We start from the raw sequence: 64,197 nt of genomic DNA, 5'->3' as shown, positions 1-64,197 counted from the left end.
GTACAGCATCCAAGTTAAACTGGACAACCTCGGAGAGCATATTTCTGATTCAAACATTAAGAGACCTTAATAGTATTGGACGGCTAGATACAGCTGATACGTTGATGCCTGACGTTGACGGCTACGCTGACGTAGGTGTCGACCTGTTGCTTGCTTAACAGCAACACAACAACGGCAACTACTGGCTGAACAGACGATAGATCTCCGTCTTCAGCTGATATAGAACGCGCCTGACCGAATGCAGAATACGCGCATGTCACACAGTTGTGCTGGTTAAATGACACATTTAATAATGGATCACACCCAGTGGAAACAGTTGGAATGATTTCAGTCACAATGACCAAAATGTGTGCATGCAAACCCAGCTTTACTTATTGAGACATTTCACTCAAAACCACAAATGTCAATGTGCTGGTGGCGCTGTAGGATTCATCTCCTGGTGACCATGACAACCTTTTCCAAACATAGACTGATAAGAGGAATCCTTTCCTTCCATGTTCCTTTTTCATGCATAAAATTGGCAACAGGAAAAATTGCATTTCCTACATGAGGATTTGGTAGCACAAAGTTTTGATGAGCTAGCATAGAGCGGGCTGGTTCTGGGACGCCAGAGCTAACTGTTGAGCCTCCCCGAGGTGTCATGGGCCTAACTTGACGAAACACCGGTGAAGGGAGGTGCCCACCTGATAACCCTGTGATGTACTGCTCTCGCTGCTCATCTAACTACAAGCTTGAGTTGTGGTGGTCATTAGGAGCCATGTGGTAGGTAGTATCAACGTTGTCAACACCTGGAGCTCGCATGCCGGAGCCTGGGTCTGTTGAAGTTGGCAATGCTGTTTGGGTTGCGGTGACCACTAAGGGTCATGTGATTGGAATGAGGGCAGAAGAGCAGGGGTTTCTTCACTGAGCACTTATCATTAGGGCACAAGTATCTTGTGTTTAATTCAAATTCCACTTTAGCTTCGGTATCATTAAAAGCCACACCTGAACCCTAGATCTGTTTCGCTTTTTGGAACACAGATGCGTCTCATAAACGTAGGCGGGGTCGGTACCACACGGGAAAAGCAGCATCAAAAATGTGAGCAGTGTCACATCATATCTTACGAGACTCAGAAAACAAAGGAAAGCAGATTCATGTTTATACATTTGTCCACGTAATGGAGTTCTGCTCAGACATTTTTGCAGTTGAATTAAAATAATCTTCATTACAGTCAACGGGATCTTCAAAAATAGAAGGTTTGTGTAGTGAGTTGTCGTGTTAGGAATCCGTCCAGTCAACGGATCCACACGGTCCACTAAAGTCCTGGGCCGGAGTGGAGTGCTTCTTTATGGTACCATCCACAACTTTTGCCCATGGAATCATGAAAATAACCATTAATAATAATAATAATAATAGTACATTTTATTTATATAGCTCTTTTAATGATACTCAAAGGCACTCAAGGGCAAACTTTACATTTTTAATACAAGTAAAGAAACTGTAACACTTTCTTTGAAGTGGTGTGCATGAGACTGACCTGACACCTTGACATTGTGTGAGATCAATTTTGAGATCAACTTTGCATTAAAAATGACATAATTAATTCAATGACACTTAATGACAGTCATGCACATTTATAAAGACTCATTCATGGTTATGAAGGTGTCATGTCAGTCTCATGCACACCCCTTCAAAGAAAGTGTAAGCAAAGAAACACAATAAGAGGAAACCAAACAATTTAAAAAATCAGCATCAGAGGTTAAAGAGTTCTAAAAAGGTCTTGATCAGTGTTTTGAAGGAGGTCAGCTTGGTGCAGTCTCGGATGTGTTGGGGTAGAGAGTTCCAGAGGGAGCGGGCAGCTCTGTCGCCCCAGGTTCGGTGCCTGGTTCTGAGTGGTGGAGAGAGGAGGTTTGCATCAGAGGAGCGGAGGCTGCCGGAGGGAGTATGGTGGCGGAGCATGTCTGTGAGGTACGAAGGGGCCTGGTTATGGAGGACTCTGTGGGTGAGAAGAAGGACTTGTTGTGGAAGAACCAGTGGAGGTTCTGGAGGACAGTCGTGATGTGTTCACGGGAGCGGGAGTGAGTGAGGAGGCGGGCAGAGGAGTTCTGGATGGGTTTATTGAGGACTTTGGAGGATGAACCATAACAAACTGAACTGGTCTGCTTGGTAGAAACGCTGCTTTTAAGTCTGACTGCTTTCATCTAGCTGGGAACTTTTTCAGTTATGATTTCACAAAGAACTTAGCCACCAGTCAACTAATTAGCTACAAATAGAGCAGATACCATGAGCATTAGTTTTCAGTTTTCAGTCAGATTCTGACTTAGGCCATCTGTAAGGTTGTTGACAGACATAGACGTGTTGGAAAATGACTCAAGTTTATCGGGCAAATGATCAGCTAGAAGGGACTTAACATGGTTGTTAATAAAACGAAAAAAATGAGTGTTAGATTCAGAGCGAATAGTCTGTGCATGCGTGAGAAGGTTAAAAAAGACACAAGAGTGATCCGAGACCGGGACCTGAAGAATAGAAGGGAGGCCAGCAGTAATATCCTTTGTACAGACTAGATCCAGATATAAGTATTACCGAGATTATGAGTGGGGCCAGTGACATGTTGGATGAAGTTGAGACTAAAAAGAAGATCCAGAAATTCGGTTGCTTTGGAATCCAAAACATCATTAATGTGAAAATTCAGGTCACCGAGCAGAACTATTTTGTCATATTTAATCAAAGCGGTAGATAAAAATTCAGAGAACTCTGTTAAAAAAATGGGATTAAACCTGGGTGGTCTATAAATGAGTAATGCTAGGATATGTTGGCGGTTTCCAATAAGCATGGCCAGGTACTCAAAAGATGTGAACTCACCGAGTGAACATACTGTACAGGGAAGTTGATTAGAGAAGATAACCGCAATTCCCCCACCCGTTTTGTCTTTCCTAGCGGAGAATAAGAAGCTATAGTCAGGGGGAGACGCCTCAATAAGAACAGCACTGGCAGTGGAGGAAAGCCAACACTCAGTGAGGAAAAATAAATGCAAACCATAGTGAGTAATAAAATCATTAATATAAAATGTCTTGCTGGAGAGTGACCTAATGTTAAGTAAAGCACAACTGAGGTCGACAGGGAGAAGAGCTGGAGGGACAGGAACTGTTTTTATACTAATCAGGTTAGATGTGACCCTCCCACCAGTACTGGAACGATTAACTTTACTGGGATCAGGGTTGTTGCTCTGAGGACAGTGAGAGCATTTTGACAGGATGCAACGCCTGTCAGTAACTCTAATAGGGATATGAGAGCAGATAGAAGTTGGAATTGACATTGGAAAAGAGGTATGAGGATCAGCTGCAGGTTTTGCTGCTGCAAAAGAACTAGGTGGAGTAAGGGGGCCAGAAGCGGAGACAGTGCAAACACTAAAGATGACAGCAGGACCCGCACTATCAGAGACAGTGTTGTGACAGGAAGACAACGTGTGCAGGGCAGAGTCTTGCTGGGAAAAGCATCATTTCAGGCTAAAAGCAATGAAGTTAATAAAATTGCTTGTTAATCTTTCAGACCCTTTCCTATTCAAGTGTAAGCCATCAAATTTGAAGAGATCACGCTCAGTCCAAAAATAGTCAAAATTGCTAATAAAACCCAGGCCTGTTGCAGTGGTGAAGTTCTGCATCCACGTGTGCAGACTAAAAAGTCGACTAAAACGCTCTGAGCTTTTGAGCAGGGTGGGAATAGGGCCAGAGAGAACACACCTTTTCCCGAGGCTTTCAACAGTGTGAATCAGCGACTCAAGATCAAGATAAAGTTTGCAGGAGCGTCTGGACATGACGTCATTTGTGCCGGTGTGCAACAGAACAGTGTGAACAGACAGATGGAGATCAATGAGGACAGGTATCAGTTCTATGAAGTCAGTAGTAATCGCACCGGAGAGACAGTAAGTGATGGAGCCTGGGAGATGCACATTTCTGATGATAGAATCACCAATTATGAGGATTTCAGGAGGTTGATTCTTGCAGCCATGGTCATAGACCGACAATTTAGAGGACAGAGACAGATAGGAGATGCCAGGGGAATCCGGAACAGTAGAAGAGGGATTAGAGTCACCTGCGCAGATGACGTCATCATTGAGCGTCGAGGGGATCGGACCCACGTTAGGCCGTGGAAACGATGGCTGCGGGGCAGGGAGAGGAGGCCAGTTTTCTGAGAAGGATACCGATGAAGGGGATGAACACCTTGGACGTTTACCCTGGGACATCAGTGGGCTAGTTGGAGGGATGCGACGCTTTCTGTGTCGGGAGTTTGGCAGGCCTGATTTCTCAGGAGCAGTGCGTGAGCATGTAGCCAGTAGCTCAGTTAACTTCTCCAGTGGGGTGAAGAAATTGGACAACGGGATGGAATTGTCGTCACATTCTTCCATGTCAGGGGAAAACAAGGGGAGAGAGACCGGTCTCCCCTTCCTAACAACGGTCGCCCAGGAGGAAGAGGGAGCATCCGATGTGCTGTGGACAGCATTGGCCGAGCTGGGGCCATCCTGCTGCAGCGCTTCCACCCGGGCGAGGAGCGAGGATTGGCGCTGGTGATGTAACTACACACCCTTGATTTTACGAGACAAAAGAAAGAAAAGCCAAAGCCAGACAGCGCTCTCGCTGAGGCTGCAGCGAGCACTTCACCAGCCAAAGAACCTCAATGAAGAGGAGAGAAAACTCATGGGTTAAAGGCAGAGACGGGAAAAGTAACCTAAAAGGCAATGCTGCCAAGATGTGTAGGAACGACGGTATATTGTTGTAACAACCCTAGTGTGCAACGTCCAAATAAGGCGACTGTCAGCTAGCCAAAAAAAATGCTAAAAGTAGCATCATTATCTGCTTCTCACTGGACGCCGAGTTGGTCACATGTTAAGGAGCCCAGGAATCTGTCAAGCCTTCAGGGGACAAAGGTAATGGAAGGCCTCAGTGAGGATAACCACCACCTTCTTAAGCTTGAGGCGCCTCTGACATTCCTATCCGTTCAGACCGTCAACAACATGTTGCTGTCCAACCTGAACATTTTATGCCTTTTGTACGGGTCACACGCAACACGGCTGTGAAAATACCAAACGCTCCACGCCGACGTCCCGATGCTAAGTATGTCAACCCCCGGGGTGTCAGGCAGGTGTCTGTGAACACCTGAGAGGCACCTGGTCGCATTTCAGTGGTAAGACTTCTACTTTCTCTCTAATGCCTTCCATACACTAGAAGATTGTATGGTAGGCGTAAGAGCCGAATTGGAGTGTTGTGGTTGTAATGATTTGTTGGTACTGAGGGTGTCGCTGTAATGCCACAGCTACAGGCATAAATGTGTGATCCCGGAAGGGCATGCAGGTTTTTGACCGCTGTTCTGCGAGGGCTGTGTCACTGTTATGGATTGTATCTCCCATGGACCCTTACGGATGAGAAATAAATAAAGACATTTATCCGCAATCCGGTTTGGCTGCCATGTTTCAACTCAAATACATCATCTGCTACAGGTAACTGCAAACCGCAGTCAAGCGCGTCAGCCAGGTCACTCCTGGATCAACATCTCAGTAGTTCAGTGTTAGGCTGATCTCCTTTAACAGTAGGTATCTGGCAGCATCACTACTTACAAGACTGCAAGTAGTTCCCTGTTGAGATTATTATCCATCCTGCCTTTGGTAGTCATTAAGTATGAAAAAGAATGAAAAAGTGGTTTGATCTTTGGTGATCGAGGCCATAAGCGTTGCTGAGTTAGCTTCACAAGCGAGCAGGCTGCTAGATGTGACAGCTGAATTGGATTGCGCATCCCTTCCATAGTTTCCCATCTATCCAAAGAAACCACAGAACTCCTGCCAGAGAGAGTGACAATCAAGGAGCAACCTCTTGACTGAATAATGACGCCAACGCAGAAGTGCCAAAAACTGCAGTTCCCTAAATGTCCACTAGAGGCTGGCTCCAAAAGTGAGCCAATTCCAATAGACCCCCATGTTAAAAAACTTTACAGCACAAGTAGATTTATCCTTTAATGTAATCCATTAACAGAAAAAGTATGGATGGAATTTTAATATAGCTCACCAGTTGAAATTTTATGAAGGCTTTTTCTTTATTAGGCGTTGGGCTGCTTTGAGTGACAGGTGGGAGCTGCTAGCCGTTTGCTATGTGTGACCTCAGTCACTCAACTTGACGTCCCAGTTGTGTTTGTGGTGTTGGTGCCTTTGGGTGATTATTTATACGACTATCAGACATCTTTCTTTCCATACAGTTAGTTGTACTTACGCACACTGAGATCTGTGCAAGCAAGTTTGCTGCTTTAAACTGCAGTCCACTACCACCACAAGAAGAACCCCTCGTCTTAATCACGTTTGCCTCCATGAAAACAACATGGCCACAGGAAAAGAACGCAAAGCTGTCCACAAACCATTGGGTCATGTTATGGTGGCTCTGTGACTACTTCTTATGTCGCCCTTTGGCAAACAGGCAATCACAGCAAGGTGCCAGTCGGCTGAGAAAGATCACAAATCAATGCCGGTGAGTCGCTTATGAAAAGAGAAGCTTTATCTGAAACATTGATCTTTGTTTCCCAGGAGACAGGACGGCCGTTTTCACCCAACCGGTTCTCCAGCTGCCATTATCTCCACTTCTACCAGCTGCAGAGTGCGTAACAGATGGGTGTGTTGCAAGGAGCCGAGGGTTGTGTAAATAGCATCCTGTATTCAGAGAGCGCCGGCAAATATTAATGGTCAGACTCTTTGATGAAATGCTTTGATTTACCGCATTTTCTGCTTGAAAGTGTGCGCGCACGAACAGCAGAGAGAGCAGTCAAATTGGACTGATATCCGGTACACTGAATATATCACTGCTGTGTATTGCTGCTTAAAACACTCTTTTTGTTATCTCTATGTGTTGTTTGATTGCATTTTAATCTTACTGCGAAGCACATAGTTGTAACATGGATAGAAAAAGTGCCATTTAAATAGTTTACAGTAATGACACCAAGCTTCAAAAGATTTGAGAAGTTTGTCTTTTCCCCCCAAATCGCCCTCATTCCCCCCTCGCTTGTTGAGAATGCTTCACGAGTGCTTGATGGAAACACAGTTATAAACAGATGATTATCTGAGCGGAGTTTGGCTGAGGACAAACGTGGCGGTGCGGCTGAAGAAAGACAGACATCCATCAGACGACGCTTTCTCTGGAGTGTGGCGGAGTGTGACGAGGTGGGAGGCCTCTTATCGTCACACACTTCCATCTATCCACACTGAGACAACCTGTAAGATGAAAAGATGTTGACAGAGGAACTTTTGATTTCAGGAGGTTGAAATGGGGCTACACCCATATGCTGTGCTGGAGGATAGGTCTGTTCACACGCCATTCATGTTTGTACAGTTAAGGATGTTAGCTGAAGTGAGGGCAGAATACATTACACTTTATATAAACTGTTCGACCTACATTAACAAGTGGTTTTTAGTGGTCCATTTGGGGATCAGAACCAAACTCTTAACATAATATTGACACACAGTTTTATGTTACGGTATTATGTTGCTATTATGTTAGCAAATATTAGCTTATTTGCCCATTTAGCAGATAGCATTGACTCATTCTTTTAGCAACCTGGTTAATTTAGGTTCTGTCAGCTTTGTTTTTATTTCAGTGTCTTTAGTTCCTAATATCCATCTGTCCATTATCTATGCCACATATCCTGTACAGGGTCACGGCGGGCCTGGAGCCTATATCAGATGTCATTGGATGAGAGGTGAGGTTACACCCTGGACTGATCGCCAGTCAATCACAGGACTGACACATAGAGACAGACAGCCTTTCACGGCCACATTCACCCCTACAGACAACTAAGGGCGGGTTCACACCAGCCTTGTTTAGTCCGATTGAACCGAACCCTGGAGCGTTTGTCCCCTCGGTGCGGTTCGTTTAGGTCGGATTGTCTCGGTCCGTTTCCAAACGAACCACAGTCCGGGTTGATTCTGGTGAGAACGTAAACGGACTTAAAGCAGGACCGAATACAGGAAACAAACCATAAAACTGCTTTGTAGTATGTTTACGGGTGCTGACATTTGCAGAGACACGCAGCGAGATGAGTAGAGGACAGACGTGAGGGAGCGACGAGGAAATAGAAATATGGGCGACCAAACAATTTCACAGATGCTTGTGGAAACACACAAAAACTAAAGGAGATGGAGCTGATCCATCTGTTGAACAATGTCGGTTAAAAGTAAAAAAGTCTGCGATCATGTTGAGTGTGATTGATCAGTGTGCTCTCTCGCTTTGTTTACTTCAGGGAGTTTTACCACGTGGAAATTCTGACCAATCAGAGAGCAGCTTCCTCGCGCATAAAAACTTTTGGTCGGCTGGTAAAAGCTGCCGTGTGAACACAAACCAAACTCGAGGCAAAATGCAACTTTGTAACAATTTGGTCTTTGATTCGGATCAAACAAACAGACTTTAGGTGTGAATGCGCCCTTAGAGTCTTGCTGTTAACATATGCTGTATAAAAGTGGACGTAGCCTCTGTTTGAAAAAGTGGAGTGCCTTAAACCTGCATTATTTTGGCCAGCAGGGGGCGCCTCCAGTGGTTGCAAAAGGAAGTCAGATTGAATAAATCAAGATGAGAAAATGACATGAAACCATATTGTTCCAGAAAAATTGTCAATGTAGAAACATGAACAAATTGAACTCTGTACTCTGTTTTTAGTTAGAAACAGTAGATAGTTTTTGTTGACACAATAACTTTCATATCACTGAACGTGCAACCAAAAGGTCAAGTGATGCTCGAGCTTCTGTGGTTTGTATTTTAGAATTATATAAACAGGATTATGCAAACAAGAATCTCCTGCAGTCGCCTGCGGGAGGTTCCACTTCAAAGGGTTATGACAAAAGTCACACACCCATATGTTCACGGAGGCGTCTGTGGCCGCTGTTACTCGTGTTCATACTGACTGCAAAGAGACCGTGTCCTAATAATAATTAAGAATAACTTACATTTATTTCTGCTGGTGAATTTAAAGCAGGGGTTCTCAAAGTTTTTGGGGATCCCTAACAGGGGAGATTTCCACGGACCAAAATCAGAGGCTCATTTGATTCAAATTGCTGGTGGACTCTTGACAGCATTTATACTTGTCCTAACTCAGTCCTTGACCTTAAAAGCTTTCAGAAAATTAACAGGAAGAAGACAGGAGCAGGAACGGTTCATTAAGACCTGAGTGAGTTGAGTGATTCCTGACAGACTGACTCGATGTGTCACAGTCAGTTTCTATTGGTCCAAAGCTAACGAGGGTGGGAGTAATGCACACAACATGCTTGTTTCATTGGCGCAAATGGTCCTCATCTGTAGACATGCAGTTGTTAATGATACAGCACAATTTATTATAAATATATTATAACAATTTCGTGGATGCCCAGGATATGGTTCACGGACCCCTAGGGGTCCTTGGACCCTAGTTTGAGAACCACTGATTTAAGTGCATCATAAAGAATGCAGTGGAGGAGGCTTGTTGTTTCGTTAAGTAATCATGTTGTAGGCCTGCATGTTGCCTGCTAATACACTGATTTAATATACCTTGGCCTTGGGAGTCATATGCTGATATGTTGTTGTACCGCTTGTTAAGTGTTTGCAAATCGTATAAACAAATACCAATCAATAATTATTTTATCAATGACTGATTGTTTTTGAATGAAAAGACAACGGAGAGTGAAAATCTGGAGGGCCTCGCGTCCCGTCATGTTGTGTGCTGGACTGAACGTCTAGTTTGCACCATTATCGAGGGCAACACTGCGTGTTATGACACAAGCTGTAGTTCATTGCTGTGGTATTCTTATTAAAGTAGTGACACAGTGGAAAAAGCTACTTCCTTCTGAGGAAGATGCTAACTTAAATACCAATGAGTAACCATTAGTCAGTGACTAACCTTCCAAGCATCCACCATTCAACTTTGGTACACAACACAATAGGAATTAATTCAAGTCCTAGCTAAAAGAAATGCTAGCTAGCTAACTGTACTGTTTTCCTGTCTTGAAACTGGTGGAATGCTAATGCTGTTTTATCTAATGAGTTGTAACTTAAACATGGCTACATTCCTTTGCTGCTTACTGTCTCTATAGTTGTTAAGAAGCTGTGAAACGATTTGCACGCCTGGAACAGCAGCACAACATTCTAACAACATTTGAGCACTCTGCCATGGGCGTGATGTCAGGAGAAAAGGGCCGCCGTTTGAATATGGGGAATGGACCTTTCTGGCAAATTAAAATAACTAATATACTCAGCATTCTGCCGACAGACTGTCAAAGAAAACGAGTGTTGCAACAATGAGTTTGTAGCATAATAAAGCTGAAATGATGACAGACTCTGTTCACTGTGTTTCACTTTGGAATAAGAGACGCAGCTTGCAGCAGAACACTTTTTCTTTATGGTTCTTTTTATTAGCATTCTTCTCATGTTGAACTCAGGATTCTCAAATATTTAAGACCTTTTAAAATATTTATGACCGTATACGAGTGTACCACTGACAGTATGGTAACATACATGCTGTTTAAGTCACATCATGATTACTTCTCAATAACCAGCTGAACACATGAATGAAGATAAAACGACAAAAAGACGACAGGAAACAGGATGTTTGTCAAACTGTGACTTTGAAGCTCTGAACGGCCTTAATGCATCGTGTTGGACCTGCCCCTTTAATTATAAAGATAAATCTATCGTTCCTCGTTCCTTCATTCTATAATTCCTTTCTTCTTTCTTTCTTTCTTTCTTTCTTTCTTTCTTTCTTTCCTTCCTTCCATCTTTTCTATCTTCTATTTTCTTTCTGTCCTTTCTTTCTTTCTTACCTTCTTCCTCTGTCGTTCCTTCATTCTATCATTTCTTTCCTCTTTATATCTTTCTTTTCTTCCTTGTATTTTCTTTTTCATCCTTATTTCTTTCATTCTTCCTCCTTTCTTTCTGTCCTTTTTTCTGACATCATCCCTCTTTCTTTTCTTTCTTTCTCTGTCGTTCCTTCCTTCCTTTGTTCTATCCCTTTGTCCCTCTTCATGTCTTTCTTTCCTTCCTTCTGTGTTTCCTTCTTCTATTCTCTCTTTTTTTTTTTTTAAATCCTTTTTCTTTCGTTCTCTCTCCTTTTTAATTTCTGGTATCCTCCCTCATTCTCTACTTATTTCTTTCTATCTCTTCTTTTTTCTTTTTTGCTTCTTTCCATCTTCCTCTTGTCTTTCTTTTTCCAACTTCTCTTTAATTTTTCCCGCTTCTTTATGTCGTTTATTCTTTCTTCCTTTTTTCCTTTCTCTCTTTCTTTCCTCCATCGTTCCTTCCGTCAATTTAGCCTCATTCTGTCTTTCATCTATTCTTTCTTCCTTCTGTCTTTCTTGAATTAGTGGAGCACATAAGGAGTAATATTAATTCCCCCGAAGCTTTTTACACGTTGTCAATCGGAGCTCTGTCTGCTGCACAAAGCTAACATTTGATCCAGTGCTGCAAAAACTGCCAAACAGACAGACGAGTGGAAGTGTTGAAAATTCAAACTGGCATCTAAAATACTGAAACAAAGCAGCACGCAGCTTTCTGAAATCTGTTAAACACTACATATATTTAAATAGACTATAAACTTAGACCTAAATCAGCCGCCAGGCTGCTTTTTGTCGGGCTGTTTGACTGATCATGCGAGGCCCATCACCCACCATGACCTGACGTCATCACAAACTCCTACAACCAAACTTTCAGCCTTACTTGCATCATCCTCTCATTTGACAAGTTTCAGAGCAGTTTGTTTTCAGCCCTCTGGCGCCATCTAGTGTTGGAGAGCCTACCTCCAAGGTCTTTGTTAGTATAACATGTAGTTGTTTGATTTACCACCAGGTGGCGGTGCAGTATAAGAATCAAACTTCCCTTTACTGCGTGACTGGTCTCCCTGTGAGTTTGCTCCCGTTTTTTGGGTGCCTCTTTGATGCTTGTGCGAGTTCTGCTGATATTCTTACCCTCTTTTAAAATGATGCTTCTGTTTGCTTTAAATTCTCTGTGTTATTTTTCCAAAGTTTGCAGTGAAATAAAAGTGGGTCCCATTAGTGTACAAAGGAACAGGTATAATAGTGCGTCTGCACACATCTCCGCAGCACAATAAAAAACACAAGTTATAACTGATATTAGTCAAACAAATAGGTATAAAAAGGAACATTGTGTGCACCATTGTGTGTGTGTGTGTGTGTGTGTGTGTGTGTGTGTGTGTGTGTGTGTGTGGTGGGGGTTCACGCTTCACTTTGTTTCCTACTGTAGAAACTGTACATGCCCTCACTTGTGCAGAGGTGCAGGCAGCGTTCATTAAATGAGTTTCTGTGTAGCTGAATACTTCCAATGCCTCTGAGTGACGCACGCTCGTAAAGCACAGAGGAGAGCCCACACGGTGTGCGTCCTGCTGCATTCATTCTTACAGTGGGGTCATGGTGATTTTTATCAGAGATTAAACAGAACTGTTTTTGTTCTGTGGAAGCTGCGACACATTTTTTAATCTTTAAATATTTAACCCGGAAACGTCCTCTAAAAAAAATAACAGCACACAAGAATAAAGTTCAAAGTACAAGTGTGGAAAAACACAGATGTGCTGAACTTCCTTGTGTGTTTTTGTGCTAAATCAGTAATAAAATGATGCATCATTGCATTCTTCACAGATTTTAAGACGTGGATCGGTCCTATCAATGAGTGCATGCCTAAACTCCTCCAATCATAAACCACCCACAGCTCAAGCATGAGTCACTCTAACAAAAAAACCTCAAATCATTTTGTGCACGAGTTACAAGATGCATTTTTGGTCCCTCACTGAGTATTTTTTAAACTCAGTCCACTCTCCTGCCCTCACCTGAAGTGACCCGACCTGTAAATCATCGACTTTTGTCGTAAAAGTCCCCCAGTTGAATTTCTCCTCTCTAACAATCAGAGAGCAGGGCGAGTGTTCAGTGCGAGATCAACCCGCCCGTCTGCCCCGTTCATGTGAGTGGTTACTTGGTCTGAGGGGAGCTGATGTTTAACTAAGATAAACTGTAAAAGCACCTGGCACAGTTAGACGCGTACCTGCTGAGAAACCAAAAAGGGAAGTTCAGCAACTTCCTGATTCTGGCTGCAGCACTCAGAGATGTCTTCATGGCTGCAGGAGATCGTCACCACATGCTCCGAATATTCAGAAAAAGCATTTTATCTTTCTTTATATTTAAAATCGCTTTATGTATTGTTCTTACAATTTGAAGCGGCGTGTTTTTATGAACAATAAAGTCCGTTTTTTATGCTTAAACTGCAGGGTGGCCCACATCAGTCTGGAGGATCCTGGTCCTGATCCTGCAGCCTGATTAGACGGTTTGAAGTCCTGATAAAGATGCAACACAGCTGCAGAACTGATCCCATGCAGAACCAAGACCAGTGATAAAAGAGGTATTTAGATACTTAACTCATAAAAGTGTCACTAACATATAGGAATGCTCTATAACAAGTCACAGTCCTGCAGTCAGAAGCACTGTCAGAAATACTAAAGATAAGAAATAGCTAGGCCTCTAACTCCCATGCCCGAAAATGACATGCCCAAACTGAACAGAGTATATCTCTGCAACTACAGGGAACAATCTTCGTATCGTTATGAAGATAACTCTCTAGAGATTTCTGCAGAGGTGTTAGAATCAGTTTACATGTCACTGGGTCAGAGTAAATAAAGATGGAACAGAGCATCATACAAAGATTTGATTTCCGCCTAACACAACTTTTAAAGTGATTATCCCCTTTGAAATGATGCAGCTGCCGAATCAGACCTACAGAAATCCACAGAACAACATGTGAACATTGCCTGTGCTGAGACTGATGCAAATAAAGTGAAGCAGAGGAAAGTTAGAGAGCTTTTAGTCGAGCCATGTTCAGGCGGAATCTGCAAATTAACCATATTGTCACCATCTGTGCCGTTTGAGATTTCTCACATACCAAACTGTGAGACTTATTTCACTCATAACGAGGGTATCATACACATGTATGCATGCATTAAACTACAATATATGACAACATAATGTATAAAATGCAAAGAGAAATAATAAGTTGTAATAAAATGTAATAAAATTTACATTATTCTACAGTTTAAACACGGCGTAAAGGCAGCATGTAAAGATACGTTTTAGACCACAATAGCAGAGAAATTTGATCCACAGATGTAAAAAAATAGTATTAATGTCAGAATGTTGCACAGTTGCAATATTAGAGAGAATAATCTCAGCTCTGCAACACTCATTGCACATTTATGCAAACAGAAGTGTTCGTCAGTGTTTACCTGTTGTCAGTGAACGCACCTGGTGAGAGCGCTGAGGGTCAAACATGGACTCTACGTTCACACTGCAAGCCTTAGTGCTCATCTCCCATGTATGTCACAGATCTGATTTCTTTCTTTGTCTGTTCACATGAAAATGTGGCCAATATCAGACCACGCGCAGCACGCTGTCGTACATGAATAAACATGGCTGCCATGGAAGTCAGCGTGTAAGGTTTCATGTATGTAACCGTGTAACCTCATGTGAGTAAGTGATGTGCTGAAGAAGCCAGCGAATTCAACAGCAGGTGATAACCAGGATGAGGACGAGGAGGAAGAGAGACACATTTTTAATCATGGCTTTTTGTGCAGTTTACTTAAACGTATTATTTATTTACAGTTTGACTCCCGCCAGCGAAGACTTGTGACGAATGTCGATCGAGAGTGACGTAGAAGTCGCATAAGTTCAGACCCAGGTCGCACTGCAAAACATCAGACCTGCATCTGATTGAGGACCACACATGATCAGGTCTGAAAAGATCAGACTCCATGTGATGTGAGATGCTCACGCTGTCATGAGTCCAGTGGTCGACAAAGTGCACACCTTCATGACTTGAGTCAGTGGAGACACACCTGGTATATTATATACAAATATTACTCCAATGTAAGTGGAAGTTGCTCAGTCCAATTCTTACTTGAGTTTCAGTACTTTTAAAAATACTTCAGTACTCAATAACAGGAACAACCACAAATCCCTGATGACCAGGGAACATGTGAGCCAGGCTTCACACAGTGAGAAAACATTACGGCTGTGGGTGCTCAGGCGGAGAGTCGTCGTCCTTCTCTGCCATAGCCGACATTACCACCACTGAATGATCTGTCTGATCTGAGTGACGTTTGCTCTGCATTTAGAGATGGAGACGCGCCAGGTACAGGTACGGCAACACCACTTAGACAAACCACACGCAGAACTACATGAACACAGTTTTTTGTCTTTCGGATTTTAGAAAAGAAAAGAAAATTCATCAGCTGACTTCAGTAACGAGAACATTCATAGAAATGGAGTCAAAAATAATATGTTTCCCAAAAAAATAATAGTCAAGTAAATGTGCTTAGTTACTGTCCGCCCCTGCAGGAGTCACATATGACTGAAAGAAGTCGGGTTTGGGCCACATTTGCCGTCAGTCTGAACGTCGCCTGTGTGATCAGCTGTCAAAAAAGTTCAACTTTTCAGTATAAAGTGTAAAACCTTGTAAAGTTAAGGTGGCTCCAAACTAAACTGAAACATGCTGAAGGGTTTTTATCTCCACCCTGACGTTGGGCGGATGAACCAGGAGGACACTTTAACTCTTTTCCTTTGATGGTCGAAGCTCGAGATGATTTAATGCATGACTCACCGTTGCTCACCATGAACAAATGATAGATACTTGATGTGATTACTTCACACTTAACAGATCACCAGCATCTGACGCCACTTTGATTTGAGTTTGTTTGCTACATAGTTCTGTTATAACGTGCTGCTTCCTCACCCTGCATATTAACCTACAGTAGGGCGGAAGTAATCAAGTCCATGAATGATTGAAGAACTTTAAATAAAAAATTAGCGACCACATTTTTAATATCTCACTTTCCTCTCTGCACGAGGTAAATATTAACCCCAAGCTTGAGCTGATTCAGTTTTTACACCAAATCAAGCATTAATATGTTCTCCTGTGAACTTACGAACCTGCATTGAAACACTGCGAGTGTGTCGACAGAATGCTAACGCTAGCTGCTCACTGTTTGAACACTGATTCAGCGGGAGCAGCTGTGCAAGCACTCTGCAGCTTTCCCCTCTTACGCTGTTTGTTTCAGGCCCGCAGAGCTCAGGTGTGGATCCTCTGCACAGGTGAAGGGCCAGCGCTGTGCTCCCACCTTACAGCCTGACATGCAGCGTAAACGTGTGTGTGTGTGTGTGTGTGTGTGTGTGTGTGTGTGTGTGTGTGTGTGTATGTGTGAATAACAGGGAGAGTGAGAGTCACTGAGTGAAAGGTGAAAGTGTAGCCGCAGTCCCCCCAGAGCAGGATTTATTTGCTCTGCAGGTCGAGGCGTGTTTCAGGCCCTTTAAGGCTCGGCATGTACACACAGGTCAAGACCAAGCTGGAGCCTCTCTCTCACACACACACACACACACACACACACACACTCCTCCCCCTCAATCATTTCACTCTCAGCTTCTTTCACCCCCTCTGGCTGACTTTTTGAATAACTACGACTATCTACCATCGCATTCCTTTTATTCAAATGCAACAGTGCTTTAATAGCACATTTCTATTGAAATTGCGAGACACACACACACACACACACACACGCACACACACACCCACACACACACACACACACACACACACACACAGACACAGACACACACACACACACAGAAGCACGCCACAGGACGCCCAGGTGCTGTGTGAGAGGTCAGACACGTTGAGGCCCTGCAGGTCTCAGGTGAACAGTAGCTGCTGAGCTGCACGCTGCTCTCAGCTGCAGAGGCCCCTGAACTGGATATTGGGGTTAAGTGCAGCTCTGCAGGAGCATTATGGTTATAGTGTCAGAGTCCGGCTCTCTGCACGGCGGCTCATGGATTATGTCAGAACCAGAGCAGTTATTTAGAGAGCTTCTTTGTCTTTCAGCTCCACTTTCATGACAGGGAACTAGTTTGTGTTTCTTTTTTTGTACCAATAAAAAGACGTTGATTGTCACTCCGTTTATACGAGCACAGTCGTGTGAAACTCTTCATCTGGGAGGCTCCGATTAAAAAGGATGGTAGGCTATTAGATATAAGGGACACACAAGATAATGATATAAAACAGATGAACAAAAAAAGGAAGCATTAATAAAACCAAATAAAAATAAAGATATTTGAGAACATCAGGCAGGCAGAGGCGGGATTATACTTTCACTGTGTTGCACACTCACCAGTGATTTGTGGGTATTGCACAAAAGGTTGAGGACGGGTGGAAGAAGCTGTTACTCAGTCTGCTGGTGTGTGCCTTGAGGGGAAAGGAACACACTATTATTTTTCTATAACCAACATTATAATGACCAAGTTTGGAGGTTTGTTGGATGGAGACGAGCAGGTCAGCAATCCATCATTCGGGCAGGATGATAGCATTGGATGAGCTTATTACAGGCCTCGGCAGCCGCAGACACCAGAGTCTTTTCTCTGTCGGAGCGTTTCATTTATAGCTTCCTGTCGAGATCGTAAAGAATTGTAACCATGACAACAGGTGTTAGACAGGCAGAAAACAAACATACAAAGGGACAAGAAGGCATGAGGTCGCGATCAGTGCATGAAGGCCAAATGTATTGCACGTGACGCATACATTAATCATGAAAGATCTGTTTCACTGGCTAAATAAATATGTAGGGATGCACGATATTATCGGCACGTTATCGGTATCTGCAGATTGTGGCTTGAAAATGCTTTATGCTGCGACATTAACTCTGCGCGCACCACCCCTCTCAGCGTGAAGAAGGCTGCAAGATGTCTGTGTTACGGCAGTTTTTCAATGTTTCCGAAACGGACGGCGAGGTTGTGCTCAGCATCACTCATGTGACGAGGAGCCACATCTCATTCACTCAACACAAATTTTATCGCCCATCTCAACAATCTGCCAGTTGGCCGCTACAATAAGAGCCAGCATGATATCAATTCTACTACAGGGACTTCATGTTCTCTGCAATTAGGTGAAAAAAACGCGCCTGATTTATCGGTATCAAAAGGGTTGGAAAATTTCGGCATATTGGCAACATGGTGCATCCCTATAAATAAACCATTTTCCCACCGTTTTCCGCCTCGATCTATTTGGAGCCGTATGGAAGTCAGTCATCCGTTCACAAGATGTAGTTGTTTAACAATATTGATAAAGAGGGCGGCAGTAGGGCCACTCCTCTGAAGACAATATTTGGTCGAGGCCTTCTTGCTTGACGCCAACAAAATGTTGAGGAGGAAGGCGTCATCACTTAAACAAAAGTAAAAACGCTTCTGATTTTAAGGTCAAACATTTTATATTTCAGTCAAATAATCATTTGTGAAGTCTGTTCATCTTTCCAAGTGTAAACCCTCCTTCCACTTTGATTGTATGTTTGATTTGTGATGATTTCTACTAAATATAACATCACTACTTTTCTAAAAGGTGTTTCGTTAAAAGTGAGCAGGTGGGCCCTCTAGAGGAGCGTGTGTGTACTGCAGTGTCCTCAGGCCGCCTCTCTTCTTATTCATACAGGAAGATGCTATCTGACCTAACGTGTTTAATTGTGCCTCTTGTCTCTCCCTGCTGATGTGATCTTTTTAATGAGGACTTTCTCAATCAGCTGGAATGTCAGCGTGTTGTGAAACTCAGACGCTCTGAACATGAATTCATATCATGTGAAAGGATCCACGGATGAGTCCATTTGTCTTTACTTGTCAGGCAGATAGAAAGAGTGCTGGGGCTGCTCGGGGTCTCGCTCGCTCTTGCAGTTGACATGAGGCTCAGATGGTAATCCGGAGTGTTTGTTGGGTTGGACGTGACGCTCCTGATGGAGTGAGACTGAGTGAGAGCGGAGGAGATAGGATCAGTGCTGAAACTCGGCTCACAGGCTCAACTTACCGATGAGCCCGAGTGTGGGAAATGACTGTGCCGCCTTCACGGACGGATGGTTCCATCTTTCTCTTTCACTCACTAATTTTAGGACTTCTCTCTTTCTTACCCCCCCTCCCTCTCTCTCTCTCTCTCTCTCTCTCAGGAATCAGTGCGTCACTTGAGTTTCAGTTTTCAGACACCTTTTTACCTCCTACAATTTAAAAACAAACACATCTGCACTTTCTTCTCCTTACATGTAAAAACTCATCACTTCACCTTTTAATACATTTAAGCAGAATTATTGATTATTGTTTATGTGACAATAACACACAGAAAAGATGATTCCTTTATGTAACATGATGTGAAACATGTATGCAGAGGTAACACTAAAGTAGTGCCGGAATTCACTATCACAGTATTTTACACATTCCCAACAGTATCACAGCGTTGACGGTATTTCTTTTTTTTTATTAATGATAAAATAATAAAAATATGTTTGACTGCAGGTCATTTTTGGTGGTTTTAAAGCTTTCGCGTTTATTCTGACTGTATTATCAGCGTTCCCACACGTCCTGGAAAACCTGGAAATATAGAGAGTAGTTTTCCAGTAATGCAAACACCTGGAAATTGATTAAAATGACCACATATCCTGTAATAATCAGTGCCGTCCTGGATGATGATTAATTGTATTTCAGCTCCTCACTCAGACCACCTACAGAAACCTAGGTGTGTATTTGAGTTAGAAACTTGCCTGTTGGCAGGATGAGCTGTGCGGTATGATGGGTAAGCCCTCTCTGTGGCTCCAGTGTCTCCTCCTCGTGGTGGCTGTGTAAACCCATAGTGTTTCAGAGTTTGACATTTGACCCTTTGAGCAGCACAGAGGTTGAGATTTCTTAAAAAGAGTGTGAACCCTGATTATTACAATTAAACTGACATCAAACTATGAAACAAAATTCACTCAAAACAAAAACAAAAATACTGTCAAAAGTATCTCTTTATTTTTAACTGCCATTTTCACTGTTAAAGTGATAATCTCAAAGGTTTTCATGTAAATAAACGTCTGTTAAGTCTCTATCTATCTCCGAATGAGGTAAGACAATGGTGACTGAGCCGATGGCCCACTGATGAAAGCCTTTGCATTTGCAGTATTACAGACTGGGTATCTGCGGCGACTTTCACAAGCGGCGCCCAGTTAGTGACGCGTTTTCCATCAGCCAGCAGTGGTTGGTCTGACAGAGAGGGTAGGCGGAGCTAAGCGGCTGCTTTTCCGCTCTCTGCAAGTGTTGCGAGTAAACAGTAATCTACTATGGCTGAACAAACAAAGAAAAGATGGATGACTACAGATACAACTTCAACAAGAAGTGAAAAAGAAACAAACTTGACGCTCATATGAAGCAAACAGTCTAAAAAATCAAGAGTTACAGCCAAAGGGAGCCAGGCGTGGAGGTCTGGTTAAATAAACTCCCACAGTTACTGTTTGTCACAATTAGAGGCGAAAAGTAGATCGAAACTGAAATCTTCAAGATTTAATCTTTAAATTAAAAAATAATGAATTAAAAAAACTAAAAAGTGCCTCTTCACAGGGCCGCAGTAGTTCTCTATCAAAGTCTCTGTCCTGTGTGCTGCTGCAGGTCGTAGGTCAGGAGACCGAGCCTGTCTACAGTCTCAGGCTTGAGTTCCGCTACAACGGTCCCACCTGTGCTCAATGCTCTCTCACAGGGTGTGCTAGCTGCAGGGATGCATGGGTATTTCTTAGTCAGGTTATTTAATGGCTTGCATTACAACTACAGTATGACATTAAATGATTATTTTTAACAACAAAAAATGAAATACTGTTGTAGAAGGTAAAGTAAATAACACCTTTGTGTGAATCCATACCAGTGAGAGGTTGTAACTCAGCTGCAGGGAAGAGGCGTCTAACGTGACGTGTGTGAGCCACATTTTGGATTTAAATTGAGAAGGAGTCAACAAATACGAGGTTAGCTTCAGTTAGCTTAGCACAGAGACAGCCGCTAGAAAAGTCCTTCAGAGGGACACTTTGTACTTTATACTGTGAGGACATTTCAGAGCCTGGACACTTTAACTGCAGGACACAAGGTGAATCAGTTTTATACACACACGTATCTGTGCTTCTTCTGTAGTAAAGCATGTGTGCACTCTGTCACGCTCTCTTTGAGGCCACTTATCTGCACTGTGACACACTGAAGAAACAAATCCACACTTGGATGTGCCCGAGTTCTGAACAGTCACAGGCCTGAGCTCTCTCTCCTCTTTGCATCAGTTGTCTCCATGAGCCTCACTTTGCATCACTCACTGCACACATTCAAAGTCCTGCAACACAAAAGACTCACAGTGGAGTTACAGACATGTTGGAGCTGCCATCACGCCTGCTGTGAGGATGTAAGTCTGGACTTTTTCTCTGTTCTGCTTCTTGCATAGCTTAGCAACTTAGCATTGTGCTAATGATAGCCTGGAGGGCAGCGTTAGGGATGTTAGCACATGTTTCTGTTGGGCGCAAGCACTGCTGCATGATTCTGATGTGCTGCAAATATCATCAGACTTGTGAAATGTATTGTTAGCCTTGCGCAGCTCATGTTTTTAATTACACCTTTATTCAGAAGGTGATGTCAGTGAGACGTGGTGCCTCGTTCTCAAGAGAAAGAGAATGTCTGATTTTCTGCTTTTAGTTATGGTGCGTTGCTGATCAGTGAACCTCGACGTACATGCAGGTGTTTCCCTCCTGCAACAAACCAGAGAACAGAGAGACCAACGTGGGCAGTTTCAGGCTCAGCATTATCCCCAAAGACTGAACTTAGTCTGCAGATTTATGCTTTGAAAATGATGACGATGGAAACGACTCATTTTGTCCCGAGTGCAGGCTGGAGAGGAAAGATTAACGGTGTTTGTTTGAGCTTCTTGAATAGAGAGCAAACCTCCCGCAGAGCTCAGGGTAAAGGAGCCGAGCTGCGCGGTTCAAACCCGTCTCACGAGTTGAACTGAAAGTCAAACTGCTGCTTCTCTTTTGTTTGACTTCATTTGAGCCAAGAAAGACAGATTGTACCTCAGGCAGTGACTCCATCCTGTTTGATCTGAAAAACACATAAACTGTCTGCAGCTTATTTATAGATGTATCGCTTCTCAGGGCAAATATACCGCGATGATGCTGCTCTGAAGAGGAGGCACATGTTGCTGGAAGTGTATCAGTTAGTCATACTTAAAGTCGCGATGTGCCGGTCTCACTTTGGCTCTGGGTTTACTGATCCGGTACTTGTAAATAAACAATAAGCTTCTGCCCGATCGGAGTTCTCTTTTCTGTCTTGCCAGCATCTTTAAAGTCTCAAAAAGAGGAAGTTATAATAATGAAGTGAAAAGAGCTGGTGCATTAAAAACATTCTCCACTTGAACACACTTTGCAAGAGGTGATTGTTTTTGGGATTAAATCGCTCCAGCCTGAACAGCTTTCAGTGCCTTGTATATAGACACGGCTAAACGGGTAGTAATACTTTTACTTTGCTGACTCTTTTTACTCTTCTCATTTATGCTCTTAAACTGAACAAACAGAGACAGTGTGGAGCGACTGCCTTGTTTTACAGTGACTTTGACATTAGATTTATGACCCGCTCATATAACCGGCTGCATCTGTTTGACAGTCATTTTGAGACATTGAAATGAGACCCTTTGTGAGGAGCCTGGCAGCATGCATCAGTCTACAGGATGGTGCCGCCAGTCTGTCTTAGAAAACAGGATAAAAAGGAGGGTGGTTTTTTTTTTTATCAGTGTTAGTCACCGTTTTCCAAAGAAAGCTATCTTTTTTCTCTGCATGGGGGGAGGAGAGGGGAGGGAGGGGGGAACACTGTGTTGTCTTTAGATTTCCTTTGAATGAGGCAACTGAGGACCGGTTGTGTTGATGTTTGAGAGTCACACATTAACTCTCCAACGATGTCACACTGCATACAGGAGAAAAAAAAGACTGTAAAATGTTACAGTTTTATTAAGCAGACGCTTTTGTCCAAAAACATCTGAGAGTTAAAACAGCACAAGGAAGGAAAGAGACGGGAGGGGGCAGAGTCAGTGAGAGCCAACAGGCCCAGCTTTCATCGTTACACAGGTGGGAACAACGACTTTTTAAAGGAAGTAGAAAAATAAAATACAGACTTAAATATAATATAATACAACAGTCATTGTTTTGATGACTTGCGACTTGACAAAAAATAAATGACTTGAGACTCGACTTGAGGCCTGATGACTCGGATGACTTGCGTGTGTTCATAAGTTTGAATGTTAGCTGTTAGACAGAAACTTGACAACATTGAATTTTATCATTTTATATTTAACTATCAAGTATTTACGCAGCGCAAACTGGGAATCATGATTGGACGACTCAAAAAGCTCCCCGGTATGTGATTGTCATGATTGGATGATTGGCTGTCAGTCAAACTCCTCACTATGGCAACAGGCAACTTCAAAGCCCCCAAAGAGAAGCCTCATCAGTCGTACTCGTTGCTACTCAACACGGTCTCAGAGCAGACCATCATCATGGCTGCGTCTGTGCCAAGATAATACAGATACAATTCATTGTCATACTTTTTGAACAGGTTATATAAATGGCCAATAATATCATTATTAGACGAGCTACTAACACCTTGTCTTTTCTCTCTATAAAGACTGGATACTACAGGTAAGAGTGCTGGATCATGGGTGGAAAAAAAGTGACTCGACTTTGGACTTGACTTGACATAACCTGTAACCTTGGATGTTTTCAGGAGGGGCGCTGTCGTGGTTCCCTGAGCCAGGGCTGGGGATATGGAAATACAGGAGAGTCCCAATGAGATGCAAGAACTCTTTTACATGGGAGTCCTGGCCAAGACAGCAACATGAAAGTTTCAAGTACAGAGCAGGCAACTGACTAAGACAGGCAAGAAATTCATCTACCAATAGCTCAATAGCATTCAGTACTAGGACAACTGCTTTTACTGATCAAATGCTCCTTAATTCGGCTTTTATAGACTTCCAAGCTAAGCCTGAGTCCTCTTCTGGACTGGACTGCGAAGGTAAGTACGTAAAGCGTTGTCAAAATGATGTAAAAGCTGCAAAGCACTTCAGCTGCTGGTCTGGTGACATCACAGTAGAGACGATACAGAAAAACACATTAGAGACATTTTATATTTGTTGTTTTCAGCTCTCTTCTTGTCGAGCTCTTTGTCGTCTATTATTTTAATGCAGGAAAGATTTAAAATGACGCTTAGCTGCCTGCACTGAACACAATGTACGTTTGAATTAAACACGAGTTTATTTGATCTCCTAGCAGACAGTCGTACAAATAGTAAACACTGCTCCCCATAAACGAGTTTCTTCCTGCCCTGTAATTCAACCGACAGGATTGTTCCTGAATCAGCGCCGAGCACATCGTCATGTTACCTGATCCCGACCACGAGAAGCCTTTTGATCAAAATAAGCTATTGCACAAAAAAATGATGTGATCTTTCATGATGAGGATTTCTTTCCCCGATTAATAAATGCTTTAGTTATCTTGTCATAACTGTCTTTAACACATTATAGAAACAAACTTCTGAGCCTGAAAAGGATGTATCAGGAGGAGAGATCCGATCCAACGTTGCTGTGGAAAAACAGCACACATGTAAGATGGAGAAGATGATCCTGGATCCAGATGAATCTGATCTGAATAGCTGGTTTCCGTGGATTCCTCGGTGTAAGAACAATCGGAGTAGGCGTCTGTATCATAACCTGAACTCCCGCTTGCTCTCGCCCCATCCAGCTATCTGTGCTGCGCCTGTCGGAGCTCTGGCTCCGGCTGTTGGCACTCTGGTGTGTTTTTTTGACCAGCACATGAACCTGAATGAGAGGTTGACTCTCCTCTATTTTCCCAGCTGAGATATTAGGCTGAAATAAATCCTGTCTCTTATCAAGATTAGGCAGTACCCACACCACAAGCTGGATTCATCCTCTCCTCACATGCCGAAACAGGTCAGACTTGGCGAACACTTCTGTTTGAAATGCCAGACATGGCAGCCTGACACATCTGGTTGTAGGGCTCGTATATCTCATCCACGTCAGCTTCTCTTTATTTAAGGACTCTTTAAAGTTGCTTCTGTGCAGACCTGAGTCTTCATTTAGACGTAATTAACAGCTAACCTACATCTGTCAAAAGAGAGAAGGCCTATGAAACCTCTGGTTCTCTCAGCCTTCATCTTGTCTCGCCACAAAGCTGGTTGCCCAATAAGCTCGCTGTGCACAGCTAAAGTCCTGATGTGTGATTGACCCAAACCTGGCAACGCCACTGAGACAACATGAATTTGGAAAGGTGCACAGGACGAGGCTGTGGTTTGTTAGGAAATAGTTTCAGTGCATCACCTGTCAAAACTTTGTGTGTCAGTTTGATTCACTGCTGATTAAATTATTACGCAACTTTTTTATCTAAAATATTTTGAATGCACAGACAAAAGGAGAATGGTGCCTCCTCTATCTCTGTGGCTCTAGTGGCTGTTCTCGCACTGTGTACTTTGGGTTGGGAGAAGTCACAGCGTGGCTTTCTGGCTGGAAGCCCTGAAAGAATAGCTCAGCATCCTGAATGTAGAGATCATGGCAGAGGGGACGCAACCGAAGATGATGCTGACATGGAAGCCAAAAAGAGGCGGAGCCACGGGCCCAAAGAAAAAGGATGAATCTCTGACTGGCTTTAAGTCGTCCATGAAGGGATGAAGTGCAGCAGAAACTGAAGGGACGCCGACTCAAAGACATTTGTGTGTTATGTTGCTTTAAACAAAACAAATACAGCGGTGTTAATAGTTCTCTTTACAGAACAGAACCAGCCTAGCCGTTTCCCCCTGCTTACAGTCTTTATGCTAAGCTAGGCTAACAGTGTCTCGTCTCCAGTTCCATCATAAGCACAGAGGCATGAGATTAACGTACGTCTAAAATGTTGATATATTTCTCATTTCCCATCATAACGGTATCAAAGTGATAATCTTTGAAGATCTATCGCCGAATGAGCTAACACAATGGTGATCGAGCCTGTGGCCCTCTGATGAAAGCCTTAGCATTTGCAGTATTACAGAATGGGTGTCACAAGCGGCGCCCAGTTAGTGACGCGTTTTCCATCAGCCAGCAGTGGTTGGTCTGCCAGAGAGGGTAGGCGGAGCTAAGCGGCTGCTTTTCCGCTCTCTGCAAGTGTTGCGAGTAAACAGTAATCTACTATGGCTGAACAAACAAAGAAAAGATGGATGACTACAGATACAACTTCAACAAGAAGTGAAAATCCAAAGAAGAAGAAACAAACTCGACGATCAGATGAAGCAAACAGTCTGAAAAGGAAAGCGACCGTCAGCCAGGAAAATCAAGAGTTACAACCGGAGCCAATTCATTCATTCTTCTTACCGTCATCTTCACTGAGGCCTTTTAGTGTAACTTTTTGTTTTATCTCATGCACTCACAATTCAACTTAAGCAGCATCATCACTGAAACCAGATGCACAGGGGATATCTGTGGTTAGAGAAGCGGCGACCTCTCAGGGGGATTCTCAGCCGTCTTCAGGCTGTTATAAAGAGCGTCACTCGAGCCGCCACTTTGATTTCATTCACTTTAACTCTGTGAAATAATCCAGATCAGCAGGATGCAGTGGGAGAAATGTGAGTACAACACATCATTGCTCTTTTATTTACATGATACAGTGCAGTGTCAAATCCTTACTCATGCAGGTCGTCTATTTAAAACAAGATTCTTAATTTGCTCCTTTTTATTCTTCAAACAGGAGTTTAATTGTTGTGTGCATACATTTCTTATCAAGTAGAGGAGGAAACACATTATTTCAAGTTTTTATTTGATGCAAGTGTTATCTTTTTGTCATTTTAGTAATAATAAGAATATTGTTTTTTAAAGCACCTTTTGTGCAAAGACGAGTGCAAGATCAAACGAAACGCACACGAACAGTTAGCAAGAAAAGAATCGATAACAGAAACCAAACAGTTTGACTGAAAATGAAACAAATGACAGTTTGTATTTAGATCATGTTTTTAGATTAATTAATCCATTTTAATAATGAGAAGTCGTTGAGAGAGAGGGACTGAACGTATCTGAATTTTCTTGTTATTTTCTCTCATGATTAATTTGACAGTTTGCTGATCAGACGTGTAAAAGCTAACAAAGATAATTGGACCATTGTGTTTTCTCAGCTCATTAACAGCAGAAGTTAAAGTCAGGACTTTTTCAAAGCTTCTTCAGAAATATGAAAACTGTTTGACCCGCGTCGGGATCCGTACAAAGCCGTTCCGACTCTTTTGGAAAGAGGAAGGTGGCCATTTGGAAGTTGGCTGCATGTTGCTATTAGGCGCCAATCTGATATGCAAAATGCTGTCAGGCCTGCACCGCACAGCTGTGGAGCTTCCTCTTTTTGGTTGGTTGGTGATTGTTTGTCTGTGTGTGTGTGTTCATGTGTGATTGCCTTCAACAACATCTGCAGCTCATTTGAGTTTCAGTTCAAAGATTCGGACGGTAGCATTTATTTTAGGTTTGCATTTATGATGTTTATTTCCTGGTCAGAATTTCCTGCAGCTTTTCTCACATTGAATAGATCTTTAAATATCAATAGACTGATATTTTTGATCCACTGTGAGGACTCATATCCACAGTTATCGTACAGTTAAAAATTCTGCACACATTTCCTCAGCCCTGGGCTCTTTCTGAATGTTTAACCTGGATGAACGAGCTATAAAGACGTACATGTCAGTTTAAATGATGACTTTAAGGTATTAACTGAACTCACTTAAAGGCACCAGCAGCTCTCTGCAGCAGTGCTGTTGTAAATCACCTGCTGTGATAAGCACCACGCCCCTGTCTGCAGCACACTCCTGTTCTTTGCTCTTCTCTCTCTGCGCTGGCTCCCGCCGAGAAAGCACGCTCGCCCCTCTGTGCAACATGCAGTATTCAATCATCTGAACTATGATGCACACCGTCCAACTCCAATATGTTATGGAGGTACAAACAGCACAATTGATGAACAGTCTGGGTAGACTTTTTGGGGGTGAAATGAAACGTGGACATGTGCTGAATCATTTGCAGAGATTGTGCAATCATTGATAAGCAAACGGAAGAGACCTGTAGCCACATTTCATGTTGCTCTGCACAATGGAAACATGCCAAGGGAAAGTTAATGAGGATCCTTTTTCTTGGTAGTCACACTTATCTCCTAGATAGTGACAGTACAAAGAGTGATGAGGTCCGCTTGTGGCCGCAGGCAGGGGCGATGGACTCAAAAACACAGATGACTCGAGTCTCATGTGAGACGGAGAAGTCATTGTTGACTGATTAACTTTTTGTTGCATACATATCATTAAGTTAGGCCGGTCTCAGACTACAGGAGAATCTGGTTTGGCCGCTGGTTGGTGCCAATGTTCAGCCAAGATTATTTGGCAATGTAGAGGTTTCTCTTCAATCTGCCCAGCTGCCGTAACGATAATATCACACATGTTTAATATTTAGGATTTTCAGTGTGGATGATTTCATCAGTAATCTCCGAGTGTGACTATAACAGCCAGTGAGACAGAACGAGAGAAGGAGACGGAGAAGCTCTTGGTATTTGGTACAGATTCTAGCCCTGAGGCTAACTTTAGCTAGCATGCCACTGTTGGCAGAAAACAGGTAAAATCTCACACCTTGCTAAAGAATAGAGAACCTCTGTGTGTCCCTGGACATGTTTTCCTCCAGACTTGTCACTTCAGCAGGCTCTGTTTTTTTCATCTACTTCCCTGTGAGATCAAATGTATAATCTTGTCTTGAGTTATCTTCAGATCTGGTGTTGAGTCGGTGTTTGGGACTGGAGAGCAGAATATCTGTTTCTCTTCACGTGCATCATTTTAAGACTGGTAATTTATATTGCTGTACTGTGATTGACAATTCTTACCAAATTTATAAAAATTAATTTCATGGGTTGGAACTGGCTCAAACACGCCATCTACTGTTTTAAATCAGCCCTGGGCCTTGCCAGCTTGCCAGATGATGATGTAGAGACGACTGTTTGGGACAAAATGACATCATGAAATTTATTTAAAAAAAGGAATGTTAACGCCTGTCAATGCGCGCGCGGTCGGCGCATGCACGCTTGCATTGCCTCGGCTCTGAAAGCTCCAGCTTCAGGCGTTAGTGGGGCTGGAGCCAACAGCTCGGGCTGATAGGGCTCGGGACCACCACGGCCCTCCACCACATTAAAGTGCTCTTCAGGGGACTCTGGAGGGGAGAAGTCCTCCACCTCTAAAGAGCCCTCTGTGCCACATGTGCCTCGTGACTCTGTGTCGCTCTCCATTTTTCTCTGGCCAGGGGAGGGGACGTCACTGAGCTGCTGGACACACACCCCCCCCTCCCAGCCCCTTGCCCACTTTGAGCATTTCTCAAAGTCGTGCAGTGGGTGGAGTTATGGTCACACCTGTGGGTGCAGTTACACTTTAAAGACTCCCGTAGTCTCAGCGCGTCCTGAGATCTGTTGGGCTCAGCAAACGGTCATTTGTGTTTCTGTTAGGCGTCCTAGACTTCTGTTCAGTTTATCTGGAGAGGCCACTTAGCCTGTCTGACCTTTAGGAACACATCAATCAGCTGCAGATAAGAATCTGGACGAGATACCGTCAGGACACCCTCGCTCTGACAACAGAGGTTAAGTAAAGGGCAGAAACAACAGCAGTCTGGACCAGCGGCCTGCCTCCTCTGTCACTGGGAGCCATGGGAACAACAGTCCCAGTATAAGAGTTATGGGCTGGTAACTGGAAGGAACAGTCACTGTGCTGAGGGCTGGCAGAGCCTCATCTTACTCGGTCGGAGATGATAAGTTGTCTTTTACTTGCTTCATTGACGGCTGCAACTTTGTGCAGGGTACTTTTCTAACTACAATCAAACCAAGAGTATTTCTGGATGTGTGTGAACTAAACTGTAAACCGGCACAGATGACGTGTTTCTTTCTGAAGCATCACGTTCTTGTACAACCTGTAGAGATAAAGCTCCACTCGTCCCAAACCAAGTGAGCGTTGTCAGCGAACCTCTCAGTCACTGTGGGTGCAGTGTGAACGTCACTGAAGCTTCACAATACAGAAAAGAACAAGCATTGATTCATCAGCACATTAAACACATAGTTCAAATTGTAGGAGTGGTGCATTCCGTAACAGAGGCTTGCACAAGTTGCAGCATCTGCAGCACAATGTTACATTATTCCACCGAGTTGCTCGTGCGAACACGTCATTACATTTGTACTGGCTCAAGTGTAAACCTCTGCAGGCTTACTGCCGGCTCACGCTGGCTTAACTGAAGCACAGATGCTGTCATTCATTCCCCACTGATCCTCCCAGGTCTGAAAAGGTCGAACATTTAGTGTAAGTATTTCATCAGAATCAGTTTATGGCCAAGTATGTCGATACGTACAAGGAGTTTGACCATTACTCTCAATGTACACTTAAAACAAGGACGAGAACAAGGACTCATCAGACACGAGGCACTAAAACTAAAAGCTGATATACACGGCCTGTGGATACAATATTTTACACATTATTAATAATAAAAACACTTGTGGAAAGGAGACAATCGTGCAACAGAGAGTGCAAAGGTGCTGAGATGAATATGGATATATGGTAGCTACACAAGAGGCAGATGCTTGTAGTATTTACAGTGTTTACAGAGAGCATGGATTGGCATTGGATGCAGTGATGACGTATTAAATATAGCCGGGGTGGAATCAGTGAGCGTGTCCCTTGACAATATCTACTAAGTCCAATTTCTATTTCTTTATTCATTAAAAAGGTGAAATGAATAAGAGACTTTAAACGCACCCCTGATGCCCGGAGACAAACATGGTGAAACCACTTTATGTTTTTTTCTGCTGAAAGTTCTGAAAAGGGGAACCTGACGTTTGGTGATTATTGAGTGAGAAAATAAATAAAACTCTTATATTCTTATTTTCCCTTTTTATTCAGATTCTTTTTTGGCCTTTGCCTTTCTTTGATAGGACAGTGGTTAGAGTCAAAAACATGGGAACAGAGGGTGGGGATGTTTAGCGTCAGGGGCCGACAGTCAGGTTGAGCCGGCTGTAAATGGGGAGTGCGCTTTAACCACAGAGCTGAACCAGCACCCCATTTTTTCCCTTTAAAGGAGGATAACAGAAGTTGTCTGGTGGCACGTCCGCTTCCCTCGGTAGTGACCTTTAAGTCTGTTTTAAATCGCTCTGTTTGCTTAATATTTGTTTTTATTGAAGGAAATTTTACAAAGAAAACATGAAACCAATAACAGGAGTCGTGTCCTGGCGTCAGCAGCAGCTCTACGCCTGGAAATTGTACCCTTGGAAAACGAAAGGATTAGCCTCTCCTCCACCATTGTTGTTGACAAAGTTGATATCAGAAGTCCCGCCCCTTCTTGAGTTTTATTGGTAGGTGAGGGAGAAGTGACACTGACGAGCGCGGCGGTGTTCCCAAAGTTGAACTATTTTCAACTGCAAGTGAAACAAAAGCAGCTGACATTGAGGGCGTTTTTGTGCTGAGGACGCTGAGCTGCATTGGTTTTGTGTAGAAAATAGGCGCAAAGAACACTGTTAATGCACACAGGCTCAAATATATGATTTAAAAGACATAATAGTCACAACATTTTTACTTTAAAAATGTGCATGTACACTGTTTTACACACAAGCTGACCCCTCCCCCTGCAGTCCCTTAGAGTCAGCGGTGCACACTCTGCGTCAAATAAAGGTCGTGTTCTGATTATCAAATCACACTCGGTGTAAAAGGCTGAGTTCTTTAGGATTCATGCGTTTACATTCTGCCCTGTTTCTGTTGAGACTTCCCAACAGTTATAAAATCAAACTTTTAAACACTCTTCTCTACTGCAGTCTGACTGATTTGGACGAACAAGATAAGAGTTAAAAAAAGGCCAGAGGGCCTCATAGCTGTGTGCAGATGGATTAGCAGAACTGCTGAACTCTTGACCCTTTGATATTATATAATCCGTCACTTTAAGATTGATGTGAATGTTTGGCATCAGGACAGGAGTGTGGTGGAGGAGGAGGAACCCTGCTCTGCAAGTAAAACCAGACACAGACAAATGGAGCGGTTTGTTGATTAGACTCTGTGTGAGTTATATAAAAACATATAGTAATACTCCTTTAGCATTAAATGTGCCGACTCTTTTATACTTTGTGGCTTAGAAGATGAAGATACTGAGACTACAGGATACTAAACTGAGACTGAAGCCTCATAAGTCAACATTTCACACTTGTTCTATTAGTCGGTGCATCAGCAGGTACCAGAATTTAAATGATCTCCAAACAACTGAGCTTTCAATTTGTCTTTATTCGTCAACAGGAAGCGTTTATTACGTCACAGGCAACCAGATACATTCTGCATCCTAACCAAGCGTTGCACTTTTAACCATGCTAGCAGCATAGCAAGGCATTCTCAGTGAGCCGCCGTTTAGGTCCAGACTGAAACATAAAAAACAATCGGATGGATTGAAAATACATTTTGCACAGATGGTTACCAGAGGATCAATCCTTAAAATTTTAAAGAATCAGTTTGATTTGTTTTTTTGTTTCTTACAACCCAAAAACTGTTTAGATTTAAGGTAGATAAATTCAACTGTCTTCAAACCGTTCGTCTAGCAGCAACATCAGGTAGGAAGTACTTTGTATTATGACTTACGACCTCAATCAACCACTCAATCAAGTTCTATGTATAAAGCGGCAACTCATAGGGTTTGACATCATGATTTGGCGCTTTCTATATAAAAATTGATTGATTATTTAGAGAGAGACCCAACATGAACCCACCATGAGCACAGCCTCGAGCAGAACCAGGCTCATGTTGAACAGACACCAGCAAAAGGAATCCTTGGATTAGCTGTGCTTTGTTTAAAGTGTTAATTAGCATTTGTTAGCATGCTAATAGGCTTAAAGGGCTTGCATACATATACATATACCTGTATAAATCCCCACTGCACTATATCCGTGTTCTGGTGGAACACTTTATCATTTTGCAGGAAGGGAAAAACACCCTGATGTATGGTATTTATTCAAACCAGTCACAAACGTCTTGGGTAGTGCTGAGACCAGGATGCAGCAAAAGTGCCCTCTTAAGAAAAGTGGGGTTTTTTTGGAACATTTGCTAGTAGGGAGGAAAGCTCTGCCAAAAAAGATGCTAAATTCCTCCAAAAGAGAATCAGGCGTTAAAGGACGCAGACCTGCCGAATGCACCATCCAATTCTTCTGCCATTTCAGCGTGGAGGATGCCGGCTCGGGGATGAGATGATGATGAGTAATGGTGCAGTTCACACAGTGGAATTCCTCTGTATTTTATTTAGCAGATTATTTGATCGCTTGAGTCACACTGAGTCACTGAGGCCGGGACAGGAAGGCTTCAAAAGCCTGTCAGACTGCTGCAAAATATGATGGTTTACAAATCTAATGCAGGGTCTCTCTTGGATGGTTAGAAACAGAACGGCACTACAAACACATTCCATGAAAGATAGAAGTGATTTAACGACCTGTTGCCTTTTTGTCCGATTACAATTCATGAGAGCTGTGGGTGCACGTACTTAAATCACCCTCCGTCTGCTGCAGTGCTTCAGGCTGAACCATTGCCCCAAATATCTTGAAGTGGTTGCTCACTGGTGGAGTCGTCCACAGTTTCACGTGTACAGTGCTGCTGCGTTCAGTTTATTGAAAAGAGGCCCTCTCAGTCGGATCAGATTTCTCCTCATGCTGATACTTGCAGGAAGTCTTTGGACGTGCAGGAGGACCTTCGAAGAATCTCATTAGGAAAACGTTCGCTGATGAATAATTTCCCTCTCTGTTTTGGAACAATTGGAAATCTTTTTGCTAACAGTGGAGTCGCCCCCTGCTGGCACGTCTGCATTCTTTTCTTATGTAACGATTTAAAAGATGTTCCAATAGTTTCAAATCGATCCCAAAATAAGTTTTTCTTAGATATGTTACTATTACTTGTAAAATTCATGCATAATTAGGCATTAATACGGGAAAATACAGCACGAAGATGCATGCCGATTTACTAAAACTTGGCTGCCATGCCAACACAAAGAAAAACAAAGGTTATTTATACCCTCTTCAGTCTAAGTTGACAGCCAGAACCTCTGGGATCTTTCTGAGCCACCGCTCATCATGTCCATCACAGAGATTGGCCTCCAGACAACTGGAGGGTAAAGACGAAGAGTTCATCCGTCTCTCTCTCTCTCTCTCTCTCTCTCTCTTCCTTCTAGCGCCACCATCAGCTCTGCCCCGGTCCAGACCGTACCAGGGAGTTCGAGTCAGAGACCCGGTCAAAGAGCTGCTGAGGAGGAAGAGGAGTCTGGAGCCGCACAGCGCCAAGACAGCGCCCCCTCCTGTGGTGAGGACACATGACACATAACGTAAACATGACGCATTCGATCATGAACGTTGAAGGATCATTTGGTCATAAATTTCACATTATAATTTGTGTGAGTGGTGATATTCGTTAACGCGCTGACACATTTTTGGAATGAACGTTGGCCCTCCACCTCTTCCAGAGAAACTCTCCCCCGTTCCTTTATCGCAGCATCATTAGTCATTAAACAAATAACTGGCACAGTGTCTACTGTAGCAGCAGTTGCAGCATGGAGCAATGATTGCTCAGGATTATGAGCTGTCGGACTAATCAAACATTTTAAACCTCTGCATTGAGAGAGTTCAGATTCCTAATGTATACTGAAGCTTTAGCATGTGCAGAAAATGAATAAATAAATAAAATAAATACAGTTGAGCAAAGAGCAAAGTATTTCATTTCCTGTCAGGGCTCTGACAGTGACAGCTCGGGAACTTTTCAGGGTGAATTCTGTCCATTACAAAAACATGAACATTTTTCTCTGTGATGTTCTGCAGGATAACATTTACATGAACATGTCCTTAATTGTGCTCTGATGATTTATCAGCACCAGACTGCAGGACAGAATAGGCTGACATTCCTCTCTCATCAGAGCTGTCCTGCAGGTGAATGGAGTCGATGATTTTTCTGCAGCATGAGGCCTCTGCAGGGATGGAAAGAAAGCACATAGCTGAACCTCCGGATGCACGATGTAATGCAGGCTATAGAAGATCTGCAGCGCGGCCGATCAGGACTTTTCTGTTGGGAGTCACTTTGCCAACAATAAAATTATAGTTGGCACTTTGAAGAGCTGAAAGAAAGGGCCCCTCTGGGGCCATCAGGATGTGAGCAGTCGGGGCCCAGGGCCTATCCCAGAGCGCAGAGGGGGATTTTGTCCTTATATAATCCAGGTGTTTTTCCATGACAGTTACAGCCATTCCCTGCATGGCTCCAGGGCTGGGCACACAGCCCTATGCAAAATAACACGCAGCTTTGCCAAAGAGCCCTCCCACTTGCTATTTATGAACGCCTGCCAGAGCAGGAGAGGAGACGCAGCACGTGCACACACACACAAACTGAGGAGAGTGCATCAGACACAGACAGTTCCCCTCTCTTGAGTTTAGTCCTCTGTTCTTACTTACTAAAATTCTGTGTTCACATGAATCCCTCACTCTCATGTGAGTACAAAAAAACCCACGTAAAAAAAGCAAGTGTTGGTTTTAAGGAGGGGTAACAAACTGGACCTTTTTCTGGTGAGTTGACACCAGAAATGTTTGCTTACACACAGTGATGACAAAACTCCTGTAAGTGATTAGCCCGGCCAAGAAGTAGTTCCAGCGTGTAACCGCCTGTAATGACTCAGCTTGTTGTCTTTACCTGTGGATTGAACAAACATAAGACGGTAATGAGAGAGCTTTAGGATGAGCCTTTGGATGAGCAAAGCCAAACCTCTGACAGTCTAACATTACTACCCCAGGTTAGATGTGTTTGTTGTTGCTACCTGACAGCAGAGCTCTGCACCTGCAGAACTGACAGCAGAGTGACCTAGATCTTCATGTTATGAAGCTTAGGGCAAAAGACCAGGCTGCTGTATTTCACAAGGTGGAGTGAGAGTGAGATGAGGTGAACTGGCCCTTTACTGTCAGACATTTCCCGGCTCTACATCTAATGTAACTCTGCAGATGTTGCTTGTTAAAGTGCGCTCCGTTTACAGTTAAACACACCCAGGCAGGACTTACTGTCGCACCTCGGTGGATTTTAGCTTTGTTGATATTATTAAGACTGAACTTTCCCTCTGCAGCCTCAGGCAGCAAATGTTTCTACTGTTCTTTTTCAACATAGTCTGAGGGAAGAAGGTTTAGTTTCCAGGAGGAAACCTGTAAACATGCTCAAGATTTGCCCTAAAGTTCTTCCGAAGCTTCCACCTGTCGCACACGTGACGAGGAAATAACTTGCCTGTCACTCACAAATCTATACACAAAACTCTTTCGAAATCATGAACAGCAATTTTTCTGAAATGTTTTTTAAATGATTAAATGTTCCATCAACATTAAACTAATGTATGTCAATACGTTTGACACTTTTTTAATGAGTTTTTGCAAAGATAAGGACCTCTTGCTCAGCCCTGCTCCATGGTACGCTGCCTCAGTTTGCAAAGCATTCTGGGAATTGTCTTTTACCACTCAGGCAGCTGTGCAACATGGGCTAAATCATCTGAGTTCTGGTCAGTCTGAGGACATGTTAGAAGATAGTTTCTTTATGCCTCATACAGAAGCACAGATGGCGCTCGGTCGTTGCTCGAGTCTCGTCACCCTCAGCCCTGAGGTGAAAGTGACATTAGTGAAGTTTCATAATCTGTCTTTAAAGTAACGACAGAGCGTGTAACTCTCCACTCGCTGTCAGAGCTGTAACATTAACCAGCTCCTCAGAATCTCTGCAGCCTCTCAGGCATGTGACAGCTCTGCTGCCTCTGAGCCACAGACTGTGCAAATAATGGACGAAGCCTCCAAGACGTCACCCGGTGGTATGCTGACTGCCTGTGAGGCCTCGAGTGTGGTGTTTTTAACCTGGATTAAGTAGTGATGAGATTTGGATGAGAGGGTGGCGCTGGAGAAGGAGCGAACACCAGATTATCAACAATATTCGGTCTGTGCCCATGATTCATTCATTAGCTGACAAATTAACTAGTTCATTTCCCACTAAATGACATTTTATTTGTGGTGAAAGCTGAACGGTGTTGTTTTTATATTAGACTAAAGAAGCTACAAGAACACCTGGACTGTAGCAGACCTGCTCATGCACATCTCTAGTGGGAGACCAAGCTGCACATGAACAACACAAGGCAATTACTTGAAGTAATCGGTCTTCTTATCACTACGACCAAAAGCCAACAACAATCCTGACTTCCATGCATCAGCCACCATAGCTACAGTAGTCGTCCAGCTTCCACGTGACCTGCGTCAGCAAAGCACACGCAGAGTTTGTGTCAGTCGGGAGCTATGGCAACTTGCGGTAAATTTCCTGTACCTCCCTTTGCCGACAACGGCATACACTGCTAAAGACGCAAGAACAAGGAAGAGCTTGGAGGAGAAAAAAGCTACAAAGAGAGCCCTGAATAAAAAGAGGGATCAGACGAGAGGGGCTGAAGAGCGATGCAGAGGTCGCCCTGTTCCTTCTTGACAGCTAACGGTAGCTCTTACGGTAGCGGCTAACAGTAGCACTAAACTCCAACACCAAGAGGTAAAAAGGTGGTCCACATCAACAATCATAACTATAATGCTAACTTTAGCAGTACTTTTTGGAATGAACAGCGTCTCTCCTCTCTCTATCCTTGCCTCTGTGCTGCAGAGAGACGCAGCCGTTGTGCAGCGCGGCACACGCCAGCTGCAAAATGCGCATGCATGTTTGGTGTGGTGTCTTGATACGGAGAGGCAGAAGGTTTTTTACATTGGAATGTTCATGTTGTTTACTGCTAACATATTCATAATGCATTTTCACTCACCGATACAAACTGGATCACAGACTTCTTGGGCAGTCGATTAGTACAAGTAGAGCTTGGCGCCTTGACGTGCCCTGCTAGTTGACTGCAGGCAGCAGGATTCAGCCTTTCACTGCTGCTGCTGTTTAACGGCGCCTTAACACTGACACTAGCTGTCAGTTCTGTCACTGCTGCTGTCTCTCTGTCATTCCCCTCTCTGTTTTCTCTGTACTGTAGCGCTGATTATCATGCACTTAACCTTATAGGGAACATACAGAGCAAAAACATCTCGTCCTGTGCGCATACAGAAATCTTTCATGAGAGATTAAACGCATGTGGTTCTTCGTGGTTGACATCAGGTTGTGCACATTCAGCACGTAGAGGGGTCACATACTGCAGGGAACACTGACACTCTTATTCTTCAGGACCAAGTTATAAAAACTGATGTGAGATGGATCCTCAAAGCGTGCAGACAAAAACAACAAAAGGAGCTTAGACTTGTTAAGTCTTAAAAAAGTGTATGGTTGCTGTAGCTCATGTTGTGCATACTTGCTGCAAAGACATCTTTACAGAGATAGCATGTAACATGGATCAGAAGATAAATTAAGACTTTGACAGTCTGCAGAAACAACCCCTCTTCCCATACAGTGATTGCACGCTGAGCTGGGACAAACAACAGTGACACAAAGAGTATTGCACTAAAACACCTGTAAGATTTGAATTAGTCAAACTCCTGAACCTCGTAAGTTTCAACAATTCTCCAGCATCAAAGAAACAAGAGAAGTGAGCAATAAAACTTTCACTGTGCATATAGTCACGTAAGTATTGTTTCAAGAAGAATCTTTATATAAGTGATAAAATTCTTCTTCCATGTGTGGGTGCAGCCGGACCCCACCCTCTCTCTTTGAAACAACCTCTGCTGGTGTAAGACACGCGTGTCTGTTGTGCCTGCAGGGAGAACGAGATCCACTTAAGCAATTTGATCAATTATAAAGTTGCAGTTTGGAGGTTTCCAGCCAGTTCTTGTAGATAATTGCCCTTTTTAGAAGTAACTCCTGACCTTGTAGATCGCAGACACGGAAACAGGAAATATCAATTTCCACTGAGAAACAACATGTAAATCAGTAAATAGGCAACCTATGCATGAGCACGAGTAGGACAGAAAACCAACTCTGCTCCAACAGAAGGCAGAATTACAAGTTGTAAAGAGGAACTCTTTGTTTTGGAGATTGGAGATGCTCCAGCAGATTGTGCCACCCAGCAGCTGCAAGATGCGCGAAACTCTGAGCACTAAAAGTTGCTTATTGCCACTGACAGGCAGATTGTTATTCTAGGTGCATAGAAAGGAACCTGAAGAAATGAATCTTATATATACAGATGTTGCATTGTTCCCATCAATGGTACCAGACTCCATAGACAAAAACAGCAATTTAACCTTGCAGAACAGTTACAGAAATAGCCCGTGCAGAGATAACCATTTTTAAAGTAAGATCCATTTAAAACAAGGAAAAAACATTACATCGCTATCCCTTCAAATCCACCAGACTCCATTCACTAAAACAGCAGGGCTAATTTTGCAAAAGACAAACTCTTCATGGCCATACAGTACGTATATGTGGATACACAAACACATTCATTATAATTTTGACTCCGCTGCTCACACCTGGACCTGATCGAAGTATAAATACTGCATATTTATGTATAAACATCGACATGTGAACAGCACCATGTGATTATGGCTCCATGCAGAGTCCTGACACGCTCAGATAACTGTTAATTGTTGTAATGTGTTCTGTTGTAGGATGTGGTCGCACACAACAACCCGTCGGTTTACACACAAGGTACGTATTCAACAGCTGCATCGAGTGTAACCAGAAACATTTAACTAACTGATTCCTGGAGGTGAAGCATGTGTCTGCCTGTCTTTCAAATTCAGGCATCTTCAGCTCGGATGTTTCTAGCGGCTCCTCGGCTGAGTCGTCGCCTGCAGTCAGTGATGGAGGGCAGCAGTGTGCAGGATGGAGAGCTGCAGCTCTGAACACCAGCAGCGCCGGCCTGCAGGCTGCTGTCACACCGTGGTCTTCATTTGACTACAACCAGCACGACCGCTCAGCAGCTCAGACGCTGGCTCAGTACTCCTCCGCCCCCGCCCTCACCGCTGATGTGTACATGCAGACTCTGTGTCCCAGCTACACCATGCTGACCTACACGCACACACCGCTGCTCACTAACTTTGGGGTGAGTGGGAGACAACTGTAAACAAAAGCACAACGTTTTACAAGGCAGTGCTTTGTGAAAACGCTCTGACTAAATCAACCCTGGAGGCCGTTACTTTTCCAGCCACAGGAAGAGAGGAGGCAAGAGTCGACTTTGTAAACAGATGCAGTCGTGCTGCACGATTGTGTGTTAGATTAACTGGGAAATATAAGTTAGTAGCCCATCTAATAATGATATTATATGCCAATTTATATAACCTGTTCAGAAAGTATGACAATGAATTGTATCAACTCGAGTCCAAGCCACCAAGTCTCAAATCCACATCTCTGCTGTAAGCTAGCTAAATGTAACGTTGTGTCTCACCTTGCTCTTTATTAACATTCTCCGCCCCCATTGCAGATAGGACTGTTTGCTGCTGCATCTGCCAACACTTCGCGATCTTTGTTCAGATACCAATCCCAATTTTTGATGACTGGTCATCTTGACACTTCACTAGCTAGCCTGGGACAACATACCTGTTTGTCCCCCCTGTCGGATGCATATCATACATTTCTTTATAGTCGTTTAGGGTCTGTTTCCACAAACCAATGCAGTCCAGCGTTTACAGCGCTCAGCATCCTTAGCACATGAACGCCCGCAGTGTCAGCAGTTTTTTGTCACTGCGCTCACGGTGGTCTCAGTTGAAAATAGTTCAACTTTTGGAACTCCGCCGCACTCGTTAAGTTAACCCGCACAACCCGTGTTACTGCAGTTTGTCTCTTTGTAAGTATTCGTTCTTCTGTGGTCAACTTTAAGACCTATCTGTCTTTGTTTCAGACCATACCTGTGGCCCCGGCAGCAGCCTCCCTCCCTCAGATGGAGCTCCCAGACTCCGGGTTGACCTACCTGCCCTGGGCCCAGCCCCTCACCACCATCTCTACCATGCCTAGCGCAGGGGTCCAGTTTGCCCCCGGCCCTGCAGGCCTGCCCGGGTCTCCTCTGGTCCACATGCCCATGTCCATGTCTCTGACCACCATGATCCCTCAAGGTGTGGATCCTCAGCCGCAGATACTGGAGCTCCCGCAGCATTCAGACCACCACCTGGACACTGAGGACCCTGAGTCTCTGGATGAGGATGCAGATGTGGACTCCGAGTCACCGAGCCTCCTGGATAAACTCCTGGAGGATCAAAAGGATGATGTGGCAGAGGAGGACAAAGACTCGTACAGCAGCTCACTGTTCGTTCAGAATATCTGAAAGTCTGAAAAACAGTGTTTTTTCACTGTTTTCAGGAGCCACCATTGAAGTATTTTTTTCTTATTTGTCTTATTCTGCATCTGTAGCCTTGATGTGATCATGTATATACTAATTGCTGAAACATAGGCTGCATTAATAAAAGGGGAAAGGTCTCAAAGTTATTGGCGTAACAATTACTTTGTGGCTTTATAGTTTAAAGAAGATTTTCATCAAAAAAAATGTCTGTTAAGTCACCATCTATCTATCATTGAATGAGGTAACACAATGGTGACTGAGCCTATGGCCCACTGATGAAAGCCTTTGCATGCGCTGTATTACAGACTGGGTGTCTGTGGCGACTTTCACAGAACAAATCACAAGCAGCGCCCAGTTAGTGACGCGTTTCCCATCAGCCAGCAGTGGTTGGTCCGCCAGAGAGGGTAGGCGGAGCTAAGCGGCTGCTTTTCCCCTCTGTGCAAGTGTTGCGAGTAGATACAACTTCAAAAATAAGTGAAAACCCAAAGAAGAAGAAACAAACTCGACGCTCAGATGACGTTTTCGCGACGGAGGGGGCGGTTGGAAATGAGCACAGTGGGCGGGGCCTATGCAGATTCAGGAATGTTTAAAGATGGAGGATTTTTAAAACGTAATCAAACGTATTTTGCAGAAAAAAACATATCAGACACAATTTATTATTTCAAGCAGAGCATTTAATATGTCTTAAAACGTGACTGGAGCTGGTCTATAACCAGAGACAAATGGGACTCTCTTCAAACATGGGTAACAGGAGTTGCTGGTAGTCTGTTTGTCTAGTTGTGGGACATCAGTGTTTAAAATAGTTAGCTTTGATTCAACCATGTTAATACAAACAAAATAACCAATTGAGGCAGCGTTAGACCAGAAACTCCCAACTTCTACAAGGTTAAATTACTGTTTCTGTCAGTGTAGCCTGGTGGATTTGAAGAGAGCGATGTAACAGCTGTTTCTTGTTTTAAAAATGTCTGTTGGGACTCTTCTTTAATGGTGTCAGGCGCTTTAAACATTTGGATTTTTTATCTTGTTTGCTGGCTAATGATTTGATTTACGGAGCAGAAGGAGAGCTGGGCTCATGTCAGGCTGACAGCAGGGGAGTTCAGATTCATCACAAGGAGTTACTGACGGTCAGCTCCTGCCCGTACCATCCCAGATACTGTGCACGGCATCATTAAATGGAGAGAGGACGTTTGGACGGACAAACAGATAACTGTATCCTGAAAGAAACAGCACCAACATGTTCAGCTTTAACTATCCGATGTTGTGAACTGAGGCCAGTGAGCACATGCAAAGTCTTTCACCCTTTGACCTCTGCAATATGAACGAGACCAGCGGTGCTTGCATTGGTATTTATCTTACTGTCAGGTGAATATTCAAATTCTTCTTATCCCTAGAATCTGTACAACCTGAGGTCAAAGGTCATGTAAGGCAATGTGATTTTTTTGGTAACACTTTACATTAAGGGCACAATTTATATACTTAAGTAATGCTTAACTAATGCATGACTCATGATGATTGAATGCAGGATGGATCATGAATTCCTGTTGCTCATCATTAAGAAATGATGAAGTCACTGTGACTTTATGTGATTAGTTCACACTTAATAGATCGTCAATTAAGGAGTGTTTATTCACAGTTACTTCATGCATTGATTGATATGTGACCATTTACAAATGAGCATTACGACGTCACTTTACAGAGCTGTAGAGGAGCATCCAGAGCATGTTTTATATCACATCATCACTTCAGTCTGCGATCACCCCCTGCCTCCCTCGTGCTTTCCTCCTGTCAGCGCTGCGAGTCTGCATCACAGTTTGTATTAAAAGATGTTTTTTAAGGTGTAATGAAGGTGAATGAGGCTCCTTGTATATTCACAGGCCCTAACGTCAGGATCCGTGTCCGGCGTGTTCCGTCTGCGTCGCGGTTCTGGTCCGTCAGATGGCGCGAGCCCTCCCCCACACGGCTGACCGCAGCGGAGCACTGGCCCAAGCAGCTGGATTCGCGAGATCACAAGATCGATTTGCGAAATCACGCGATAACATCAATGTTAAACAGAGCAACAGCTCAGTTTTTCAAGATTTCAGTGTGTTGTTGTTGTGAAAACGGAAAAAAAACGTCTGTACCGGTCTGTACATGGTGTTTTATTTTGATATGACCAGATGCTGTGTGCTGTTTTCGTGTGTGACTTCCTGTTTGGAACGATCTGCTCTGTTCAGCTTGACACGTGCTTAAAGCAACCTCCGTCAAAAATAGACCCGGCGGAGACAGACCGCGGTGCGTGCTGTGGAATCATGAGCATTTACTTGAAGGGGCGCGATCGACTCCGGAGGTCGCGGCGCACACGGAACGCGCTGGAGACGGATCCTGTGGAATTTGAGGGTAAGGCTCTAATATATTTATCCGATTCGACTCAAAGAATCCTGATTCGGGTACAGCCCTAGTTATAAGTGCGTATGAATCAAGCAATGACCTCTAACCAAAAGTACCAAAAAGTGCAGTTCTTCAAGTGGCCACTTGAGGCTTCCTCCAGCAGTGAGTCAGGCCCCATAGAGCCCCATGTTAAACCGTTCACAGCAGAAATAAACATGTTTACAGAGTGGTAATGACAACTGTATCAGTGTCAATTTTTAGACTATATTAGTCACCTGTTTCAATTATATTAAGGCTCTAAGTTATGCAAAATGAGTGGTGTGGCCTCTTTGAGTGACAGGTGATAGCTGTCTGCTAGGTGTCACCTCAGGTAATTCAATCACTGAACTTCACCTCAGTTGTTTTTTTGTTGTTGGTGCCTGTTGGAGATTGTCTTCATGCAAATATCAGATATATGAGCTGCTGTGCAGTTTATTGTACTACACCAATAAGTCTCTTTGAAAAGAGTTTGTTTAAGGACATAATGATGTCACAGTGAGGTTGATCTTTGACCTTTCACTTCATCATGTTGTCCTATGAGACCTTCCTGTTAGATGTTATTCAGTTTTGGCGTGTTGTGAGGCTTTGAGTCCAAGTGGACATTTGGCCAACTCTGAGGAAATCCCCTCCAGGCGTTCCTGACAAAACCTACGGACACCATGTGTGGATAATGGGACTTAGAGGCAGACAGATGAACACCTGAAAACACAGCACCTTCTTCTTTATGGTGCATGCTTTCTTGGGAGTGAATTTTCTTTATTAGTTGCAGTTATATCTCTCTTACATTTGGAATTCATGAACAGTTTCTTCCTGAATTGGACTTAATTTAGGTTGTTTATCAAAAAGAAACACACACGGGGCGCTGTTTAGCTCAGTCGGTAGAGCAGGCGCCCCATATACAGAGGCTACAGTCCTCGTCGCACTGATCGCAGGCTCGACTCCCGGTCTGCCGATCATTTGTGCATGTCATCCCCCACTCTCTACTCCCAACATTTCCTGTCTATCTTCAGCTGTCCTACAAATAAAGCCAAAAAAGGCCAAAAAAATAATAACAACAACAACAATAAAAAAGAAACACACACAGCAGTTTAAATCTCGTGATTAAATCCAGAGCTTTTCATTCAACAGGATGCTCTGAGCCTTCTGACACTGCAGGATGCAGGATGAGGACTTTGCCCTGGCTCTCGTGCTTCCTCTTGGCGGTGAGGCAGTCTCAGGGGTTTTCCCCCAGGGTTAAACTGACATCGTGAGAGGGGCTTCAACTCATCTGTCAAATCTCCACACCTGGAAATACATGAGATCGTATCACAGGGGGAGAAAACGTGCCCTGCCTGCTCATGTGAAGGGAAGTTGGCTCTGTTTTCTGGGAAGCAAAACAAGTTATAGGTGAGTATAGGCGAACATTTAATGAGCCTCAAGAGGTGTAGAAAACCTGAAGAGTGCACTTTAGAGTAGAAAAACAGTCCGGACCTGATGCAGGAGAGAGTTATGAACTCAAAGCTGTCGTCGTGATTGTGTTAGTTACGTCTCCTCTCGCCGTTCGTCCTCCACTCTGCTAATCCGGAACTGATTGGCTGCAGGAGTTGGATTGGTCAACAGAGCTGTCAATCATCGTTTTGACAGCATCAAATAACTTGTCAGAAAAATGAACACTTGGACATAAATCAGCATGATAAGAACTAACTATAATGACAGAAACCATGTTTGAGAAAAATGTATTTGACGTGTATTTTGATTTTATAGTTTGACTCATGTCCCATCTGCTAACATGGAGGAGGCGGGCTTTATGAGCTATACTGCAGCCAGTCAGCAGGGGGCGATAGAGAGAGTTTGGCTTCACTTTCAGAGAGCTGTCATGTCGTCCATCTTTTTATACAGTCTGTGGTTTGAATCTGACATTTTAAAACTAAAATTGAATATATTTGTCATCAACTTTTAGTGTTTCTACTGATTAACAAACACCCAGTGAAGCTGCTGTATGCTCTTGTCCTGCTATTATCCTCTTGGTCATCTCTTGGATTTAATTTATATATATCTTTAGATATAATTTGATGTTTTTACAAAGTAGTTTGAACATCTTCTGCTGTAGCTTAACGTCTCTCACTTGTAGAACTCTACACATGTGTGTGTGTGTGTGTGTGTGTGTGAGTGAAGTATCTTTGAATCAAACCGCAGGAGGAGACATTTTGTTTGATCCGCACACTTTTTGCTTATCAAACAGTTTCATATCTGTCCGACCTCCTCTCTCAGATTTGTGGGGAATGATTTCTGATGACTCATCGAGCTAACGTGTTCTTAAAGTTTTTTTTTTCAGTTGATTGAAACTGAACTGCAGCTCCTCTGTGGATCAAAGACGGGCAGTTGGTGCTCTGACACAGCTTACATATCCTTAGGCTGCTTCTGAAAGATAAACAGCGTTAAAAGCTAACGTCACATGTGACACCGTGCTGTGAATTGCCTTCAGCTTCTCACTCCACACTTTCTCCTCCGCCTTCCAATTCATCCGCCTAACAGTTTGTTTCATCCCACAGGCAGGGTCAGCGCGAGAGCCGCATGCGTTGGATCAGAGAAAGTCCCTTTAAATTGCTGCATCTTTGTGCCAAGAGGCGTTGCAGAGGCATGTCCGTGCAGCACCTTTAATAGCAGGCGGGGCGGGACGCATGGAGCCTGAACCAGAGCTTATCATGGAAGGTGTCAGAGAGCTCGCGCCCCGAGAGGCTGCAATACACATTGGACAATTAGTCCTAATTACAGCCCTTTTATATTCAAGCTGTTCACACTGGACTTGTTGACATCACAAATCTTGGCACCATTTGCTAGTGATCCACTCTTTATAAAGAGCTGATAATATTAGATCTTTATACTGTATTTACTTGTTGCTATTCTGTCTTTGTACTGCTGCAACACCCGAATCTCTCCTCTGGGCATCACTAAAAGATTATCTTATCTTATTTCATCTTAAACGGCAGCTGCAAATTTATCACTAATAAAAGGAAAATACATTTGACTTTCAGATGAAGACAAACTGATCGCTTTCAGAGTGAGCTTCAATGATCACTTATCGCCAAAGGTTCCGGCAGCGAGAACAGACGTGAGACTACAAAGTTGCTCATGCTGGCCTGCTCACAGCGGGAATAAAGGAGAGACAGAAACAGTGGAGAGAAAACAGCTCATTTGTTTTCTTTGCATTATTCGAGCTCTGATAAACATCTTCTTTGTATCTTCTGGTTTTCTTAACCAGTCGTCATTTTCTGCAAATAAAAGACCTCAGTGAGATTATTTGATTCAGAAGAAGGAGACATGTTGTAACAAAAGTTCAGCTGAGATCTTCTTTCACAGACGTTGCTTTGGACTCTTGTAACAGACAAACTTTTATCATATCAAACCGCAGAAAGAAGTCCGGTTAATTTGACGCTGGCCTGCTCACAGTGGGGGGAAAGGAAAAACAAAAACAGCGGAGAGGAATGAAGACAGGCAGACATTAGTTGCTGTTGGCAACAACTTTAAGAAGGCAAGTGAAACAGAACACAGTCCGGGATACGGCGGTGTTTAAAGACGGAGAAAATCAACAGACTCTGACAGAGATCTGATTCCTGCGCTCACGTTCACCTTCTCTTACTATAACAGCTCATCAGACTGACTTAAGGAGGCTTCAGAGTTTTTCACTGCCATTGAAGCAGCTCAGAATCTAAGGGACTATTTTCTTAGGGGAAGAAATAAAAAACATTTCTAAATCAATATTTTTTCTTACATTTTTTAGTCAAATCTGTGTGATAAGTGGGATCAAATTGTCATAGCGGAATTGAACCGCGACAGGTTGATGCAGGACCCTGAACCAACCTTTACACGACAGCCTCCTTCTCACCAGGGTCTCCTGAAAGCCTGGGGGGGCGTCAGAGTCGTGCACATCCTGACAGCGTACCGATCATCTGCCTTCATTATTGTTTTTCCGTCTTGTACTTTGGATTTATCTCACTTTTCATCGGGTGAGAAAGCAGCCCTCTTGCAGGAGGCGCAGCATAAACAGCCGGAGCGGTGCTGGAGCCGCTGCAGTGCATGCTGGGACTTGTTCTCCCTCTCGGAGAACACTTAATGTGGAGGTTATCATCGCACACGAGACGCCACAGATCGAGATAGCAGACCACAATAAAAGGGGGAGGGGGTCTGAAGGAGTCTGCGTGCTATTGTTCTTTCTCATTCTATCATTTTTTTGACTTTTTATCTCTTCAGTTATCTTATAAGACGAGACGCAGGGAGACTGTTAACGCCGGGAGTGTTAAATAAAGAAGGCGTAAAATATTATCTCCCGCTGGCTATGGATTTATCTGCTGTATGGATATTGTGAAATACCTGTCAGGTGAACGCTGCCAGTTGGATGTAGAGATGTGTCGGTTGGGAGGAGAGATTATTTATTTTACCAGACAGTTTATGAGGATAATGTTTCAACTTTCATTTTAAATAGGATCCAGAAACGTCTCACTTTGACATCATGAAGCACTGAGAGTTTCATATTTTACACTGGCTGCAAACAAACAGATCATACTTCAACATGTTCAACAGTGTTTCATTATTTGTGCACATTTAAAAGAAAAAACTACAGCTCTTCTACTTACAGGTTCGTGTTTGTGTTTTATTGTAAACAACATTTCTCCTCCCTCCGAATCAAATATTCTCATTCAGCTCTTTTGTTTGCAGAAAATGACGACTGGTTAAGAAAGATGCAAACAAGTTTTTCAGAGCTCAAATAATGCAAAGAAAACAAGTTCATGTTCATGTTTAAAGTGATAATCTCGGGGATTTCAGTTTCATTCTCTTTGGCGGCACCTGTGGCGATAAACGGTAACTGCAGGAGCACACTTCCCAGACATCCAGACAGTGCTGCATGTGTGACGTCCACGGTCGGCTCCGGTTGTAACTCTTGATTCTCCTGGCTGACGGTCGCTTTCCTTTTCAGACTGTTTGCTTCATCTGAGCGTCGAGTTTGTTTCTTCTTCTTTGGATTTTCACTCCTTGTTGAAGTTGTATCTGTAGTCATCCATCTTTTCTTTGTTTGTTCAGCCATAGTAGATTACTGTTTACTCGCAACACTTGCAGAGAGAGGAAAAGCAGCCGCTTAGCTCCGCCTACCCTCTCTGGCAGACCAACCACTGCTGGCTGATGGAAAACGCGTCACTACCTGGTGACGGTTGTGATTTTGTCTGTGAAAGTCGCCACAGACACCCAGTCTGTGATACTGCAAATGCAAAGGCTTTCATCAGTGGGCCGTAGGCTCAGTCACCGTTGTGTTACCTCATTCGGCGATAGATAGATGGTGAAGTAAGACACAAGATTATTACTTTAAACAACAGAATACTAATGTCTTAACTCAGGAGAGTTCAGAGATCAGTGTTTGGTGAATAACCTGGTTTTTAATCACAGCGTTCATGCGTCTCTGCATGCTCTCCACCAGTCTGTCTCAGAGCTCTTGGAGAAGCTCGGCTTTGTGACCGTCCATCTTCCTCTTCGTCACATTCAGGAGGTTTTCAGTGGTTCACATCTGGATTGGGCGGCCATGACATGCAGAGAGAGACGCTGATTTTAGGAACATTTGGAGTGGGAGTCTTCATTTGTTTCCAGAGCTGTATGTGAACACATGCCAGTCACACAGTAGCTCAAATCATTGTAAATGTTGCTGAATTATAAAAACCAAAAGTGGTTTCAAATGAAGAAAAGTTTGGGATCAGAAAGAGTCGAGTCTTTGCTGAGCTCATTCCCATGACTGCATCGATGTTCCACAGAAATGTCTGTTCTGCCACAGCGCTCTGCTATCACTGATAACTCCAGGTAAGTAAATAAACACGTAACGTAAGAAGCATCACTTCCTCTGCAAAGTATTGTTCGTTGGAACGAGTCAGCGGAGACCAGAAACAAGAAAAACAAACGACCTCAGAAACAGACTCTTTCTTCTCTTCCCTTTCCGGACATTTATGAAAACTGACTACGTGTTGAATAACCTCCTGTACGAGCTGACATGAGGCGCTCTCAGCCTCCTCTTAGCGTCTGTTTGATGGGTAAACACTCCCCTGTTCCCACTTCCCACGCACACACGCACACACACACTCTCCCAGTGCGGCTGCATGTGTGTGTGTGTGTGTGTGTGTGTGTGCGTGTGTGCGTGTGTGCGTGTGTGTGTTATCAGGCCTGGGTGTGTGTCGGGGTTTTGTGCAGAAAACATGAATGAGTGTAAACAGCCTTTGATTTACTCAATAAAGAAACACCCTGAGATATGAGCACACGCTGGTGAAAGGCTTATCACTTGTTGTGAAACACGGTCGTGTTGTTCACTTGGTTCCTCTGCAGGCCTGATAATGTTTCATTTATGATGGAGAGAGTTTCATGTCACACTGGGGTGTTTTCATATCGAACCTCTGCAACAATAGGAAAGCATTCATCCTGTTGCTTAAATATTAACAAGGACGAATGCAGCACGGTGTGCAGACACAAAGGATCTCATTCAGTGAATGTGTCATAAAACTTCAAAGGAGCCGGTGTCGTGTCTAACACCAGTTTAATGGGGCATTTGTATAAGCTGCAGAGTGTTCACTGCATGTGCTGTGTGATGACTTCAATACAGCCCGGAGCGTCGTGGTGGCCCTGCTGGTCCGACTGAAGTCACCTTCCTCTCCAATGTGCACAGAAAGATACGTTAATGTGATCGTAAGCCCGCTTCACGCATGCACTGCACTCCTGAAGTTTTCCTCATGTTGGGCTGCATGTGTGAACACAAATGGGACGCCTGCGAGCTAGTTCAGGCAGACAACTCGAGCCGCGCTGAATTAATAATAGTGAGGTTAAAATGGATCGTGAGACTGACAGGCGGATCGGTGCAGCATCCGCAGTAATGTGGGCGTTGCACCGGACCGTTGTGGTGAAGAGGGAGCCTGAAGGCAAAGCTTTCGATTTAAGTCGATCTACGTTCCAACCCTCACCTGTGGTCACGAGCTTTGGGTAGCGCCCGAAAGAATGAGATCGCGGGAACAAGCAGCCAAAATCAGTTTCCTTCGGAGGGAGTCTGGGCTCAGCCTTAGAGAGAGGGTCAGGAGCTCGGAGATCCAGGGGGAGCTCGCAGTAGAGCCGCTCTCCTTCGCATCGAAAGGAGTCAGTTGAGATGGTTCGGGCATCTGGTTGGAATGCCTCCTGAGCGCCTTCCTGCAGAGGTTTTATAGGCATGTCCAACTGTTGAATGAAAATTGATTGCAAAGCTAAAATATGTCCCCTTTAAAAACTCTTCTCTGGCCGTACTTCCTGCCTCATTCTGCCTCAAAGAACTCTCTCAGGAGGCCTGGAGAGAATATCTTCAAATCTGGCACAAATGTCTGCTTGGACTCAAGAACTGATTAGATATAGGTGGTCAAAGGTGAATGGTCAAGGTAACTGTAATCTCACATCTATCCAATTCCACTGAATGCAATCGTTTGGCAAACGCTGGAGGGAATTTTTAATTTCTACCAAGAAAACAACCCTGAGTGGAAAATCCCTCCTCGTGTCAGTCTGACTCTCTGCAGAGAAACACAGAGAGAGAGAGATTCCAGTGAATTTCCATGTGAATGAAAATGCAATATAAGTTTTTCCTTCCGGAGATAAAAATGTGATTAAAAAAAACCTTGTTGTCTTTGTCGGCGTGCAGAAACGCTGATACCTTCAAATAAAAGCGGGTCGAGCTCTGCTGAGGCCTGACTGTGGGGGTGTTCCTTCCCACTGATCGGGTGCTGCAGGTCTCTGCAGGGGGATTTCCACAAGAGCTGGTTCAGCAGGAGCATGAGGGAACTCACCAGCAGGATCTGTGGATTACTCTTTGCACACACACACACACACACACACACACACACACACACACACACACACACACACCTCCCGTAATGTTTAACCTTGACACACTTCAGTTTCAGGAAGAAGGACAGGTTGTGAAGAGAAACATAAAACCCTCTTCAGATTTCTGATCTTCTGTTTGTTTGCTTTGTTCAGACTTGGCACACGTCGCTGTGACCCGGGTTAAACACTCCGAACGCCTGTCACATATATCTTTGGCACCAGCGGTCAAATGCTGTATAAACTTCGGATCTGTAAGAAACAGATCGTCTTCACTTTTCATGACTTGATTCAACTTGCCATTTTAATGATATAACGCACCAGCGGGGAAATATTTGACATACTTTATCTGATAATGAGTCGGGATATCGAGCAGAAGCCCTCGGCCAAGTTACAGAATGAAACACGCCTGGATTTTTAGAGAATTCAGTGAATGTTTTGCACTAAATTGCGATAGAAACTTGGCGACAGGCACTGACTGAGGGTTTTAAACCTCTGCTGCAGCTGGTTTCTTGTTACCTATTTACTGGATAACCTTAGGAGTGTATTTAAATATAGATACAGAGTTGTGATAGTATGTCTTGTTATACTGTTTCTGCATTAATTTAATTAAATTACAGATACAGATTGTAAAGGCACGTCATCCATAAACTGTATATAAGAAGAGAAGCTCTGTGATGTCACTCATTGGTTTGTGATCTACGCTTTAAAGGCCGCGCCATCTTTTTTCTGCAGCCAGAAGTGACCGTATTAGGAGGGTGGATGCACGCTGACACGCCCCCTAAAGTGTCATCATTTACAAAATAAAAAGCTGGATGTCTTAACAAGACTTGAAACTAGTGATTGTGACCAAAAACTCAGGAGGAAAATGTTCACTGAGGTAAAAAATCGTGTCATTTTTCCTGAGAGACTTTCAAACAGATTTCTTCCTGCAACCAGTGCACTCACCCCCTACTGGTCAATAGATCCACTTCTCGGCATTTAATCTTTATCTCTTATTTTATTGAACATATAATGCACATATTGACATTTGTCTTACTTCTATTAATGCAATATATTTCTGTATGCTTTCTCCGTGTCAGAGCAACTGAAACGCCCAAGTTTCCCTCCGGAGATCAATAAAGTATTTCTGATTCTGATTGTGAGAAGGACGATTGCAGGTTAGAGACGCTTCTGCACTGGTTAGAGTTTTGAATCTAAGATCTTAGTAAAGTAATATTGATTTGTAACCACTCACAGATTTTTACATCAGGTGTTATTTGCACATGCACAGACAAAGTAGTGCTGATGTTGGGATGCACATTTTACAGAAGCTGGTTGATTGCATAACACACAAAGCAATTCAAGTTAAATTACTCTTTTTTTAAACGACTGAAACTCCAAACAAGTTTGGGCCTTAAAAGAAAAGGAAAGTTGTTTCTCTCTTGTATTGATCCACCTTAAATCCATGGTTCTCAACTGATGGGTCGGGACCCAAAAGTGGGTCGCGGATGTGTGCTGGAAAAAAAAGGTGTGGCAAAAAGTCAATGCTGCGCTTTTATTTTGAAGGACGTGGGTTTTCTATGATGTGCGTGCAGTAGTAGTGTAGTTTATTCACACCGTATGTATCCACTGATTGGGTAATCCCAGCTACAGTTACATTTACATTCTTGATGAGCCCGACAGTAGGAAAAAGGCTAACTGAATGATTTTGAGTGGTTGAACAATTTCAGAAATTTGGGTCCCGATTTGTCATGAAGGAGGTGGTGGTGGGTCCCGAGAACCACTGCTTTAAATCAGCATCTCTCTGTACATGTCACGGCCGGCTGATTCCAGATGTGAACCCCATTAAAACCTCCTGAATGTGATGAAGAGGAAGATGGACGGTCACGAGCCATCGAACAAAGAGCGGCCTAACGTCACCCAGCAGCTCTGTGACAGACTGGTGGAGAGCATGCAAAGATGCATGAACGCTGTGATTAAAAACCAGGTTATTCACCAGATATTGATCACTGAACTCCTCTTGAACTCTTCTGTTGTTTAAACGTGAACATGAACTTGTTTTCTTTGCATTATTCCAGCTCTGAAAACCCTCTTTTTTGCATCCTTTTGTTATAATTTCATATTACATGCACTGAATGCAGTGTGAACCACTTTTACTGAGCAGGTTAAGTTCACCAAACCTTCCTTTTGTAGCTTAGCTTTCCAGTTTGGTTCCTGGCAAAGCTATGCTATCAAAAAAGCTTTCCCAACACTGGTGAGCAGCACAGAAAGACATCCCGTATAAAATGAGTCTATCACAGTGAAGAAGAGTTCCCAAAGACTCCCCAAATCACGGGCTCCCCTGGATTTGTTTGAGCAGATCGGTTTAATGTACTAATCCTTTGTTGTGTGGCCTGCAGCTCCGAGAGATAACCACCATGGAGACGCTTGGTGTTGTGATAAATGGAGTAAAAACTTCACGCCAGGCTAAGCCACTAATTCTCTGCTCTCTCATCAAAGGCTATTAGAGACTTATCAGACACCTGAAGGGATGAAGCATGTCAGCACACACTCACACACACACACCTCCCCTTCATCTCAGGCCCATGGTCTTGACAATGCAGCTGGAGTGACCCTGCAGGTAAATGGAGGGGACTCGGGCTTGTTTACGATTAGAGATCAGCGTGAGGAGCAGCAGACAGATCAGGTTCGGGTGGATCACATTGGGATCTCTTCAGATCTGATGTCAGTCAGGATCCCCCTAACCCCCCCAAGCCCTTTCACTTAAACGCCTGAGAGCGTGTCTGCGTCTGCAGCAGCTTCCCGCGTGCCTCGCAGGGGATTACAGCTCTGATGTTCAGCTTCAGGTTCGGCTCAGGGGGGAGGGAACATGTTAAAAGAAGCTGTTGTTGGCAGTTTATGAGGCTTAAGTCAGGTATGAGTCCACATAAAGACACACTTGGTCAAGTTTAGACAGAGATGTTTAAGTTTCGGGCCGGATAAGGATCAGGTTTTCACACCCAGGTAAACCTCTACAGGTGATAAGCATCTGGGGCGCGTTCAAGAAACAACACTGCCATTGAAACAACTACGAGCTCCAAACAAAATCTCTAACCAATGGCGGGAAGTAACAAATATTTATTTAGTGTACTAAAGTTCTCGGTCGTACTTTCCACGACAATATATCTAACGACTTTTAACTTTGACCTCCTACGTTTTAACTTTCTACTCCTAACACTTTTAAAACCGCTCAAGTTTGAATCAGCTTTTAAGAATCTGTACTTCGATCCAAGTAAAGAATCTGCATTCACATTTGTCTCTAACCTGTATGTAATACCTGTCCGGAAGATGCAGTAAAACACACACAGGATGTACCACCGTTTAAATGTTCCTCTCAAGTTTGAGGTTACAATCTAAGGGTGAGATATTTTACTTTTGGACCTCTTCAACACATTGCCCATTAATCTTTAGATTTAAGTCATTGGCCTCTTTTAAGGACCAAGCCTTTGAAATGAAAGCAAACGTAAACCGTTATGTTTACGTGTATGACATGTGTTCTCACACCAGGCTGCTACAGACTGTAAATGATATAAAAGCTGTGTGTAAACTGACAAAGAGATTCTACCAGATACATATATGACTGTTACATCTGTAAACAACATAAAACCTGCTCCAAGACATGATTGTGGTCGATCATTTATATATATTAACTAAAAAGAGGAGGACCGGGAACGGACTTTTATTTTATTAATCTAAAAAATGCTGGAAGCAACTATCTTCGCTCTGTGACCCACTCGCAAGGCTTAATTTTGCTATCTGTCCCCAGAGTGTGTCTTGAAAAGGTGTTTCAGGTACGCTGGTCCTGCGGCTTGGAATCTGCTTCAGGAGGATTTGGGTCTGGGGGAGCTGATCTCTTTAAACTGTTTAAAAGTTGATTGAAGGCGTTGGAGGAGGATGCATTAGATTGATGCTTTGATTGATGTGAGCCAGAACATGCTGACCTGTTTTTGTATTTGTTGTGTGTCTGAAACTTTGTTGAAACGTGCTGCTGCTGTCTTGGCCACGGCGCTCCCTGTGGATCAGAGCCCTGAAGGCTGTCAGGCACATCATCTGAAGAGGTTGTGCTGACTCACACAAAAAGACTTTCATGTTGCAAGTACAAAATATATTCCCAATTGAGAAATTTGAATGTTTTGATGACTAACATGTAATGTAGTAATAAGGAATCCTTGTGCACGATTTTATGAAGTACATTTCCATGACCGTAACATAAACTGCCATGTGACTGGGTTGATTACTGTCCAAGTGATCCTGATTCATACGAGGGGTGTATTCACATTGTGGTAGTTAAGAGGGCGGGATGCAGCTTCTGTTGCAGCAACATGCATGTTTATCGCTTGGAGGTGAATATTTCAAAGGCTATAATCATCTTAATCTTCTTTTCCTCGAGTACACGCTTTCTCTCGTGTAAAGAAATGTTCAGAAAGTGAACTTTGTGTTCGTGAAGCCAAACAGGTAGGCCTCTGTTTAATGATTACAGATCACATGGGCACTGCAGGAAACTTACCGAGCACACAGCTTCATCTCATCTCATCAAAAAGAAAAGATGTGCCGACTCTTAAATCCTGGATGACCGACACTCTTCACTTGGAGAGAGTTCGATTCGTCCTTAACGACACAGTGGAGGACTTTTTGGAGTCTGATCGTCTCCTCTGTAGAAGGAACGGACAGTTAAGACGCTCTGCAAAGGGCAGTAGTCGTCACTTTTAAGCCCAGTTCAGATCAATGATTCGCAACGCAACAAAACAGTTGCAGAAGATTTGACTCGTCAAATCTCCAAATGCAGTTTTAGAACTGAATGATGTCGCTATTTTACTTCAGCCAATCAGGAAACAGCATCAGTTGGCGGAGGCACCCTGTCTGTGGCGTTGCAGCAGCCAAAGACGGCTCCAGATCCTCTCTGTCTTTTTTTTGTTTTCTTGTTTTCTTGTTTTCTTTTATTTTCTTTGGTCTTGTTTGTTGCTTTGTATTTCATCTTGTCTTCCCTGTTGCATTGTCCTGTGTTAAAATATCTGAAATGAAGCATAAAAGTCTGAGTTACTGTTGTACTCATGCATCACTATAAAGATATTTGAAAAGCAAAGGAAGCTCAATAAATATTAACAAGCAAACACGTACAGAACAGTTATTGAGTCTCACCCTTAAAGACAGAATGAACTGAAACGTGAGTGCTCCTCGAATGACTCATTCAGGTATTTTACTGTGAGGTGAACAACAGGGAACCTCATTTGCATATGAAACAACCATTCCCTTCATCCTTTAGAGAAAAAGAAACATGGACGCCTGTAATGCAGCCCGTATTATCATGTGAATCTGTGGTGTAAATTGCTGTATTTGTGTGTGTGGAAGATCACCGGCTCAGTCTGCTGTGTGAGGGAAATCTTTCACACATAAATTTCCCAGATTCTAAATTCAAACCACCAAACAAACTTGTTTCTTTTTAGTATTTAAAGAAGGATACATAACTTATCTTTTTAATGATGTTTTGTTTAAATCTGCTCAATACGTGCCTCTTTAAATGCATGTCGTGCTGGTTGGTAAATCCCTTTTTTATTTAAAGCTGTGATGAACATTCATCCAGTGTCGGCCCGTCTTCTCAAAGCGGTACGTCTTATCTCTTCGCTGATCTTGTCCTGTAATGTGTAAGTCGTGTTTTCTGTCAGAAAATCTCCTCCTGCTTTCACACGTATCAGTCACTGTGAATCTGTGGAAAGTGTAAACAAAGGCTGTTTGTGCAGCGAGCTGTCAGACTCCTCGTCTGACGCAGACACACAGGTTACAGGCATCTCCTTCCTGATGGTCTGCTTTGCTTTTGTAGCTCTTAAAGAGGCATCAGTTTTAAGTTCAGCCTATTTCATAAGCAGTTAAAAACTCCTCAGAGGAGCTTTAAAGTTTTCTATTTCTATTCTGGGTCGTGACTTAGTTTGACATGACCTCGGTACCCTCCTCGGCCCGGTGGCCTTAGAGCAGTAATCCTTTCTGTCCTCTGTGGGGGACACGAGTGTCTACAGGATATTTCTAAAGCCTTATAAGCTATCGTGCTGAAACCCTGTTGGGCCATGCAGAGGACATCCTGGCCCTTTAAATGAACCTTTGTTGGGATGTGTCATTAATAACAGGAGTTCTGCCTTTTCAAAGTGGCTCAAAATGACATTTGATGAGAGCAGGAGAGTTGATAGAGATACATTTATGATGCTTCTGAAGCATGTAGATAAAATGTTTTAGACAGAAAAACGTTTCAACTAACTTTCAAAGCATTTTTTATTGATATTCTCAGAAGTTTAACCCCCTCACAGTGTCCTTTTTTTGATGTGGTTTGACATTGGTACGACTCGATCTGTTTTTATATGAAATACAAGGTGTCACAGGTGACGGGAATTTGACTGAGGCAGAGACATGTTCTGGGTCTCAGGAGGACATATTCAGAGGTGGCAACAGTACACACATTCTATACTCACGTAGAAGTACAGATACTTGTGTAAAAAAAAGACTTACTGAGTCAACTCCTTTACTCCCGTCAAAGTAAGAAAGTACAGGCTCTGAATGTACTTAAGTACAGAAGTAAGTTTTCCTCTGAAAGACATTTTACCGACCACTTCTGTGCACAGCTAACTAAACCTCACGATAATAATGATGATAATAATTCAGAGACAATTAAACTTAAACATTCTAGTATAAAATAAGATAAAACTACATACTGCCAATAATGAACATTAACTTTGTCCTAGAGTCGTAACAACACCAGAATTTACATTGTTTTAGATAACTGGGCAAAACGAGACAAGTCCTCGGCACACAAGGAAAGTTTGGTTTGGTTTGTTATCACTGGACATTTTCTGGTTTTGCTGCAAGCCAAATGTCAGGCAGAAAAATAAAGACTGAACCGAACCGAGGTCCCAAATGAGCAGCTGGATCATTTTTTACAGCTTTGAAATCAGTCTGGACGTTGGGACGGCAGCGTGCAGACAGCAAGATAAAAATAACCCATAATTCTCCTCACATGCATTCAAACTAAAGTAACCAGCCTGTTCTGAGAATGTAAGGAGTCCAAAGTACAGATTTATGTGTTCAAATGTCGGGAGGAAAAGTAAAAAGTGAAAGTAAAGTGCAGATACCTGAAAAATCTGCTTAAGTCCCGCCTCTGGATCAATATAAGATATTGATAATGCGACAGGTGACAAACATGAGAACTGCCCTCTGGAGGCTCAACTTAGACTTAGACTCAACTTTATTGATCCCTTTGGGATGACTCCCTCTGGGAAATTCAGTCGACTGAGAGAGCATGTTATTGTTTTGCTCTTTACGCTTACCTCTACAAAATGTATGTCCAGTGAGCCCTCAGTCACATGACCACGGCTGAGACTGGTTGATGCTGTGCAGCTGCAGCTGTGTATGTTGAGGTGCTGCACTGTGGTTCTTTCACGTAACTGCCTCCTCTGCCTGTTAAAGTTCCTGTGTTTGACACTTTTTTGGATGCATGTTTGGAGGGATTCTTAAATTCTTGAATTCCTCAATAAAAAAACCTGTTTTTTTCCGTGCACCTTTTTGACCTTCTTTAACTGTGAGTGACCCTCCTCCCTGCAGGCTCCATCACTCCAGAGGGAAGTGTTGCATTACAGTTCGGCCCTGACATGTTATCAGCCTGCCATGTTTATTTTTACCCTCCTCCCACATATTTCAGCTTCTGTGATAGACACACAGTAAATGAAGGAAACCTGATGTGAGGCAACACCGACGATAAGTGTAGCGGCTCGTTCTGGGAGTAAACTGTGAACCTGCAGTAACTGACAACGACAAAGCATCTATGTCAGGCTATAAAGAGAAATGAGTTTGAGACATGTTGGTAAGTTTAGCACAATTTTATTAAGAACAGCAACAATTTCCATGTATGAAAATAAATCTGAGCAATAAAAAAAAGTGAATACAAAAATATCATCCTTTGTCCATGCATTCCATCATCCTATTCCACGAAAGCAAAAGTCAGTCAGAGCATACACACATTGAAATGCGAAGCAGATCATCAAGCTTACTGGAGACATTCATATTTACAGTCCAGGGACAAAAACAATACTGCTGCAGGTCTCATCATAAAACATTGTAACACATTTCCGAGCTCATCTGCAAATCCCTCTTGAAGTAGTTCTCCTCCACGGGACAGGTGTAGGGATAGTCTGTGGGGTTGTAGTAAGGTGCATAGTCAGGGGCACAGAAGCTCTCCTGCTGAACCGGCCAGCAGTGGGGCAGGCAGTAACAGTCCTGGAGGTTGCAGTGCTGGTAGTGGTAGTTCTCTGAGGCGAAGCCGCCCTGATAGCCAGACTCCATCCTTGTGGGTGAGTCGTAGCAGGAGGAAGAGGAGGAGGAGAAGGAGTCTTGCGGCGAGTAGCTGTTGGGATCCATGGGGTTGCAGAGCCTCAGAGACTCCGGTGAGGAGCAGGGAGCCTGGAGGAGAAAGAAGACATGGTGGATGTTAGAGGAGAGTTCTGACTGGAGTTCATCGAACTGACAACAAGACACAAGGACACTGGATTGTTTTATACAAAATGAGCTTCTCTAAACATACTGACAGGCCTTACATATAATCATTACGTGCTGAAATTAAGCCCAAACACAGATCTCTTATGAGGGGAATCAGCCATGCCAAACCTCTATTTCAAAACTATACACTTTCATGTTGCCTGCGGTGTTTGAAAACACCTATCACTGTGGGAAGATAAATTAAGGCATGTGGAAATAAACTGAAACCTTCCCAATTCGGGATATTTTTTGATGACCAATTTCTATTTTTTCATCGAAATTAATCAGGTCTAATTACATGTTTGTTCTCAACTGTACGTTTAAATTCTATCGCAAAAATCCTACTTTTCAACATGGAGTTTGGTTAGTGTAATTGAGAGAAATTTACCATCTCCTGGCCATAGTAGTCCGCATCAGAGGAGAGTCCATGGCACCAGGGCAGCGGGAGGGTGGGACGGGGAGGCAGGGAGGCGGCATAGCTGCTGCTGCAGCCGCCGGTGCTGCTGTTGTTGTTGCTGCCGTTGTAGCCGTTGCTGGGCAACATCATGTCCCCAAACTGCTGCTGGATGTCGTTAAAGGTGCTGTCCTGCATCTGGATGTTGCACGAGCTGTCAGAGAAGGGGAACGAGGCGGTGCGCAGCTGGAGAGCTCGCGCACCGCAGCTGCTCGAGTCTGCTGCGTGAGGAGCAGCGGGAGGAGGGTCCACATAGCGATCTGACGGAGAGGGAAATGAAAATTAGATTTTGAAAAATAAATATATAAACAAATAAAAGAATAAAGGGAATCTCGTGTGTCAGGTTTTCATTCTGGTGATAAGTAGCAGACTATATGTCGAAGTTTGAAAAATGAAAATAGATCCGCTCAGGAGTGTCGTGTTGCATTTCAAAATAAAAGTTTTGATTATTGTTTTAATCCGCTCGCATAGAGAATCTAATTGTGAGCATAACAGTCTCTTCCAGAGCGCAATGACAAATGGTGCAGGGCAGTCTCTGCATGCTAAGAGACCACAGGAAGACATTTAAATAGGGCCTATAAGTTCACAGTGATGTCATGACACCATCAGCCAACACATTTGAATGTAGCCTACGTTTATAAGAAGGACCCTGCACAATTGCAATGGTGCTGTCAATAGTTGACTAGAATTACATTCCAGGTAGACTCAGCTGAGTAAGCTGGTCATGACTGGGGAGTTCATGTGAGTATTTTTGGTGCTGTTTTGGGGGGTCAGGGCAGGTTTCAGGTCAGCATGGAGATGTTTTTGATTCTTTTAGATTTATTCAACGACAGCATCTGCTTCAGATATCGCGATGCAACCAGTGCTGTTCTGACTAAATAATGGCATTTTTTGATTATATTTGACTTTTTTATTTGGACCATTACAAACTGCACGCGCATTTTGACTTAGATTTTTATATCGCGAACATATACACAGCCTGTGACTGCTTTATATTAGGCTGGATTTAAGTGCTACAGCAGATCTTCAGCTACAATGAATCTATTGAACTTATAATTCTGGACCTGGATGTTAAACTTACTTGGAAAAGTGGACGCGCAAAGATCCTGGAGATCCAAACAAGCCTGGGATATCTGTTCATGGGGAAGAGGAAGGAAAATGGGAGGAGAAGGAGAGAGAAAGAGAAGTTCATTAGACATTTTCTGTCAGTAAATATTACCATTATTTTTATTGCAATGTATGAATGTGTCTGTGTTTGTGCATATGTGCGTGCGTGCTTAATGGATTTACGTCAGATGGTGTGAGGGGTAGTCAGTCATTTACAGTTTATTACTTCGCTCAGTGTTTTTTCTCTCTCCTTTGTTAGGGGTAAAGGTGGGGTGATAGTAAACATGTACTGGAGGGAGGGAGGGAGCGAGAGAGAGAGAGAGAGAGAGAGAAGGGGAGGGGGGGGTGTTTACCGTTTTCACTTTTTTGCTGTTGGCCTCGCGGGCTCTGTGCCTCTGCAGCAGCTCTTTGACCGTGGTCTTCACGCGGACGCCCTGATACACCCGGGGCTTATCTGCATGAAGAGAACAGCATGTCACTCATGTTTACTGAACAACCTCCATTAGGGAGGACAATAGCTCACACTGAATTAACTCCTCTCCACCCCACACTATTGACACCCCTCCCCTCCCTTCTCCTCCCTGCTCACTTCTGTCCCACAGTGTTTTCTTTCCCAAAATGTCAAAATAAAACATTTGTTCCCCTGAAAAGTCTCTGTTTTCCATGATTGTGTCGCCACATTGTTTAACGTTGAATAAACTGCTGAATGTAAGACTTGTTATGGCAGGAACAGTGTGTAAGACTTGTGTTTGTTATAATAAAAAGAACAAAAGTAGTGTGAACTGTTTTTAGCTCTTAAAAAACAAAGTTTTGTCCGAGTCTCCGGTGCGTAAAAGTACTTTCTCAGCGCTCAGTGCGCGCTCTGGCTTCGGGTATTTTCGCCCTATTGTCCCGGCCCCGTAGCCCCCCAGTGCTCCCGGTCAGGGCTCCTACTTTACGGCACAGCACGGCTCTGTGCTTCCCAACACGCCGTCAGCAGACTTTTTCACTGCAGCCTGAGTGATCTGCGCTCCAGAGCCACCCCGCCCAGACCAGGAACAAAGGAAAGCAGCACAAAATGCGCCACAGTAAGTGTGTATTTCTGCTCATAAACGTATTATAGGATTGAATGACTGTTGAAATAGTAAACCCGGGTCGATCAAGATGTTGGGAACGTGTAGGATCGTTCGGTAAAGTTGGATAAAAGCGCTCGGGGGAACCGCGTAAAACGCACAAACAAAGAGCTGACAAACATAAAATTGTGAGAGTCTTTAAGTCGATCTGTTACTGAAACTTGAAGCTGTTAATCGTAAACGCGACAGAGTTTGTTGTCGGAGCAACATTTGTGTAAAAGATTCGGCACATCAGTAAAGTCTGCTTCTGCCAAAAAAGTGCCACAACTGTGCGTGAAAACATGAGCTGTTCTTTACGCATTCCAGCTCCGTGTTACCTGTTTACGCTCACTCAGAAAGAGTTAAGTCTGAGCTCCAGTTCGATCAGATTGTTGTCGTTTTATGGAAACTTTCACGAGCAATTCCGCCTCTGTTTATAATTCAAATCCAAGCTCTAGATACTCCAATCTCTGTAACTTTATTCAAATCACCCCAGCCCCCATCTTTGGATATGTAACAGTGAAATGCTGCGGCGCTTATACAGGCAATAATTGGCCGTATTTTTCCTAATGGTGAGCCCAGAAAGAACGCCTCGCATAGGTGCACGTAATTTAGGCCTAAAGGCGTAATTTAATGCACCCAGGAGTGGCGAGCTGTTTGGAAAAAAAGCCGATTTGATAACGAGACGAAGCCTCCGCTGCGAAACCTCATCTGATAAATATTCATACGGCTAAATGCTTCTTCATGATTTGTCTTAAATGTGGCAAATAGTGGGCCAAAATCACACAGCAGACACATCCCACTCTAACGCGGTTACTCATAACGTCGTGTTACGCACAAGCAGTCCGGGCACAGACGCTTCTTCTTGTTATCTTAAATTAAAAAAAACATATTTGGAAGTGGCAATCTACATGTTCTGGCGTGTGTTAAAAAAAACAGTGGTCAGAGAAATGTAACATTTATAAATCAATAAAAGTCGGTAAAGCTCAATGTGGGACAGTGTGGATGTAAAAAGACTCTCCTGATCCCTCCACAGACTACAGCAAACATGTGGCGTTAAAGTCAAAAGAATAATCACTTAGAGTTTAATTTTACTGTTGGTCATCTTGTGTTATTTCAACCTGTGATTAAATGAAAATCTATAGGAAAACCTGTTCAGTTTGCACGTGCCTCTGTTGTGCTTTTAATTTTGTCACTAAACTTTCCCTCCTTTTTCTCTTTTCTTTTTTCTGTCTTACAGGACAAAACGCTACAAAATGATTTTCCAGATGAAAAATCCAACGTGAAACTCACCAGACATGATGGCTGAGATGAAGAGAGGCTCCCTGGAGAAAGACCTGTGGGACTCCACAACGTCCTTTTCTGCCTCAGCAAAATGGCCAAGAACGAAATTTGTGCAAAAGTCTCCAAAAATCTCAACACAAATGTCTTACAGCAGAGTCAGAGCATACAACAATATTGTAATATAGCTGGGGACATATTAGTTTGAGATTTTCTTCCTCCATGCCTACTATTTAAAACCCCTAGAACCCAATGATTTGACAATACTTTGATTGCGCGTTACTTTCAATTTGAATATTCAGAGGCAACCGAGTTTTA

General features: G+C 43.4%; 2 protein-coding genes across 2 annotated transcripts; one reads left to right on the top strand and one right to left on the bottom strand.

Moving 5' to 3' along the window:
• Window positions 1-26,450: 26,450 nt before the first annotated feature.
• On the top strand, window positions 26,451-41,303 carry LOC138604721 (POU domain class 2-associating factor 1). The gene is made up of 5 exons (XM_069676700.1): window positions 26,451-26,483; window positions 34,090-34,217; window positions 39,491-39,530; window positions 39,626-39,927; window positions 40,723-41,303. The coding sequence occupies exons 1-5, from the start codon at window positions 26,468-26,470 to the stop codon at window positions 41,140-41,142; spliced, it is 906 nt and encodes a 301-aa protein (XP_069532801.1). The 5' UTR covers window positions 26,451-26,467; the 3' UTR covers window positions 41,143-41,303.
• A 17,979-nt stretch (window positions 41,304-59,282) lies between these two features.
• On the bottom strand, window positions 59,283-62,172 carry linc.pou2af1 (lnc RNA pou2af1). Its single transcript, XM_069676469.1, has 6 exons — window positions 62,097-62,172; window positions 61,861-61,961; window positions 61,691-61,711; window positions 61,482-61,533; window positions 60,335-60,660; window positions 59,283-59,871 (listed from the first exon to the last, which is right to left on the bottom strand). Exons 1-6 carry the CDS (start codon window positions 62,170-62,172, stop codon window positions 59,518-59,520), a joined length of 930 nt encoding a protein of 309 aa, XP_069532570.1. The 3' UTR covers window positions 59,283-59,517.
• Window positions 62,173-64,197: the final 2,025 nt, after the last annotated feature.

The sequence above is a fragment of the Semicossyphus pulcher genome, unplaced genomic scaffold (genome assembly GCF_022749685.1).
Source record: "Semicossyphus pulcher isolate SPU_LCO1_2020_fin unplaced genomic scaffold, fSemPul1.0.p SCAF_26, whole genome shotgun sequence".
Taxonomy (NCBI): Eukaryota; Metazoa; Chordata; class Actinopteri; order Labriformes; family Labridae; genus Semicossyphus; species Semicossyphus pulcher.
The sequence above is the reverse complement of the archived record's forward strand: the minus strand, read 5'-3'. Positions and strand labels throughout refer to the sequence as shown.

Excerpts from the sequence above, each read along its gene's own strand:
- LOC138604721 (XM_069676700.1), top strand. Across the intron at positions 34,218-39,490 it reads AGACAGCGCCCCCTCCTGTG|GATGTGGTCGCACACAACAA; the intron begins GTGAGGACACAT and ends GTTCTGTTGTAG. Across the intron at positions 39,531-39,625 it reads CCCGTCGGTTTACACACAAG|GCATCTTCAGCTCGGATGTT; the intron begins GTACGTATTCAA and ends TTTCAAATTCAG.
- linc.pou2af1 (XM_069676469.1), bottom strand. The coding sequence starts at position 62,172 with ATGGAAAACAGAGACTTTTCAGGGGAACAAATGTTTTATTTTGACATT. Across the intron at positions 61,712-61,860 it reads ACAGCAAAAAAGTGAAAACG|CTACCCCTCACACCATCTGA; the intron begins GTAAACACCCCC and ends GTAAATGACTGA. Across the intron at positions 61,534-61,690 it reads TACCCCTCACACCATCTGAC|ATATCCCAGGCTTGTTTGGA; the intron begins GTAAATCCATTA and ends CCCCATGAACAG.